Source organism: Benincasa hispida, chromosome 2 (assembly GCF_027475165.1).
Source record: "Benincasa hispida cultivar pf3 chromosome 2, pf3_genome.v1.1, whole genome shotgun sequence".
NCBI classification, from domain to species: Eukaryota; Viridiplantae; Streptophyta; class Magnoliopsida; order Cucurbitales; family Cucurbitaceae; genus Benincasa; species Benincasa hispida.
Genome location: NC_143479.1, coordinates 39,543,013 through 39,615,101, shown reverse-complemented (window position 1 = coordinate 39,615,101; position 72,089 = coordinate 39,543,013). Strand labels below are relative to the sequence as shown.

The 72,089-nt window shown below is 37.6% G+C and overlaps 1 protein-coding gene across 2 annotated transcripts; it reads left to right on the top strand.

The window, feature by feature from the left end:
* Positions 1-29,501: 29,501 nt before the first annotated feature.
* On the top strand, positions 29,502-67,603 carry LOC120071714 (acetolactate synthase small subunit 1, chloroplastic-like). Of its 2 annotated transcripts, XM_039024094.2 has the most exons (13): positions 29,502-29,835; positions 31,341-31,554; positions 33,808-33,891; positions 34,204-34,272; positions 35,864-35,947; positions 36,725-36,874; positions 37,938-38,024; positions 58,807-58,911; positions 59,002-59,124; positions 63,816-63,968; positions 64,645-64,710; positions 65,737-65,836; positions 67,233-67,603. In XM_039024094.2, exons 1-12 carry the CDS (start codon positions 29,612-29,614, stop codon positions 65,818-65,820), a joined length of 1,443 nt encoding a protein of 480 aa, XP_038880022.1. In that variant the 5' UTR covers positions 29,502-29,611; the 3' UTR covers positions 65,821-65,836; positions 67,233-67,603. The 2 variants fall into 2 exon arrangements, with proteins under 2 accessions (XP_038880022.1, XP_038880023.1); XM_039024095.2 differs by lacking the exon at positions 34,204-34,272.
* The last annotated feature ends 4,486 nt before the right edge of the window (positions 67,604-72,089 follow it).

Below are 72,089 nucleotides of genomic sequence, written 5' to 3'. Positions count from 1 at the left end.
GATTATTTAATCCAATAATTAATGGGTGTCAAAAATCCTTCAAGAAATCCATCTCATAACATTAACCTTACCTAAATCCAAGATCTGTTCAAAACCAAGAGTCGACGGCGGAAACTAGAGTTGAATGGCGGCCCCGATACAGAAACTCGAGCAGCCCATTGGATAGATCTATGGTGGCGGACTAGCGGTGCGTAGGGCTGGACAAAGGAGTGGCACGCGACTGCGAACGGCGGCTCCTCCGGTTAGGGCTCGAAGCAGGCGGTGACGACTCGGATAGACGGATCCTCTTCGGCTGGGCGAGATCGATGCAACTCCGAACGGACGGACAGAGGAGGGTACGGGGGAGTCACACGGCACGGTCTATGGGGCTGACGAAGTTGGGTGATTGAGGCGCGGCGGAGCAATAGAGGTCGGGGAGTGAGGGAGAGCCGCGTAAAAGAGATTAAGGGGGCCTTTTTATTTAAAGAAAAAAATAATAATAATAATAAAGGAAAATAGTATATTTTTAATTAAATCCTTTCCTTAACCCACTTTATACTATTTAATCCCTTTCCTTTTTCCAAAAATAATTAATTCCTGCCATAACTTTTTAAATTGCATTTGAAAATTGAAAAGTTTGTGAATAAAATCCATGACAACACTTAAATTCTCGCATTCATACTTTAAATTCAGAATTCCAAACATGCCCTTCAACTAAGGACAAATACTGAAAAGGGGAAAAGTTTTACATTAATAATAAATAAAAAAAAATTGCCTATACAATAATCAAAGAATTGATTAACTCATAAAAGAATAAAAGAATTTAAAAGAATACTTAATCGTCGCATAGAAGAGAAAAAATATAGGAGGATTATTGATGAGGGGTTGGCGGGCCTGGAGGCGGATTTTGAGGTGGTGCAGGAGGCGCTTCTTCAAAATTTAAGTGTTGTCGGAGATGTAGAGGCACCATCGAACCATGAAGATATGCGATGAGAAAGTTGAAGTACTCTTGATTACGCTCTGCAATCATTCTCTGGTGCATATGGACTTTATCAATGTTGCGCTGCATGTTGATCAGCGCCTCTCTTGATGTGGCAGCACTACATTGAATATCATCAATCCGCTCCATTACCACTTCAAATCTTTTGTTGAAGAAGTGTTGTTATTGTTGGGAGAAGAGGGATCTCATTTCTGCTAACTCAGCAGCCATGGAGGTGATGGAGGGTTGTGCCTGCGATGTCTCGCCAGCTTCGTTTTAGGGTTGGGCAGAGGTGTCTTCACCTAAATCATTTGGATCATCACTTGCGGCGGTGGAATGGTGGGTTGCGGTGATGATGCTGATGGTGAATATGGGGTTGCTGGGTAAACAGGTGAAGAGGTTGGGACAAAGAGGAGATTGGTAAAATGTTTGTGAAGAGGGGAAAAGGGTTGTGACTCGGAGGGCTTGAAGGTCGAATAACTAAGGGAAGAGGGTCCATAGGTACTAGATCTTGCATTGGTGACTCCAGGACCTTCTCTTTTCCCTTGTCTTCTCTTCGTTGTCTCTTGGGCCTTGGTTCTTGTGGCGCATTCAAATTGATCACAATTCTTTTTGCTGGCAGCTCGGGGCAATGCAAGAGTCTTTGAGGAGCAGCCTCAAAATTTTGATGTTGATGAGGCTGTGGACTTCTAGCATGGGCTCCTCATCAATGCCTATGCCCATAGACAGACATAGACTTAAAACGATCCACGGGAAGATGTACTGCCCCCGAATATGCCCCATTAATGCTCTGATCTGCCTTGCGATCAACCGCCCTATGTCGATAGGAATGCTGCGAACAACGCAGTATGCGGCCATGACCCGATCCCTTAATACCATTCTGTCGTGCGTTGTTGGGATCAACCATTTCTTGACCAAGTAAACCTAGAGTCGTCCCTCCGGTAGCAAGGCCTTGGACTCTAAAGTGCAGATGCCTTTGAGTGAGACCGACCACTTCGTGCCCAGTTGCGTTAATACCCTCAATGCATCATCCATCTATTCCTCTGTGGGATCATCAATAATCTTGTTCCCTGGTGCATCAGGGTTGTCCCTCCTCTGATAAATTTCATTGATGTCCCTTGCGCTGAAGGATACTTCCTTTAAAGGTCACCGCATCCCTGTTTCCATGAAGACGCCCATGATAGAAGCTTCGCACTACCTGAGGCACGATGATGGATGGGCACGAGCAGAACGTGTCCTACCCATGTTCCAAAATTACGCTCGTGATAAGGTCAGGTAGTGGATTTGGCATAGGAAAGAAGCTCATCTCGATCAACATATCATCATTCTCCTTTTTTTTTATGAACGCTTCCTCACCAGTGCGGGTTCTCTGCTTTCTGCGATCGCCTTGCCTTTTGCCAACACAAGGTGGGCTGCTTGTCTTTCTTTCTTTTCCCGCTCCTTGCGCTGTTCTTCTATCTCGCGCTCTGTGAGTTCTTTTCCTTTCTTCTTGTATAAGCGCCGCTTATTGGCTTCGCGCTTTTTCCTTTTCTCTTCCTCCAATAATCTGTCATCTTCTTCTTTCTTCCTCCTCCCTTCTTCTTCTTCTTCTCTTTCTTCTCTTGCAAATTCTTCTTCAATTTGCTCAGAGGCCAGCAACAGACGTTGTTCCTCCTCGCGCTTTCGTATCCCTTCAAGTCTGGCAAGCTCATTGTTGATTCGTATTTCTTCAAACTTCAATCTTAATCTTTTATTCCCCTCTGCGATGATGAGCTTGCCCCTCTCCATCTTTTCATACTTCTCCTCTTCTTCTTTCTTTTTCTCTCTTTCTCTTCCAATGCCAAAACTAATCTCTGAGGGTCAATAGTGGACCCTTGCGGTGCATTTTCCCTACGACGCCGCATTAAGGGGGTTCCCTTTGCTTCTTCTCCTTCATCGGTCGCAACCATTTGCGTTGTTTCGGGTTGCGCTGGTTCCATCAATTGTGCCTTTTCCCCTTATCCTCCCTTATGGAGGTTGATTCTCCGTCTATCTCCGGGCTCGCAGCCCTCTACCTCGCTTCCTCTTCCTTTCTCAGGCGTCTCTCTTCATGTCGGCGCATTTTCTTTTCTTCTTTCTCCTTCTTCTTTCTCCTTCTTCTTTCTTTCCTTCTTGGACTCCTCATCTTCATCATCATCCTTTTTCTCTTTATTCTTTTTTTCTTTGAGATGATGGGAAGATTCAACCTCCCCAGCCTTCTTTCCCTTGTTCTTCTTCTTCTTCTTTTTATCTTTAGCCACTTCTGGTTGCGCCTCCCCTACAACCTCCTCCAATGCAACTTCAGGGGCCTCCAACGCAACTTCAGCCTCCTTGGCCTCCTCCATCGCAATCTTCTCTTCTTCTCTTCTTGGCGATCCATCATAGGCTTCTGCATTGGCAATCTCCTCAGGAAAATCTAGGGCCAGAATACCTTTTTCCGTTTCTTCATCAGTCGCCATTGCCTCCGCCACCACTACTCCATCCGCTACCACCATCGTCTCCTCCTCCATAGGCAATGGTTGATTTACAACCCCAGCCTCAAGCAGTCAACCTCCTAGCTCCAAGGTACTCAGAATATTGCCAAACACTTCCGTAATGTCACGTCTCTTCCTTTCACTCTCAGTCGAGGCGGTAGGTGTTAGAACAGGAATGCTCTCAGTGCTTCCTTTTATTTTGAACAGAGAAGGCCTAACGGCCAGAGGGTTTCTCCGGACTCTCCTGGTGAGTCTAGGGATGGTGAGGGCTTAGGCGGCAAGTCTGCGACTGGCAGCCAAAAATGTTGCCTCTCGCATGGCTACTTGGTCAGGGGTGGATGGTGAAGCAGATTGGTTGGGAGTTTGATCAGCCATGGATACGAACTTGGGAGGACTAGTAACACGCTGAAATGCTAGGGAAGAAGAAAGGTCTAGATGCAAGGCGCTAGGGTTTCAAATTTTCAAAATGAGGTAAAGTTTCACAACGAGGGAAGGGGCTCTATTTATAGGTTGGGTCGCAGTAGGCCCAACGCGATTTTTGCGGCGACAGGACTCGAGCAGCTCAAAAGGTGTGTCGTTCCACTTCTCTTATTTATGGAATTTTAGATAAAGTTGTCCTTTCGTCTACCAAATCATAATTTCTTGGGAATACGAAACGATTGGACTTCACTCAAATTACAAAAGGAATTTTCTTTAATATTTTATTCGAATGGATGCAAGATAAATATTAACACATTGTGCTAACCAATCCAAATGCCTTTTCGCTGAGGATGGGCAACAACGCATATATCCCCGCAGCACACCCCTTAACCAAACGCATTTATGGAGGATACCTCAACATAGTGCATGTAGCTAAGGACGGGCAAAAGACATATATGAGCGCAACATACCCTTCAACTCAATATAGTTGAGTTAGGTGAACGCAAAGTATCTCTTATTAGTTTGAGATGCGTTCATTATCGCCTTACATAGTTGTTGTTAATCGTGTCATTATTTTTATTTTATTTTTATTATTTTTTCATCAACGCAAGTTGTTATGACTTGCGACACTAAATTTTCTCTTTATTACTCAATCATTCACCATTTAAAGCTCAACACATGAATTACATAAAAACTCAAAGAATTAAAGACGAGACAGCATTAAATGCAAAGAAATAAATGAGGATATAAATTCATGAAGTCAAGAATGAATTAAATGCAGAATCAAAGACAAAATTTAGAATTCAAATAAACAGAAATTTAAGAAAGCATTAAACATAGTATTGAGATATGGACCGAAAATTGTGTTGTCATGAATGATCGCAATCCACATCTTCGCAGGTGATCAGACGTGCCTGCCCAATGTCCTAAAGACATTACTCCTTTCCTGTAGATCTCGGGGCTTCTAAATTGCTGGGCAACATTCCTGGTGCTCGACTTCTCAAGTCAGAGTCCAGCTGGCCCACTTGGATCTCCAGACTCCTTATTAAAGACGCCTGCGCTTGCATCACTACATCGTTTTTATCCATATATTGCTTCAGCAGTGTCTCCAATGAGCTTCCCGAGGTGTTTGATGATGATGACTGCTGGTTGTGCGGTTGCCTTGGTTGCCCTTGATTGTGGTGAAAAGGAGGATTCCTTCTACTGCACTCTTGATGGTTAACTGGTCCCCCTTAGTTGGGATTGCCTCCCCAACCGAAGTTAGGATGGCTTCTCCAGCCCGGATTATAGGTGTTGCTGAAGGGGTTGTTCTGGATGGCGCATACTTGCTGAAGAGTCAATGGGCACATGTCAGCTCCGTGGGCCCCTCCACAATTAACGCAACTAATTGCGGCCACTTGAGCCGGTGCAAAAGGTTACGCTGATTGTTGAGCAATGGCTCCTTGGTTAATTGTCATTGACTGAAGGATCGAGGTCACCACAGCCATCTGAGCGGCCAACATGGTCATTATCTCCGCAGGGATAATGGCTGTTTCATTTTTCCTTCTCTCGGCGCCTCAGCCTCCATATCCATCGTCGATCTAGTCATTCATATTCTGGAAGATGCAGTCGAGGATGACTTTAGCCTCTGTGTATGTTTTATCCATAAAACCTCCTACCATGGAGGCATCTGCAACAGCCTGTGTTGCTCGGTTCAGGCCGTTATAAAAAGTTTCCATCAAGACGCAATCGTGGATCCCGATCTGCGGATAGTTTTTCACCAGTTTCCAAAATCACATCAGGCAGTGCTTAGGGTCTCATTTTCCATCTGCTCGAAGTTCAGCACATCCTTTCGTTGCCTTGCATTGACGGCAGGTGGGAAGAACTTCTTCATGAACCGTTCCACCAGTTGGTCCCATGAAGTGATCTCATTTGGCTCCAGTAAGCGAGCCCACCTCTCAGCCTCGTCACTCAAGGTGTAAGGGAACAGATATAGTCTTATACTCTCTAGGGTTATGCCAGGTAAGGAAAAGTTGTCGCACATTTCGACAAAGCTCATCAAATGGGCGTGTAGGTCTTCACCTTGCAGACCCCAGAACTGCCCGGCATTTTGAATCATTTGCAGCATGACCGGCTTAATCTCGAACCACGCGTTCTTCTCCACAGTAGCACCCAAGATTCCAGGAAAAAAATCATACAAATTGGGTGTCACATAATTCCTCATCAGGATGTTGCTATCAGCAGCAAGGAAAACAGGATCCTGTGCTAGTCGAACAGCCTCTTGATTCTCAACCGGTACTACATTATCATTGTTGTCAGCCATGTTTGCAGCCTTCTTTTGCCCAATTCGGTTCTGACGTGCCCTTGCGCGAAAAGTACGCTCGATCTTAGGGTCAGCTTCGAATTTTGGTTCAACACCAAGACTCATAAACTGTCAGGTTGCTCTCCGCGTTGAACAGCCAGTACAATGAGATCTGTACGACAAAATATCAAAAACACACTCACCCAATAAATCGTTAACCAATCCCTGGCAACGATGCCATAAACTTGTAACTTAAAATTTATATCTTTAAGCATGTGGACAAATATGCGGTACTACTTCTAGATATGCGTTACTTATGAATATTCTTGTAGTATGCCTTGCGTTGTCACAAGTTTCCTTACATTAGAACCAAGTGTAATTCCACTGCAAGTTTCTCGGTGTGATCCGAGGTCGAAACAGGGACTGTTTGACGTTATTGTGGTATGTTCATGGTATATGCGACTAGGTTTTTCAATCTTTAAAGAGTGTTTTGTACAAGTACATAAAATTGCGGTAAAGTAAAGGAAAGCAGTAAAATGCGATAATAAAATAAGTACAGTAAACCTAAGCTAAATGATACAAGATACAGGCTTCATGATACAAGATGCTGGGGTCCAGGCTGGCTGTGAAGGTTATGCAAAGAACATGGAATGCAGTGGCAAGTCTTATGTACAAATAAAAAGAGAAGGATAACTAATATACATAGCGCAAGTTTCTTAATTGCGTTGAAGTTACAAGTACGTTTCCGCTTTTCTCTTGATGTACACCTTTCAGTGATCGACCGCGCTATCACATGTCTGTGGTGAATTAGAGACGAACGTAATGAACGCAAGGTTGCTTCCATGTCTGGAAGTACTACTCGCTTTAGTTAACGCATTCTTCTAACCTTCTCTCAATAGATCAGAATGACATCTTCACTTCTGCTCTCATAAGTGAAGATGTAGTCTAGCATGCTTAAGCTAAACGCAGTTATCTCTTTAACACAAGTTAAGTACTCGTTTAATTCATATTAACTACCAGGGGATTAAGAAGACATCATGGAGAAAGTGATTCACGGAGGAACGGAAGTAGACAGAAAATGGAATATGAAAGCAATCAAAACATTTAATATATCTATTAAGCGTTTGATACATGGTGTGTAAATAAAAAGATAAAGAAGGTGAAATACAATGATGAAAAGAGATAGAACAGATACAAACAAGCGTCAACGGCTTGGCACCAATTCTGGTGGAGATCTGCTTGCCGGATTGGATGGATCAGATGGATGGATGAGCTTCCCTCTCAGGCTTGCTTAACTGGTAGCAAGGTTCTCAACATAGAGCTTCTTGGCAGGTATTCGGTAGAATAGAACTGAGACTCACCTCTCGGCCTTGTCTCGTCTTCTTCCCGAATTTCTTCAGTTAAGCATCCAGCTCAGCCTTTTCTCTCAACACGTTAGCAGCAATTAGCCTCGTATCCAGTAGCATAAGTTTTCTCTGAAATCTATGGGGTATTTATAGGTGAGGATCTTTGACTCCGACCTTGTGGTCCCCACTTGTTGTTATGGAAATTTCGAAGATGGAGGGATATTATGCCTTCTGTTATGCAATCAGACCGTCAATTCTGCACAACCGTTAATTGTACACGTGTCTCCATTCTCCGCTTTTGCATTGCTCAGCTACATCTTTCGATCGTGTGTTCGCATGCGATGTTTTTTTTACTACCGCGTGCGGTTGAAAGTCAGCTCTGGATCGACTATCGCATTACGCCGTCATTGTGTTAATCGTCTCTTCATTGTTGATTGACAGGCGCATTGCGACACAAATACGTTGATCAGTTCTTCTTGAGCCTTGAGCGCAAGCGGTGACTTGATTTCCTGCAAAACAGAGTAAAATCTCCTTTTCATCCATCTTAAAGATGTTAGTGGGTGTAATTGCGATAATTCATAATTATTGTATTTCGAAGCTAATTTTCATACAATTGACGCATACTTATTCTCTTTTGGCCGCAATATCTAGATAAGACAGTCTAAATAACTTGTATTTCTACAAGTTATCACATACCACCATATCCTACTTTTGGAAGCATGCGATGTGACCGCATACTATCATATCCTATCTATAGGGTGCATGCGTTGTGTAATAGCAAACGGAGCTTATTCCTAAGTCTCTATTCTTGCTTATGTGATCGAATCTGACTCTATTCTTGCTTATATGATCCAATCTGACTCTCCCAAGCCTAGATTTGGTTTTTAGACTACTCTCCCAACTATGCCTAAATGATGAATGATGCGCTCATAAGACAAGGTAATCACATAAAGCATGATTGACATAAGATTATTCCTATCCCTAGGAACACTGCTTACTTTGCTTAATGCGTTCAACTACTTACCCTCTCGGATAGTTAGTCGCTGCTAATTTTGCTTATAGACAAGGACTCGTTGCAACCAACTTGAGTACGGGGACATTCGAGGACCCGTTGACTTATAATTCGGAAAAGCCTAAGAAAATGAACCCCGAAGTTGCGTCCACCCTCAAGCCTTCAGAACATGAGACAGAAGAAGTCCAGCTACCACCAGCTCCGCAAAGATTGAATGAAAAACAAAATGATGAAGAAAAGATCGCAATAGTGGCCGCAACGCAAAATGCTATGATCCCACCAAAAATGGGCGGCCCAGGAATCTTCACGATACCATGCTCCATTGGAGGGATCTATAGTGGCCAAGCACTATGTGACCTTGGGGTGAGTATAAACATAATGCCACTATCAATCTTCAAATGATTGAGTATTGGTACACTCACACCCACAACAAAAACTCTCCTACTTGTGGACAAATCCCGAATACATCCTGAAGGAGAGCTGAAAAATGCAGCAATCTGAATTGATAAATTCATCTTGCCGGCAGACTTCCTCATTTTGGATTATAAAGCGGACGAAGATGCGGCTATCATATTGGGACAACTATTCCTTTCGACTGGTCGCGCTCAAATTGATGTGCGCAAGGAGGAGATCGTAATGAACATTCATGGGGAAAAGCTACGGATTAAGGCAGTCAAGATCCTAGAGGACAAAGAAAAGAGGGAGAAGCCACCTGGACATGAAAAGACCAGCTCAGGAATAAGCAGTCCCTGAGTTACTATATAACTTAACCACACCGAGACGCAAACTTTTTGAATATCCTTTCTCTACATCAATACTTCATGAACTTTCAGCATCTTAATTTTTTCTATTATCGCATATCTATTTTTTTTCTTTTAAAAAAAAAAAAAGAAAAAGCAATCGTGTTGAACGATTGCGGTAAAAGATGTTGTTTTGTTTAAAATCATTTGACCCTTTCGAAGTTTTTCATGCAACGATCGAGGCGAACGATTATAGAGGCGTTACACGAAAAAGCAATTTATCTTATTCCGTCACCGCAATCCAAAGAAGATAGATCGCCGCAAAGAAGGATGCATCAACACACAATGTGGGCGACAACGCAAATTTGGGGGTTGTATTCTTCCTTAACTTTATTTCAAATTTTGCACTAGCGCACCACATTTTGATTTTAAAAGTTTTATCACCGCATCCTCTTTGACTATCGCAATCATTTAATATTGATAAATTTAGTGAGTCACCGCATGAGTTCTTTGCCAATTATGATTTCAATGATGAAACGCATGCTTCCATTTTTTTTTATATATACTAGAACCAACTTAATCTTAGAAAAGTCACCTCATGAAACATTTCTAGAAGTTAGAGGTCTGCCAGCTTTCTTTCAACCTCTCTTTACGTAGCTTCCTAAAAACATCGCATGACTTCTTTCAATCTTTTGGCAATAGGGACATTGCCGCATTTTAAATTTGGGGATGAGGTATTTATTTTTGACCTTGCTATTTTTAGCTTTACGAATATATATATATATATATATTTTAGAATAACAACTCCACTGTCAATGCAATGGGAAAACCCATGTTGATAAGAGTTAAGTTGTGAAGGGCACTTACCCGTAGTTGGATCCACATGACACACGTGGGGGAAAGCCAAAACGAAAATAAGTCACCAGGATCAACGCATAAATAAATGACCGCAACTCCACTGCCAAGAAGGTATGAGTGTAGTCTGAGAAAGACCGCATTGCTCGTAGTTGGATGTCCGCATGACACACGTGGGGGTAAGCCAAAACGAAGGCAAGGCACTTGGATCAACGCAAGGTAAGAAAAAAATAATAATGTCAAGAAATATGCAAGGATAAAAATCATTTGACACCCCGGTGGAAAAGTTTTCTTTTTGAAATAAATCATGCGATGTCCCGGAAGTTAGTAAAGTCCTTTTGAAGTTTAAGCATGTCGTCCCTAGGTCTTAGAAATATTTTTAGAGGAGACTTGAATAAGACTTGAGGAAATTTTGGTGTATAGGATTGGAATGAAGTATCCTTGAGAAATCTAGGAAAAAAGAATTGCGGTCGACTTGCTAAAGGAAATCTTTGACTTATGCTTGAGGACAAGCATTGTTTAAATTTGAGAGTGTGATAACGGGCAGAAATGCACGTTATTATAGTGCTAAGTTCTTAAACAATGCTGGCTTGCATTGATAAAATATGTTAGCTTGCGTCCAAAAGCATTAAGTTTATAATATTTTGGTCGCATGCGTTCATCGCATATGAACAATTAATTTTTGTATTTTTATGCAAAATATGCATTGACGCAAGGCAAAAAGAGCGATCGCAAGAGATCAATGGACGAGCGTAGCATTACCACAAGGCTTTGCGGTGATTTATGTTCGTAAACATCTGCTCAAGAAGGATTGTCACATAGAGCCAGTGGAACTTGGTGGGAGCATTTGGGTGGAAGGCATAATTAATCATGATGGGACAGAAAGTTGATGACGGTCGAATCCGAATTAAGTTGACAGCCGCTAATGATAACAAGTACATTCAGCTTTTCGGTGACAAATATTCGACACATCAGTCGGGGAATTAAAGTTATCCCATCTGTGCAATCATAAGAGAGAAGCTGCCCTTCACCCTGAAGCTCTATAGATACCAAAGGCATCCTTCAGAAAATGGGTTAACAAGTTCACCTGTTCACCGATTTAGGAGCTCTAGCCGTGTTCATAGTTTTCTTTTATTTTTAAGGCGGAGGAAGGGAAGAGTAGAGATGCCAGAAGATCGCTCAAGGAAACTTGAGAAAGAACCCGGAGGCGTAAAAGCAAAGAGTGGGTCGACTCTCGCGAGAGTGAGATTATCTTTTGAACAAGAGTAAAAAGACAGTGTAAAAGTCTGAGAAGCAAGAGATTGCTACCAGCCTCTTTATTCTCTTCTTACATTGTTATTTTGTACTTCATCTTTATATTTATACAATGGAAGTTCTTATTTTGCATCTGTTCACTCTCTTAGTACGCATGAGTAGCTAAACTTGTCAAATAGGTTGAGAAGAACTAAGCTAACATGACCTAGGAAGTTCATTGCTTACGATCATCTTGTGTTATGTTATGTCAAACATCCCTTTAGAGCTACTCGAGAGAAAGTCTAAAGAAAGAACCTAAGACTTGAGAAAGCTAGGTTAGAATCTAGACTCGAGAGAGCAAGATTTAAACTAAATAAACAAGAGACAGGGACTTAGAGATAAGCTCTATTTGCCAACCTACATCGCATGCATCCTAGAGATAAGAATGATATTATGTGGTCGCCTTATTTATGTGTGTGTCATTTTGTCATCGCATAAATAAGAATAGAGGCTTATTGATAACGGACAGAATGCACGTTATCATAGTGCTAAGTTATTAAACAATGTTGGATTGCGTTAATGAAAAATGATAAATTACATCCATTAAGCATAAAATCTATAATATTGCGGTCGCGTGCATCAGTACATCGGAATTATTGATTTTTGTATTTTTTGTGTAGAATATGCGTTAACGCATTGCAGAGATTGCGATCATAGGAATTCATCGGTCGAGCACAACTTCATCGCAAGACTTTGCATTGATCGCGATCGCAAATATTCACCCAAAAAGAATCACCACAACATGGTGGGCGCATCTAGACGAAAGAACAATTAAGATTGATGGGACAGAAAGCTGACAACAGTCAGATTCAAATTAAGTTGACAGCCGATAATGGTCATAAAATACATCCAGCTTTATTGATGACAATTATTCGGCACATCAGTCAGGAATTAAAGCTGTCCCATTTGTACAACCAGGAAAGAGAAGCCGCCTTTCACCTTTTGATGCTCTATAAATACCAAGTGCATTCTTCAAAGAAGGGGTTAAGCAGTTGATTAGTTCACCATTTTTAGTTTACGACTCTGTCCATAGTTTTCTTTCACCTTTTTAAGGCGAACGCAAGGAAGAAGTTGTGTCGGTAGATCGTTCTAACAAGCTTGGGAGAGCACCAAAAGCTACTAAGACAGAGAGAGGGCCAACTCTTGCAGAAGCGGGAATATCTTTAGTTCAGAATAGAGATTCTAGTGTAAAAAGCCTCGGTCAGCAAGGTATTGCTACCAGGCTCTCTACCTTAACTTCCATTAGCATTTTGTACTTAACTTATATATAAGAATGGAATTTCTTTCTCTATATCTGTTCACTCTCTGTGATTCACCCATGACTAGCTAAATTAGTTGAATGGGTTGAGAAGCATTTAGCTAGCACAACGAGGGAATCTTTAGTCTTTGTGATTATCTTGTTTATGTATGCTTCATTCGTCTATTAGAGATACTTGGGAGGGTAGTCTAAGGATAGGATCTAGACTTGGGAAGGTCAGGTCAGAATCTAGGTTTGGAAGAACCAGATTAGAACGCATAAATGAGAGATAGGCGCTTAGGGATGAGAACTATTTGTTATCAAGGCATAGCATGCATCTTAGCAATAAGATATGATTGTATGTGGTCACCTTGCTTTCTTACATTTCGCATCAACGCATAGGACAAGAGTAGAGACTTAGGAATAAGCTCTATGGACATTTTGCATGCAACACTTGCATCTTAGATTTAGGAGCATTGCATTTACATTGGAAAATGACTTGTTGTGCATGGTAATAACATGATCGCATAGTCTGACGCATTCCCAAGTAACGCTAACTAAAGATCTTCTCAACCCGTTCATCGCATACTCGTTGCATCTATCAACGCAACTTTGTTTCTCAAATCCGCCACATTTATTTATTTCCCTTTATCAACACAACAACAAACCAACCACTTCATTTATTTACCCGGTTACCGCAAAGTTTTCATAAGAAAATTATCAATACAAACTATTTTCACAAGTCCCTGTGATCGACCCTGGACTTACCAGGAAACTCAAGGGAATTTATACTTGAATTCCGCTGGGGAAACTTGAGTGCACAACGCAAACCCATCAACGCATTCCATCCATATTTTCATTCAATAAAATAACGCATCACTTATGTGTAGGTCCTATAGACTTATCGCATATATCGCATGCGTTCTAACATTAGAAGTCGTAGCATTCGTATCGAGAGATGGTTTACTATTGTATGTGTGTTGCATGATCGCATAATATGAATGCATCCTAGGAAATGTTAGCTGAAACCCTTCTCAACCCGTTCACCGCATACTCATCGCATCGTCTGTTTTATCAACTCTTCTCGAACTCCACCACATTTATTTATTTCATTACCGCAACAAACAAAACCAAAAACTATTTGAGTTACCGGTTACCGCAAAGTTTTCCTGAAAATTACCATCGCAACCTGTTTTCCCAAGTCCTTGAGTTCGACCCTGGACTTACCACTGGGGTTTACACTTGGATTCCACTGAGAAAACATGAGTGCTCAACGCATTTTCATCATCGCATTTCATCCATAATTTCACATCATAAAATAAAGCATCAGCTACTAACAGCGTGATGGGTGAAATGTCAACATCACCTTTTGATACTCCTGAGGTATGCGTTCATGCTTGATTTCTGAAGTACCAACGCATTCCACCGCCCTTGCGTTCATCCCTCTATTATGGTTATTACTCTGTAGCTGCAACTTCTATGTGATGGACACATACGATTAATGGCCACAACATCCATGTGTCGAACGTATGTGATCGCCTCTGCGATGGTGAGATTCTCCGCATGCGATCAATTCCTACGTTAGCTACAAAAATAGACATTTGGACGCAAAATAACGCATAATAGTGGGTTAGCCAAGATTTTCAATGTCAATCGACGCAAGCTCGTTTTCTCATGAATTCTTAGTATAATCACCGCATATTCTACTTAACAGCTCTCATAATTCTAAATAAAGGCCTATAATAACGTACATTTCTGCCCATCATCAATGATGCCTAGCTTAGCCGCGCCCCTAACCAACGCATGGGGCCTTCATGCGTCCAACATGGGCCTTGCCAAGCACCACACTTTAACTTTAGTTAACCTTGGCCGCCACACACACACAATGCCTCATGTGTCAATGCTCCCTAACATCAACGCGTCAATGCTCCCTAACACCAACGCATGCCTATGCTGCCAGCGCCAACCTTTGCCACATTAAGACTAAAGTGTCCTCACCACCTTTAACCAATGCAACTTCTTCAATTTGCATGTCTTCTTATGCGCCCACCTTAGTTTGCATGAACTCCAAGACATCCCTTAGTTAGCCATATGTCCGGATGAGTTAGCAACTCAGCCTTGTCCTCCAAGTTTTCCTCGTCATCGCATAACTTCTTCATGGTCGCATATCCTTTGATGCATATCCTTACCTTTGGCTCATGCATCCATCAAAACCAACGCATATTCTTCATCGCATGCCACTCATACCAATCTTGTCCTATGCTTCCGTGATGCCCTTTCTAACCTTGAATAACCTTAGCGTATAATCAACATTAACGCACAACACATCACTACCGCATGGTCAAGCTTTATTAACGCATGACTAGGGCCCTTCAACGCATAGTTAGTCTCGGCCACCACACTCTTGGCCAACAGCTTCATGCGTCTAACATGTCTCTCATGCCCTGCCTAGTCATATGCGTCCAACTAGCTTTTCAAGGCCAACGCATAGTCCAAATAACCGTATTCTCTTTTCCATGCTTAGCCTTATGATCGATGCATACCTTATAGGTCGTTGCATAGTACCCTCAACATATGACTTTGCCACTGCTTCACTCCTTGGTCGCTTGCCTCAGACCATCGCATACCTCATCGCACGCTGCCTAGCTTCATTGCGTAGCCCCAACATTATTGTTTTGCCTTTGCATTACATAGCCCCAGCGCACATCGTATGCCTATCGCCTTGCGCTCATCGTGCAGCCTAGCCTCATTGCATAGCCCCAGCACACACCATCTTCCTATCGCCTTGCGCTCATCATGCAGCCTCACGTACAATTATGCGATCACCCTTGCGCAACGCCCCAATGCCCAGTGCCCACGCTCACGCGCAACTGAGTGCTCACTCCTTGCGCACATCACCTTGTGCCAACCGGCTTGCTTGTGCGCGTCTGTCACTACCTCGCCTTGCCTTAGGTTGTCGCCAACGCTCAACCACATTTCGACGCATGAGCAGACCACTCACGCCAACACTTGGCCAATGCTTTCATGCCATTTCACGGCTACTTGGCGCTCATACTTTGCCTTGCCAAGCATCACATTCCAATGCATGATGCCTAGCTTAGTTGTGCCTCTTACCAACGCATGGGGCCTTCATGCGTCCAACATGGGCCTTGCCAAGCACCACAATTTAACTTTAATTAACCTTGGTCGCCACACATACACAATGCCTCATGCGTCAATGCTCCCTAACACCAACACATGCCTACTGTTGGGATATAATTTAGGGACATATTTTGTTTTGTTTTATTTTTATCATTTAAGGACAGATGGGTTTGAACATGAAATCATGCGTTAGACATAACTGATGCGTTTTCTCCTATGTGTCTGAGGTCATGCGTCGGAATGATGATGCGTTAATCTTAGCATGCAATGATCACGCGTTCCTATCACAAGTTTTCTTACGCTTGCGCCAAGTATAACACAAACGCAAGTTTCTCGGGTAATCCGAGGTCAAACACAGGGACTTGTCACTCAATAATATTTGTGAGGTAATGCGTTTGAGGCGATGAATAAAAATAAAAATAAAGCGAAGAAGGTTTAAATGTTTTACACACTACTCCTACTCCTAACTAAACAGATTGAACAATAGAAGACTTGCAATGAGAATAAGTAGAGACACAACAACCAAAAACGCATAGTAATGTTTACCATCTTAAATCGCCCTAGTAATCCCAGCTCATTGCACTAACGCATCACACCTCTCGGTGGTCAGCCGCATGACTATATCTCTATAGTGCATGGTTGCGTCGAGCATAAGATTGTGTGTATCTCTAGAAATAATACGAACCTTGCTTAGCGCGTTCCATCCCTTACCTTCTCAGGTAGTTAGACGCGGCTACTTAACTTATAGACAAGCAATGTAGCATCCCATAGACAGACGCTGCCATAGCCTTTCACCAAGCAAAGAGGATTAACTCACTATACTCGCACAATGCACACCTCTCGGTGGTTGCTACATGCGTCCTATCTCTAGGCTACACGATTAAGCATGCGATTGACTTTGATAAATAAATGCTGAAGATAAACTATGATAGAGATGAAGATGATGAAGATGATGAAAAAGATGGTAATGAAGGAGTTAAGATTTGCATTGATCACAAAATATCTTAATATCTCAAGCTAAAATGTAATACAATACAGAGATTAAAAGGGAGATGAAGGACTCTACGTCAAGGCTGTCGGTGGTGCCATGGTTGATTGGTGGAGATGTCTCTTTCAAGCTCTATCTCTGACGATTGCTCTGATCGTCACTCGGTCTGGATTGTGGAGATGAAGAATTCTCACTGGAAATCTCTTTCAAGCTCTCATCTGTGATCACAAACTTCTGCCTTGAGGCAGAAGCTCGGATGTCTCAAAATGAAGGTCTCAAGGGCTATTTATAGAATTTGGACGCCGATAGCTGTAATGATGGAGGTATGGCTCACTACTACTTTTGTCGCGGTATGGGCATGGTCACATCGCCTTATCTTGTTGATACTCCCAAGGTATGCGTCCGAGCTGAATTTAGCTGAAGTTATCAACGCGTTCTACCCATCTTGCGATCTTCTATTATGGTTGTCACTCCGTGGCCGCAATCTCTATTTGTTCACTGTGTTCTCCATGCGTTGGACGCATGCGTTTACCGCAACTTCCATGCGTCGAACGCATGCGATTACTGCAACTTCCATGCGTTGGACGCGTGGGTTGCCGTCTGCGTTCATCTTTTGCGGTCGCCTGGCTTCAGCGCATGCGTTTGTCTGTGATTACTTATTACAAACGTATGCGTTTGATTCCTGTGATAGTGACAAAAATAGATACTTTGGCATGGAATAACGCATAATATTGGGTCAGTGAAGTTTTAGGTGCTTAACGACGCAAAATTCAATTTTTCACAAATTTTAAGTATTATCACTGCATTTTCTACCTATTAACCTTCATAATTTTAAATAAAAGGCTTATAATAATTGGCATTTTTGCCAGTTATCACCTACTCTTGGCTTCTATACTTAACCAATTTTTCACTTGCCAACACAAAGCCAACCTAGAGTCCTATTTCCACACTTAGAATTTTCTTCTTCCTTTTTCTCTAACCTTTTTCCTACAACATAAAATTAACTTTTACCTTGTTTATCACCCTACACTCGCTTAAGTAGGCAAATGGGATTCGAGTTTCACAATTATTTCTCCCTTATGAAATTTTGTCCTCAAAATTTGCTCGGATCTATTCCTGTTTAAGGTTTCACAACAACCTTTGTTGCAAACCTCCATAACCTTCCCTTATTACTACGCTTCCACTGCGTGATAAAGGGCAGAAATGTACGTTATCATAGTGCTAAGTTATTAAACAATGATGGATCGCATTGATGAAAAATGATAAATTGCATCCATTAAGCATAAAATCTATAATATTGTGGTCGCGTGCGTCAACGCATTAGAACTATTGATTTTTGTATTTTTTTTTTTGTGCAGAATATGCGTTAACGCATTACAGAGATTGCGATCATAGAAATTCATCGGTCGAGCGCGACTTCACCGTAAGACTTTGCGTTGATCGCGCTCGCAAATATTCGCCCAAGAAGAATCACTGCAACATGGTGGATGCATCCGGACGAAAGGACAATTAAGATCGATGGGACAGAAAGCTGACAGCAGTCGGATCCAAATTAAGTTGACAGCCGATAATGGTCACAAAGTACATCCAGCTTTATAGGTGACAATTATCCGGCGCATCAGTCAGGAATTAAAGTTGTCCCATCTGTACAACCAGGAAAGAGAAGTCACCTTTCACCTTTTGATGCCCTATAAATACCAAGTGCATCCTTCAGAGAAGGGGTTAAGCAGTCAATTACTCCATCACTTTACAAGTTCACGCCTCTGTTCATAGTTTTCTTTTCCATTTCACGGCGGAGCTAGAGAAGAGTGGTGACACCGGAGATCGTCCAAGGCGGCTTGAGAGAAAACCTTGGGGCGTAAGAGCAGAGAGCGGGTTGACTCTCACGAAAGCGAGAATATCTTTAGAGCACGAGTAGAACAGTGTAACACCTGTTGGCAAGAAATTGCTCCAGGCTCTTTACTATACTTGCATTGTTATTCTGTACTTCATCTTTTATCTATTCAATGGAAGTTATATTTCTACATCTACTCACTCTCTTAATACGCATAAGTAGCTAAACTAGTTGAATGGGTTGAGAGGAACTAAGCTAACATGATCTAGGAAGTTCATTGCTTGTGATTGTCTTGTTTTATGCTGTGCGAAACATCCCTTTAGAGTTGCTCGAAAGAGAATCTAAAGAAAGAACCTAATGTCTCGAGAGAGCTAGGTAAGAATCTGACTTGAAAGAGCAAGATTTGGCCTGCATAAACAAGAAATAGGGACTTAGAGATAAGCTTTGTTTGTCAACGTGCATTGCATGCATCCTAGGAATATGAATGATATTATGCGGTCGCATATTTGTGTGAATGTCATGTTGTCATCGCATAAATAGAAATAGAGGTTTATGTGTAAACCCTGTAGACTTATCGCATGCGTTCTAGCCTTAGAAGCCATGGCATTCACACTGAGAGGTGGTTTACTATTGTAAGCATGTTGCATGATCGCAAGGCATGAATGCAACCTAGGGAGTGTTAGCCGAAACCCTGCTCAACCTATTCACTGCATATTCATCGTATTTCCCGTTGCCAACTCTTTTCGAACTCTGCCTCATTTATTATTATTTTCATTAACGCATAACAAACCAACCACCTTATTTATTTACTGGTTACCGCAAAGTTTTCATAAGAAAATTATCAACGCAAACTATTTTCACAAGTCCCTGAGCTCGACCCTGGACTTACCAAGAAACTCAGAGGAATTTACAGTTGGATTCCACTAGGGAAACTTGAGTGCACAACGTAATTCCACCAACACATTTCATCCATATTTCCATGCAATAAAATAACGCATCACTACGCTACTTTGATATTAGCTTCCTTAGTTTGTCCAACGGTACTTCTCCTAGCTTCCTGGCTAGTCCTCGAACCAAACTATTTACAAATAAATTTTCTATCTCAAATTCTAATTGAGAATAACTTTAATTCGTTCTTACCTTTCTCGATGGATCTTCAGGTAGCATTGTGAGTTCCAGCTTGGGTTGTCTGCTAGGTCTGCAACTTTCGTTGTTCCTCTAGTCTAGCTTTGACTAATTCCCAGGTTTCTCTTAAACCTATGGAATCGACTTTACCACACAAGCCTCAGGTTTTCCTAAACTCAAACCTCAAGTTTCCTATAAACTTATGCTCTGATACCATTCTGGGCTTGCTCTTGTTCAAAATAAATAACACTTTGTGTTTGTACATGCATGACAAAACTTAAACAAATTTTCAAACTTGTCCTGAAATGGTGCAATACTTTTTGATTGCCTAATTGATTGTGGGTATGATTCTAGTTGACAATTGAGACTCGAGTAGGGAACATTATAGTTTGACAAACTGATTATTTGTGTATGATTGCTTCTTCTACCTTGCTTGAGGACGATCAAGAGCTAAGTTGGGGGTATTTGATTACATCGAAAATGTGTTATCCTCTTCTACTTAATTTGAGATTTTTTAAGCTATTTAATGTGTTTAAATTGATTGTTTTGTAGGACTCGAGTGTACAAGAGGTTGAATGAAATGTTCGGGACAAAAAGGCAATTAAATGGCCAAGTTAAGAGCTAAATTGCTCAAAAGGAGAAAGTTGGCCAAGGAAATTGAAGATTCTACCCAAATGGAGCGTCGCAATGCTAAATTGAGCGTTGCATGACACTGAAAGGAAGTAGCTACCCATTCCATGAAGAAAAGAGTGCATTGCGATGCTAAATTGAGCGTTGTGCGACGCTGAAAGGTAGTAGCTACTCAATTCGTGTAGAACAGGGTAATATCGCAATGCTAAATCGAGCGTTGCGATGCTATAAACATGAAGCAGACTTGTTGAAAACAGGGTAGCGTCACAATGCTGCAACAAATTCTATAAATAGTCGATTTGTCCGAGTTTAGGTAACCATATTTCGACTATTCGATCGCCACACTGTTCCTGCTCAATTTCTCCCGCTCTTCTATCCAATTTCTTGATTTTTCTAGCCCCTTTGATGCCCATAGACTTTAAGGATTCAATTAGACGATGATTTGTGAATAAAGGGTAAATACGTAGCTTGGGTTTCATAGTTTAATTCCATTCCATTTCATTCTTAAGACTTGCTTTGTAATTCTGTTGAGACAATTATGAACTTATGAAATTTATCTTGAATTCATATTCAGTTGTCTTGCATGGATAATCTGACAAATTAGCTATGTTTGTATAATTGATTGCTTTGATTGGCCCTAATTTGTAATCGTTAGGTAGTCATCACCTCGAAGCAAGGGTTAAGTAAAGTTTGTGAAGTTAAATTGGAATTTCATTTAATAAGCATTACTTTCTAACCTAGATAAATTTCGCTCGAATAATTAATTAGACGAAAGAAATCGATCGTTTGGCTTAGCTTTGCCTTTAATCTTAATACATGTTGATTTATTGATTAGTTGAGGATTTTCGCTTTTATATCTAATTTGTTCCTCCTTTTTCAAGGAAATTCAAGTGATTACGACCCTAACTTTTGAATAGGATTTGATCGATTAACAAAGAGAAAACTAAACGTATATGACAAAAATTAGAATTAAACTATAAAAGCCAAAAAAAAAAAATAGAAAGAACAAAGGAGTAAGCAAATAAACTCAAAATGAAGAACAATTTATAAGGTAAACTGCTGTAGAATGATTGAAAATACATAATCTAAGTACATGTTTGATAACGTTTCGATTTTTTTTTTTTTTTTTTTTTGTTTCTTGTTCATGTTTTCTGTTTCTTGGTTTTTAAGAACTAGACACAAGAATATGTTTGGTAACTATTTTTTTAAAAAAAAAAAAACAAAAACATAAACTTTTTTCTTATTTCTTATTTCTTATTACTTGTTCCTCGATTCTTATTTTTGTTTCCAATTTTCTGGCTTTTAAGAACTATAAATAGGAATATATTTGATAACTATTTATGTTTCTTACTTCTTGAAAAAAAAAAACAAAAACAAAACTTTTTTTATGACTATTTCTTATTTCTTGTATTTTTTTCCCCACACGTTTTCCTTATTTTATAGTTTAAATAATTTAATTATATAAAATAAAAAAAATATTTAATATGCTTCTTCCAGATAGATAATATGTATGTATGCATGCATGCATGTATGTACGTATAACACATTAAAATATAAAAAAATTTACATTGTCAAATACAACATGATGCAAAATTAACAACAATAATACAATTGTTTCTATCTTTCAAGTGTTGCTCAAGTTAATTTGCAATATTATTTCTCACTCGATTCATTTATCTTAAATGATGTCGACTCGAATCTAGCTTAATTATATTATTATATAAATGTTATAGTTGTAAAATACTAAAAGTGAAGCTAAGTAAATATTTAGTGAACAATATATATCGTTAAATCTGAGATGGTTTCAAATGTAGTAAAAAAAATTATAATTCAAAATAATATATAAATATGCATATTTAAATCTAAATATTATAAATTTAGAATTTTAGAATTAAATTAATCTATAAATATACCTATTGCAACATTAAGAACTATACAAAATTAAAGAAATAATAAAATGAAAAGGTCATACAAATAAAAGAAAAAATGAAAAATGAAAATGAAAAAAGGGTAACTAACTTGTGATTCGAACCCAAGACACAGTCAGGTAAAAGTTTATTGTTGTACAAGAAGATAAAGAGAGGACTTTGTCTATCGATAGAATTTTATAATATAGAAACAAAATAGGAATAGACTATTTTCTATAGTTTCCAAAATTAATTAACCCATTCAAAAATGTTTCTCAAATTTTAGAAACAAGAGATGTGATAGATTATCAAGCAAGTCTATTTCTTAAAAAAATGTAAAATAAAAACAGGAAACAAAAATCGGAAACGTTATCAAACAGAACCTAAATTGCTGAAAAATTAAGATAAATGAAAGAAATACATAAATTAAATTGAAAATAAACTTACTACAATGAATAACAATACAAAGAAGTTAAAACCTTGAAAAACGAAAGGTGTACACTAGTTTTGGATCTAACTTGATTCAATCTTGGTCAAGATGAATCAAGAAATGTCGACCCCAACTTTCGAAGGTGACCAAATCTGTGCAAATGCTACAAACTTACTCTTTAAGAAACAACTAAAAATAGCAACTAGAAGGAAAAATGGAAGTGCAATAAAAAACTTCTTGTGTTGGAGAAGGAAGAATGTATGATGAATTGAGAGCTTTGGGAGTCTTTATATAGATCTTAAGAGGTAGTGGCTATTGTTGAAGATGAGGACTCATGGATTGCCCTAATTTGTCAAAATTAATGAGAAAATCTCTAGATTATTTGGCTTCAATTTGGAATGAATAAATTTTCTGAGTCTTTTGTGGAATGCTGCAACAATTTGGCTTCAATAAATTTTCTGCAAAAATACATAAAAATTAAAAAGTTTCTTGCCAACTTCAATTACTTCTTTCACAACTATGATTTAAAATGTTATCTATGAATTATTTGCTATTTAAGCTTGATTTTCTATGCAAAAGACAAAATATATGCACTTCTATATCAAAATACTTAGGTTTAGTAGCTAAATAATTCTAAAGAATGAGAATTATCACTGTTGCTCCGTGAGTTCCGGCAGAGTTCCAATTGGGCGAGTCCCCTGAATTTGAATTTGGGTTTTGGATGTTTTTAAGCACCCATTACGTTTTGGCCTAAGATCTTGTTTGCCCGTTGTGTTTGAAGGTTAGATTTGGCGTTTTGAAGGAATTCGGGGGACTGTTCAGCAAAATTATGGTTTGTGTTTGGCAAGTTTTAGTGAGTATTTAAGATTTTCAAAGCCCTTTTTTTTTTTTTTTGTTAGGATTTATGTCCTGAATCTCGTAGCCCGTAAATTTTGTAAGCAAATTATTAATTAATAAATAAAGTGTTAATTAATGAATAAATTATTCTACATTATTGCATAATTCAAAATCCAATAAAAATAATTCAAAATCCAATAAACAAATATTCGAGGTTATTTAATATAGCTTGAACAGTATGTAGTTGACACAACTGGATTGCGTTCAAGGAATAACATGAAAGGTTTATAGTATATGGATAAGGTTGCATACTTTATCTTGGATACCTTATCTTGGTAATACTATGGATATGGTTCATTTTGTAAATGTTACAATAGTTGTAAGTATTACAAATGATTTAATCTAAATCGTTCATGTGATAACATGCAAGTAGGAGTATCCTACACGGTGAGTCTATATAAGACCAGACTACGAAATATAATCTCTCTTTATAATACCATTAATTGAAGAGTTTAATATTTCAAACGATAACCATATAACTTGATCTTAATCCTGAGTGAGTTATTGACTACTGTTTATCGTTCTTTGGTTTATATGGGTCAGAGGGCTTTAATTGTCGATTTAATATGTCTACCATTTTTTGGAAGATGTTGCATGAGGAACTAGGAACATGGTTTCATGAGATGGAATTTGCTCCTTCCCGACTTTAGGGAAAGTAGATAGATTGTTCATTTAAGTGTTGATTTCAGAACTTGAACAATGTGGCCTTACCCTCTCACTAGCCCGAGAGAGCCTTTGTTTATGTTTGGACCATAAACAAAATTGTTCATCAGAGAATCAATAGCACTTAAGATACAAGAGGTAACTACAAGAAATCTACTATGAAAACAGTGTGTTGGGTTGTATGTTCTAAAAAATCACAGTTTGTAATGTCAAACATATTCTATTATTAATTATGATGTTTTTGAAATTTATTCAATAAAATTTGTTGTTGAATCTGTAAATTGCACTTGTAATGATTAAATCCAATAAACCAAGATTCGTGGCTATTACATGAATACTTAGACTTTATGTGGAGACATAAAGATGGATCGAGTTCGAGTAAATAGCCAAAACGGTCTATAGTATATGAATAAGTTTGGATACCTTATTCTGGTAACACTATTGGATACAATTCACTTTGTATGTAATACGAACGAATGTGATCCTAAATCGTTCATGTGGAGACAAGCGAGTAGGGGCATCCTATGCAAAAAGTTTGTATAAGACCAGGACCAAGCAATAAGTCACTCTTACTTTATAACATTATTTACTATTTAAGACTTACTATTTCAAATCGATGACTTGGGTAACTCAACCTTAATCCTAAGCTAACTATGAACTCCTGTTTATTCAGGATTATCCTTAGATTTGCATAGGTGAAGGTTGGCTCAACAGCGCCAGCTCAATAAGCCTCTCGTTTTAGGAGTAAGACCGGGTAGATAGCTAGGGACATAGGGTGCAAGACGAAATTCACTCCTACCCATCAAAGGACCACCCTCATAGATAGAAGTTCACAACTCACTCAGGATTCAGGTCATGTTACCTATGATCATCCTAATGTAAGTCTACAGTGTTATATAATGAGACTAAACATTTCGTGGTCTAGTCTTATACAAACTCCTTTGTATAGAATATCCCCGCTCGCATGTCTAATACATGAATGATCAGGATCAGATCATTTGTAGCACTTTACAAAAATTGTAACACCTACAAAGTAGACCATACTCGTAGTGTCACCAGGATAAGGTACCCAGCCTTATCCATCTACTACAGATAATTTAGGTTATCACTTAAACATGATCCACATGTTTAAGTTACAATGATAACCTCAGATGTTAGTTTATTGGTTTGTGGTTAATGCAACTAAAATGTCACATATTTTATAGACAATGAATAAAATATCAAATATTTTATTAAATATAAAATGAGTTTGTTCATACAATGTTTACAAACTATAGGACTCTGCAAGATTTAGGGTATCGGCCCCAACATATTGGTTTTGATTAAGAGAATCTAGAAGCATGAAATAGACCTCGCGAAAATGCTCTGAAGGGTGAAGAATGGATGTTATGAGCATGTCTAAAGTATGAAATGCACTATGATTTACGTTGTGGGACCCATTGACTAGATGTTGCATGTTAGTTAAGTAGGTGATGATCTACCCCCTTATTGCTATTATGTACGATCGTGAAGTTATGAGTTCACTACCATGATATGACTGTGGGCCGACAAGTTCACTACCACGATATGACCGTGAGTCGATAGGTTCATTACCATGTTATGACTGTGAGTCAACAAGTTCACTACCATGTATGATTGTGTGCCTTTGGGCCACAAATGATGTGTGATAGGACAGGTTAGATTAATCACTCAGATGACCATCCATGCTAAGTTAAAGTATGCATGTCTCACCAATATGGATGCATTGATTGGATATGAATACAAAGTCAGAACCTGCTAGTGGGGTTATTTATTGAGTATTTTATATACTCATCCTTTATTACATTATGTTTTTTAGGTAAAGGAAAGGGCGTATCAACGTTGAACAAGAAAAAATCCATGACTGAACCAATGAGTCTAGTCATAAGCTTCCGCTCAGATTTTCATGATTTTATTGTAGTCTTAAAATGTTTTAATTAAAAGTTTTAGTATTTGCATTCTTGAAACTTTTAATTATTTCTTGTTTTTAATAATTATTTATAGGGGACCTCGAACAAAGGTTTAAAATTATTTGTGTGTTTATTTTTATTAAAGTTATTCAATATACTTACAAAATTGGTTTGATTTTAGTTAAATTTGTTAAAGGCTTTGTTTTCAAAATTATACATGCATGAAGTAATGGTCCTGTGTTGGTAGTCTTAGAAAGTCGAATCGTTACAATTTAGATATAAACATACGATAGAAATTGCAAACGTTTATATTTAAGATTTGGAGAGCTTACTTTCACAAGCTATCAAGTTCGAAAATTTTCAATTTTTATGCTTGAATTTTGAAATGTGTTTAAAAATTAAACACAAAAAAAAAAATGAAAAGTTGACAGGAAAACTAATATATAAGATTTATAAGGCACATGTAGAATGATCTTCAATTAAAGTATTATCGTTGTTATAATTTATTTCATCTTAAACGATATCAATAAAATCATTTAATTTATGAATGATGTTTGAAATGATGTAATTTATGTCTTTCACTTTTAAAATTTTATCCATCAGTCGTCATATCAATTTTCATCTTATTTTAATAATAATTTCTTTGAGGGTATTTTTTTAAAAATAAATTTCAAAGAATAGAGATAAAAATGAGCATAACTTAGTAATAATTGACATGTATTTCTTACCTTGAAATTGTAGGTTAGAATCTTCACATCTTACATTTATTGTATTGTAAAAAAGATAAAAATGAATCCTTTCATAGTTATGAAACTTGATTAAAACCTATAAAGTTTACCAGTCCGATGGATGGAGTGAAATTACCAAAACAAAACATGCCCACATAGATTAGCCTCTCACTCTCCATTCTTTCGTTGTCTCGCTCTCTTCACTTTCTTGATCTCCTCTCTCTCTCATCTCTCTCTTAACCGCACACCCTCTCTCTTGGTCTCCTCTCTCTTGCTCATTCTCAGTCTTCTCTCTCTTGCTCACTCACGGACGACATTTATTCTCGATCGTCTCTTGTTTTTGGAATGCTCACCAATTGACTTCTCCATTTTTCTCTCTTGCTCTCTCGTTTTCTGGTGATCCCACACATGTGGCGTTCCGATCCCATTCTAGCAACGCCACTGCAACATTCTGATGACCTTCGTGTTGGATTAAGGAAGCAAGTAACGGAAACAAACAGGATCATTAAGCATTCTAATTCATTAAATTTGGCTTCAAATTCAGTATGCTCATAAACTATTAAAAAAGAGAGAGAGAGAGAAAAATTCAACACTAACCTTTGAAATATCTCTTGAATCATGATCTTCAACTGCAATCTCCTTCTCCTCTGATTGTGAACTACCACAAAGTCTTCCCTAGTATTCTTTTGGAGCCTTAGATTGAGTTGTGGATTCAAAACAAGCTTGAATCGAAGAGAATTGGAGAGGAGGTTACTGGTTTTACACAGTATGAAAACCACTTCTTCAAACACAAATTCTCAGCAAAATTGCAACCTTTTTCATCCTCGATTTCCACTTAGAATCGAAGTTTATATTGCATGACATTCAAGCAACAAACCTTCTACATGAATTCCAGTTCTACCTTCATTATTGAGCTGGAATTTTAGTAAAAACATGAGTAAGGTGCTTGGTTTCAAAAAGTAGGAAAATCCCACTTTTGATTTTTTATTTTTCTTTTCTTTTTCCATTTTGAAAATTGTTTTCAAAATTAAAAAAGAATCTCAGTTTTTAATTCAAAAACAAAACTGAAATTTTATTAATTTTATAAAAAATTAATTTAAAATTAATTTTTCTAATAAAATTAATAATTAATAATTAATTAAACAAGTTAAATAATTATATTAATTTAATATCAACTATTAAATTAATTTAATATCAATTTCACCTTCTTGAAACCCTATTCATGAACTTAATATTTAAATTATATTTAAATATTAATCGATTCTCCAATTCCGTTTAATTCTAAAAATAAACGTGTAATTATATCACATATAATTACTAATTCCCTTAATTCTAATTACTAATAAACCTATCACGCTACTCTAAGGCTAATCCGTTTTTGAGTTAGTAGGGGACCTAGTGGACCTACAAATCATGGTTCCAACAATCCGAGATTAATTGGCTAAACTTTTTATACTGAATTAACCCTCATTCGTTAACTAATGGGTCAATCCACTAAAGCGCTTAGTTGCACTCCCCTCACTGTAGATATATTGTGTCCACCCGATATAACCATGATTAGTAAGTTAATCCTTTATTAAGTCTCATTGATCCTCTATTGAATATTGGTTTGTGATCCAATCATCAAACCGAGTCCCTCTCGGGCCAATGAGAGGGTGAGACCCATTGTTCAAGACTCGAAGTCAGCACTTAAGGAAACAACCTCTCTACTATCCCTGAAAACGGGTAGGAGTGAATTCCAGCTTGCATCCCATGTCTCTAGTTATTTACCCAGTCTTACCCCTAAAATGGGAAGCTTATTGAGCCGACACGGTTAAGCCAACCCCCACCTATACAAATCTGAGGATAATCCCGAATAAATAGGATTTCATAGTTAGCTTAGGATTAAGGTCAAGTTACTTAAGTCATCGTTTTGAAATAGTCAGTCTTAAACAGTAAACAATGTTATAAAGTAAGAGTGATTTATTTCGTGGTTCGATCTTGTGCAAACTCATTGCACAGGATGCCCACACTCCTCATGTCATCACATGTACAAATTAGGATCACTTCGTCTGTAGCACTCTACAACTTCTTATAACAACTACAAAGTGGGCCGCATCCGATAGTGTTACCAGAATAAGGCACCAAATCTTATTCATATACTATAGATCATTTAGACTATTTACTCGAATCTGATCTACTTTTATGTCTCTACATAAAGTTCAAGTACTCATATAATAGTCATGGGTAATTTACTCGAATCTTTATGATCTAATTTTCTTTCCTCCATCCATGATGACCATCAACAACGACACCTCTGTAGCGTTTTGATGGTCATCATGGATGGAGGAAAGAAAATCGCGAAGAAGAAGAGAAAGGGAAAATGAAACTTACGAACAATTTTGTAACTTTAGCTGATGATGATGTAAGCAAGATGACAATTTTCTTTTAGACAACAACCATTTTGGACTCATATTTTTGGGCTTTCATACAATTATCTCAAGTTTATTGGTATTTTGAATAAATTAACATTCAAGAAATATCCAAATTCTATTACAAGTTTATCCCCCCCCCCCCCCCCAAAAAAAAAAGAAAAGAAAAGAAAAAAGAAAAACACAAAAAAGCACGTGAGGATTGCCAAATGCCATTTCTCGTCCGCATGCGGTGCGAGGTATGTAACTGTGTGGTTTGCTTTTTAACTCCTCACTCTCCCTTTCCTTCCGAAACCATTACTCAATTCAATCAGCCATGGCGGCCGCCGTAGCGCTTTGCCCTGTTCCCGTAAAAGCTCACAAACCTGGCTATTCTGCAGTTGGTTCCAGAAATGCCTTCTCTACAAGTTTGATCGGCGAGTACCAGAAAGTGCAGAAATGGAACCGTTTCGAGCTCCGGAGGCTGCAGGTCTCTTCTGCTGCTGTTAATGATAATGCAGTGACTGTAAGCGACTCTTCTCGTCCCCCCATTCGTTCTACGTAAGTGCTCTGCAAAAACCCCGGTCCATTATCCTTCCATTTCTTTAATGCTTGTTTTTGCTTTTCAACGTTGTCTTATTCCATTGTTTATTTTTAGTTATCCATTTATTGAAACAAGCATTATCTGCTCGGTTGCTTCACTGTTTGTTCTTATTTTGACGTTTTTTTAAAAGATATTATTTAATTTAGTGGTGAGAAATGTTCGTTAGTTTCAAGTATCTTTATTTTTTTTTTACCCTCTAGGAGGGCTAACGGGTTTACAGAAAAGATTGTCATTGGCCGAAAAAAGTAATTATATTGATGTTTATGTATATTTTTAGGAAGAGAAATAAATTTCCATTGATCACATAGCTGTTTGCGCGTCAAAACAGTTTAACGTGTATTGATTTCATTTTCACCCATCTATTTCTTAATTATTGTTATTTTCTTGGAAATCCTTTTCATTTAGCTCTTATTTTAGGTTATTTTATAAATTTGATATCTAAACTTTGATCGTTGTTGTGTCAATTTGTTGGAAAATATGTACAAAATTATTAGTATTATTTTTATTTACATTAGAACACCACAACTCTTCATGAGAGAGTGCCTTTATTTGATAAAGGACACGATCTTAATAAAAAGATATGTCTTTCCTTAAAAGACAACTTTAGACCAAGAGACTTTGACTATTTGAATGATCACAAATAGTCTATAAATATGTGGTTTTCTTCCTAGTTTTACAGAATTGTTGCACACATGGTGAAGTGAAGCATTCACAGGTTAATAATGAGTCCTATCTTGGGAGACAATCATTGTTCATGACACCTTGAGCACCATAGAAGGAACAAAATTGTCTTAAGGAAACAACGTGAATCCATTGAGTTTAGATTAATTGTTTTGATTGTCTATTTATTATTCTTAATTTGTTCTTACACAATTTTATCCTTAAATTTTAAAAAGTTTCAGCCACATTGTTGCATAAAAATTTTAAAAATTTTAATTTTTCAATTTTAGTACTAATAAATTCTTGCTGTTAGCATTGTTGCATAAATGTTGCCGTGCATATTGAGTAGAAGAGCGAGATAAATAAGAGTGGAGCCAAAAGTTTTGTTTCAAAATGTATTTTGACTGATTGTCACATCAGTTATTTTTTCCATCCACCCTTATTTTATCTCACTTGTGACACATCGTGTCAAGTCATTGCTTGTTGGTCCAATCTACATGCCACACCAAGATCTAAGTAACGGTGTCAATGACTTATCACAATCAAAATCAGAAGTTTTAGATCATAGTTGGGAGATTTAAAGTTTATGGACTATATTAAAATTCAGGGCTAAATTTATAATTTAACGTTCCTTTTATTTTCCTTGTCAAAGCATCTAACTCATTATTTTTATTATCTAAGCCATTACATTTTCTTTAGTGGTAAGATGGGTCATTTGTCTCGGTTATAGTATTTTCTTTTAGATTTCTTACGATGGATGTTACAAAGTTCAAGGTAACACTGTATTCTTGTTTGCTTTCAGGGTGATGCGACATACTATATCTGTGTTTGTTGGTGATGAAAGTGGAATAATAAATCGAATTGCGGGCGTCTTTGCTAGGAGAGGTTACAACATTGAGTCCCTTGCCGTTGGATTGAACAAGGATAAGGCTCTCTTTACCATTGTTGTCACTGGAACGGAGAATGTCTTGAGGCAAGTTGTGGAGCAGCTAAACAAACTTGTCAATGTGATCAAGGTTTGGTTGATCCTTCATGCAAAAACAAACTTGTCATTTATCAGCTCTCAAAAATCATTTTGTTGTTGAGTTTCTTGTGTGGATTGGAAGCTTGCATCCCCATTCTTTTGGGTTTCGTTGTGCTCTTTCCAATAGGGAAGCGACAGAGGTGGTTGCTATTCTTTCTTTACTTGAGGGTCACCCTTTAAGGCGTGGGAGGAGAGATGTGAGGATTTGGAACCCTGATCCTTTGAAGGGGTTCTCAGGCCATTCTTGCTTTCGTAATTTGATTGATCCTTCTTCCTTAGGATTGTTTATTTTTTCGGTGTTTTGAACGATTAAGATTCTTAGGAAAGTGAGGTTTTTTACTTGACAAGTTTTACATGGACGTGCTAACACAATGGATCAACTTAAGAGGAGGTTGACCTCACTTGTGGGTCCTTTTTGTTGCATTCTTTGTCGGGAGGCGAAGGAAGACTTGGATCATATGCTTTGGTGTTGTTCAGTTTGCCAACTCCGTTTGGGATTCTTTGTTTCAGATGTTTGGCATTATGGTTGCTTGACACAGATCTGTTGGTGCGATGCTTGGGGATCCCTCTCAACTCGCCTTGTGGGAAGAAGGGTTGCTTTCTTTGGCTTGTAGGGGTGTGTGCTATTTTGTGGGTGGTGTGGGATGAGTATAACAGTAGGGTTTTTAGAGGGGTGGAGAGGGTTCCTAGTGAGATTTGGTCCCTTGTTTGTTACCACGTTTCTTGTGAGCTTTGAATTTGGAGGCTTTTTGTAACTATCCTATAGGTGTTATTTTGCATAGTTGACCTTACTTGAATAAGATCTCTTCTATAGGTTGTACAATTGTGTCCTTGAGTTCTAAGGTGTTAGTTTGCATAGTTGGAGTCCCTTTTTATAGAGAGTGCTCCTCCTTTTTATGGGCTGGTTTTTTGTATGCCCTTATACTTTTTCATTTTTTTCTCAATAAAAGTAGTTCTTCTCATAAAAAAATGCTATCTTTCTTTATTTCAGAAGACGTATGGGCAGTCGGGAAATCTTTTTGCATATAGTTTCCTTGTCTTTTTGGGGTTTCTGTCGACATAGAGGGTTGGTAGGTGATAGTGGGGTAGTATTTGTTCTTGGAAGAGCATTTATAGAAGAAATTCGAGGAGGTTAAAGTTGGAGAGTTTTCTGCCAAGGGAAAAAGATCCTTCATTTACGATGTGAAATCTGATCAAGGGGTTAGTATTCTTGGAGATAACATAGGACTGTAGAGGTTCATACTCGGAACAAGATAATCAAATTTATGTTTCAGAAGGCTTTGGTTGGGGACATCCTATCAACGTATTTGATCAATGGTGGACAAAAAAATCTTGTTAGGTCTTTGATTTGTTGTTTTCTTGGTTTGATTTTACACGCTAGTTATCATATAAGGAAGCTTATGATGTTTCCTCTTTGATTTTTTTTGTTAATAGTGTTTACACTTTGTCTAGATTCTAATTTCTAGGGATGTTCGTTTGTGAAGCTTTAATCCTTCTAATGGCTTTTGCTTCAGCTGTTCTTTGTCCTCTTATGTGGCTCTCCTTTTCCAAGCCCTTTCTTATTTTACTTGCTTTGGAAGGTGAGATTGTTTACCTAGGAAGTCATGCATGGGAAAATTGACATTATCGTTTTGATGCAAAAGGTTTCCTCTATATTGTTTGGATTGCAATGGTCTTTTTTTTTGTGTAAAGGTGCCTCAAAAGAGTTTGGATCACTTGTTATGGAGTTGTAGCTTTTTGCATCCTTGCTTTGGATGTGTTTATGGAGTTCTTCAGTGTTTCTTTGGTATATGAAAGATCCTATTGATTAATGGAGTAGGGGATGTGCTCCACTCTCTATGTATAGATATGGGAAAGTTTTGTGGAAGACCATCTTTTTGGCCGTTTTGTGAAATATTTTGTTTGAGAGAGAGAGGGTTGGGCTTATGTGCAGAAAGCGTTTGAGAAGGTGGACAGTGTCTGTCTCCCAAATTAAATTCCTAGAAAGAAATTTCCTCTGGAATCCTCCGGTAAAGAGATGTAAAATATGCTATGATTTCCTTCTCAAGGACTTGGTAAGTAGAGCTTAGGGGAAACGATTAAGAAGAATCATGGAAGACTTGACGTAATTGTGGTCTAATTTGAGGCATGTATTAAATCTGTTTATCTTGAATAAAAGAATAAAATATTAGTGATAAGTGAATAAGTAGCCACCATCCTGCTATATGTTATACCTTTAAACTCTTTAGACATTTCAATTTATCAGGTAGAAGATATCTCAAGACAGCCCCAAGTGGAGCGTGAGTTGGTGCTTATGAAACTCAATGCAGATTCAAGTACTCGTGCTGAGGTGATGACTTGCACTATGTTTTTAGTTATATTTTGATATGCTTGCCGGAAAGAACCATTTTGGTATGAATAAGAAACATAATTTTAGATTCTAATCCCTGTTTCTGTTTGTGACAACTTTTTAGAGTATTATATTCCCTCCCTGATAGAACCTCTGATTCTTCTTTTCTAATAGTCTTAGAAGGCACAGTTTGTCATTAAAAAAAGCCTAATATCCTCAGTTAAGAATTATTAGAACTTTCAATTTCTGTCACTTCATCATCATCTTCAACCTTTGATCGGTCTTATACCTCTCTCTTTTTTTAATCTTTAGATAATGTGGTTAGTCGACATCTTTAGAGGAAAAATTGTGGATATTTCAGAACATTCAGTGACAATTGAGGTAACTACTTTAGATTCTTTCAGAACATTCATTTATTGCATGGTGGACGACCAATTTTCTATTTGAATATTGGCATCTTATCATAGAAAAACACGTCAATATCTCACAAGTTCATTTTCCCTTTTATTAATTTAGATCAATTCTACTATCTTTTTAATTGTAAAATTTTTATTTTTCTATTAAGAAAATTTATATTTGCAAGTCTGCGAGATGGGAGATTCTCAGTTAGTAGAAAAAAGTTGAGAATGGCGTTTAATCTTATTTCTCATCTTCTGTTTGTTTTCCATCATCATCTTTTGTTTGATTGGTCAAGGTATATAGTAGTATTTCTTTTTGGAAAATGTCAATTCTGTTTGTTTTATTTTGTTTTTTCTTTTAAGAGTTGGCTTCGTTGTTTACCATGGATTCTAGAGCTGTTTGTTGAAAAAAAAAAAGTGTTCATTAAACTTGTTAGATAATGAAACGTATATCTTGGAACAAAATAGTAGATTCTATTACTTAACTTGCATTGGAGTTGGATTCAGTAAGATAAAAGTTGGATTTATAAGAAGTTCGTTCAATTTTGGTGAAGTGCCGACTGATTATGCCATCCAAGGAAGGTGCAAGTTGTTTTGTGGTTCCTTCTTATACTGAAAGGAGAGGACTAATGATCCTTTGGGAAATGATTAGCCTTTCCGTATAGATATTAACACTTCTTTTTTGATTATTCATCAATCTGGCTAGCTTATGCGCACCTCGACTAATCTCACGGGACAACTCATTTGATCCTTATTAAATCCCAAGTAGGTAGTGCCAAGAGGCTATTTTCGAACTCTAATTTTTCGGCTTCTCCATGCGGCACCAAGGGGTTCTCTAGGCTGCCTGCCCATATGCATGGGTTGCAGGACTAGTTTACAGGACACCCCTTAGCCAACTGTTCTCACTGCAGCGTGGTTCACCCATATGGTTAATGCGGAATCAATCACTCTCCTCAACTCTCCCAAACCACTCCGTTTGGATGTAACCCTCAACAACCTCTCGTGAGGCTCACTCAAATGTCCTTGGATAAGTAAGCAGCATGCACACACACCACAAAGCCACACAAAGCCAATCTCTACGGAAACCTTTTTCACAATACAGATCACATATACAGGACTAGTGTTACAATGCAATAACGCAAATGCAATCACCCTAAGGCAATCATACAACGGCCTCGCACTATATAAACTTTATATTTGTATTTTTATTTGTTGTATCCTTTTGTACTTCGAGCGTTAGACTCATTTCGTTATTTTGATGAAAAGTCTTGTTTTCGTTAATAAATGCCTTTTTGTAGTGCTATTATACACAAAATGTTTAAAACGTTTGATTGTATGATTATTATTTATTAAAATGACTGAGGAATTGTACAAACTTCATAAATTTATGGTTTACTAAATATTCTGTTTACAATTTCTACCAAATTGTCCCTAAAATGATTTGAGTAAAGTATGTACATTCAACATTGTACAATTGAAGTCATTGCTTATGAATTCAAGATATTTGTTTGCATTGCCCGTCTTCTATATTTGTGGTATATTAAAGAGTATTTGTTCCTTCTTAATGTCCTAAGGTGACCGGAGATCCTGGTAAGCTGGTTGCTGTTGAAAGAAATTTCAGCAAGTTTGGAATTCGAGAACTTGCTAGAACTGGAAAGGTAGAAATAATACCTTTGTGCTATTTTTTTCCGTTTGAGTTCAACCATTTGTAGGGGTGGGAATTTGCACCTGACCTGCAACACCAATTGACCATTTTTTTTTGTCTCTAACGAGCTACATCTTTTACATATGCATAAAAAGTCCAACAAAGTTAGCTCATTACTCATTAGAGACAAAGCAACACTGATTGACCATTTTCCAGTAGATTGTTATTGAGCTTCTTCCATGACTGAACCCACAAAATAAGAACGAACAAAGTGAAATTATTTAGAATATTTGTATATAGCTCACAAGTTAAGTAAGAGGGCGTCTAATATGGCAATGAATATGTGTTACCATGCATGATGCATACCTATCTATGCATATTTAAATATCTCAAATAGAAATCCTATTGGTTTAACTACAAAAAATTTATTCCCTTGGTTTGAAAAAAGTTAGAATTTAGTCCCTAGGGTTTTAGAAATTAGAGTTTAGGCCTTATGGTTTGATAAAACCTTATAAATAGTCCCTATGGTTCGATAAAATTGTCATACATAGTCCCTATTATAGGGACTATTTACAAGTGTTTTATCAATAGGGACTATTTACAAGTTTTTTATCAATTCATAGGGATTAAAATATAACTTTCCCCCAACCATAAGGACCAAATTTACAATTCAACCTATCTATGGTATGTTGATTTTAGCTTTAGATATCATTGGTTAAGTTTATCATGTACATATTTGGCATATGGATTATAAATTTAATGTACATAGAATTTGTTTGACTGTGTATAGATAGCATTGAGAAGGGAGAAAATGGGGGAGACAGCTCCCTTTTGGAGGTTCTCAGCAGCCTCTTATCCTGATCTCGAAGATTCAAGGCCAGTTGACCCCTTTGTAGGGGATGCGATTCAATCACTCAATGGCAAAGTCCCTACATCAACCGTATGTACTTTTGTTCTTTAACATGAGCTCTTTGATGAAACTTTTGCTATTCAAGATTTTTGAAGCACAGAAGTATATATTTAATTGAAACTTGTGAACATTTATTGAAGTGTTAGACTACAAAAACAATAATCAATGGGGAGATTAGAGATCCTCCGACAGAAAAAGTAGCATGTTTAATTTTACAATTACAAGTGAAAAAGAAAGTTCTATAAGCAAGATGTTTCAACTGGAATTCTTTTTAAAAGTTTTTAATTGGAAGGTAAGTTTGCTATAGGGAAAGAGCATACAAACTGCCTCAAACTGCCTCTGGTTGTTTTCCTTGTTGAAGTTTGGGTTCCTGGTGTTCTTGACCTTTTGTTCTTCAAGTTCTGTTGTTGCTTTTTAGTTTTGGTTTTCAGTGCAGGTTTTTTCCTTTATTTATTTTTTTAAAAAAATTAATTTTCCCCTCTTTTCTCTTTCTTCCTTCCTTAAGCTTTTCATTGAAGAAATGAAAAGTGGTATGAGTGTATGAATGTTTTAATGAAAGCAAAACAGTGCTTCCTGTAGTTTCTCATAGTGTTCTCAGGTCTCCGTTTATCTCCTTCCTGGGACTCCATTTCCAACAGTGCAGGGCTGTTTTGGTTGGCTGTTTCTAGAGTTGTATTTGGTGTTCCATGGTTTTCCGTAGTTTCTTTTGGAACCATTTGATTATTTTATTTTGCTCATCAGAATTACTTATTTTCTATGGTTTTCTTTTATTGCTTTCTTTCTTTCACTTCCATATGGAGTTTGTATCCTTGAGCTTTGGCGCCTTTACTTCATTGATGAAAAGTTTCTTTCTCATAAAATAAAAGGTAATTATTATTAATAACCTTTTTTTTTTATTTCATTATCTTAAATAAAGAATTGATTCTATCTTTGGGAAAAGATAGCTGTTTTCTTTGAATTTCATTTACGAGATTTGTTCTACAATTTGATTAGGGTGTTTGTTTCCCCTTTTGTATATGCTTTGTTTTTTTGTTTGTTGGTTGAGAATTGTTCATACTTGTCACTAAACTCAACGATTATGTAAATATTGCAGGGAGATGTATATCCTGTGGAGCCATATGAAAAATTTCATTCCAATCAAGTTCTTGACGCTCACTGGGGTGTTCTCTATGATGAAGATGTGCGTACGTATATTATTCTCAAATATTTCCATTGTTGTTATGAAGCAAATTTGTGTGGAAATCTTTTATATCCTTTAGTAGTCAAGAAGAATTTGTGTTTTTTTCTTCCAGCCACAATAGAAATCAAGGATAAGAAAAGACCTTTTATTTATTTATTTATTTTTGAAAAGGATACGAGTCTCTTTATTATTAAATCATAAAAAGAGACATGCTCCAAAGTACAAGAGATTTATACAAAGAGCATAAAGATCAACCAAAAAGGAAAAACCCGAGCCTACTTGAAAAGAAAACCGGATCAAAATCTGAAGTAAGTTAAGGTGCTGGGAATATAAAAACCTGCCAATTAAGAAATATGTCGTTTATTGAGAAGCCATCGAATTCTTTGTTCAAAGAGCACCAAGCTGAAGCGTTCCTTTTAGCCGAATCAAAACGAAACTCCCAATTTTTCCCAGCATCATGGAAAATTCTCTGATTCCTTTCAAATCAAATATCTGATAGAATAGCCTTGACCATGTTGATCCAACGCAGCCGTGGCTTTTTGGGAGAAAGGGACTCGAGAGGAGATAAGTTAGGTTGCCTCTGAGACTATCACCAAATACCCCTACGAAGTTGAACATGTGAAAGAAGGACCACCAGCACTTTTCTGCAAAAGTACATGAGAAGAAAAGGTGCTGTAAATCTTCATTTGCCGAATTACATAAGGGGCAAACAAAGGGCAATAAGGCGACTGAGTGTAGTTTTCTTTGCAGAACCATGGAGCAATTCAACAGACCAAAGAGCATAATCCATATCTGAATGTTAACTCTCCTTGGGCTTTTAGATTTCCAAAGAGCTTTGAAGAGGGAGATCTCCATTGGGTGCTTGGAGGAGAGGTGGGCTGTGAGGGACTTGACTGTGAAAGAGCTTGAGGCTTCCAAGGACCCGTAGCGGCTGTCCGGGCTAGATGAAACTGACTTTTCTGATAATGCAAGCAGCAATGCTTGAAAATGAGCGATCTCATCTTTTAACAGTCGTCGAAAAGTGATAGACCAAGAATTTAGGGAATGATCCCAATGATCAGCTATGGAGCCCCTTGGCAGTAAGGAGATCCTAAACGGAGATGGGAAATGAGAGGACAGTGCAGAAGGAAAAAGCCAAGGGTCTGACCAAAAGCTGACTCTATTTCCCTCTCCAACAATAAAGGGAGCTAAATCTTCCACCTTGGACCTTTTTTTGATATATTTATCCACGGGCTTCTCAAACTATTCCCATACTTTCCAGATGAGTGCCAATCATAAGGCCCTTTGCCGTGGATGCTGGCAATAATCCTCTGCCAGTAGGAATTCCCCTCCATCATGTACCGCCAGCCCCATTTGGCAAGCAAAGCCGTGTTTTTGACTTTAAGTCCTCCCAAACCGAGACCTCCGTTTAAAAGAGATTGAGAGACTAAACTCCATTTAGCCAGATGATTGATTTTGCTTCCTTTATGGCCTTCCCAAAAGAAATTTTGGATTAATCTTTCTAGGGAACAAGCCACTGAGTCCGGCATTGAGAAGATAGACATGTAGTACGTTGGGAGGTTGGATAGAACTGAAGAACAAAGTGTTGCCCTTCCACCTCTTGAGAGATTGAACCGTTTCCATGTATCTAGTTTTCGGTGGACCTTTTCTATCACAGGCTGCCAAAAGAAGTATTGCTTAGGATAGCCTCCAAGGGGTAAACCAAGGTAAGTGAGGGGGAGATCTTCGGCCCTGCAATTAAGAAGTCCAGCCATGTAAGATAAATCACTTTTTGCTATATTAACTCCGCTGAGGGCTGACTTTTTCCAGTTAACCTTCTGACCAGAACACCATTCAAAGAGGCTGATTGCTTCCTTTAGTTTTAGAAGCATTTTGTTGTCATGTTTGCAAAATATGAGGGTATCATCAGCAAATTGGAGCAATGGAACATGGATCCTCTCCTTTCCAACCACAAAGCCCTCATATACTCCATTAGCATACAACTTTTCAATAATAGAACCGAGCACTTCACTTAATAAGATAAAGAAGAAAGGTGACAATGGATCTCCTTGTCTAATGCCTCTTGAAGCTAGAATACGACCTCGGGGTCTTCCATTGATGATGATTGAGTATTTAGGGTCTTGAATGCAGCCCAAAATCCATGAAATCCAAAGGGATTCAAAATTTTTAGCAATTAAAATCTTCTCTAGAAAGGACCAATCCACCCGATCAAAAGCTTTCCCCATATCGAGTTTTAGGATTCAACCCTTTATCTTTTTTGCTCTGTATTCTTCCACCACTTTATTAACAATCAAGACAACATCAAGAATTTGTCTTCCTTCAATGAAAGCGTTCTGAGATGGGCCGATAATGGAATTCGTCACTTTTTTCAGTCTTTCAGCAAGAACCTTTGCCACTACTTTGTATGTTGGGGTAGTAAGGCTGATTGGTCTGAAATCCTTGATGGAGACTGCATCTTCTTTCTTTTGGATGAGGCAGATGAAATTTTCTCTAACACAAGCATTCAATTTGCCACTAGAGTGAAAGTCTTCGAAGAGCGTAGTGAACTTATCCTTGACCAAAGACCAAAATCTCAAGAGAAACTCTGAAGTAAAGCCATCTGGTCCGGGAGTTTTATTTTCCCCCAAAGATTTGATGGCCATAACAATTTCTGTTTCCGTGAACTTTGTAGTGAGTAGAGCATTCTGAACTTGTGTGACTTGGGGCCAATTTAAGGGGGCTGGTAAGTACCTGATTCCTAGGAATTTTGAGTAGAGGGAGTCATAAAAACTTAGAATAATTCCTTCAACTTCTTTGAATGAGTTTGTAGGCACCCCTTGATCATTGAGGAGCTCAATAATCTGGTTCTTCCTTTTCCTTGTTGCCAAAAACCGAGGAAAGAAACTAGAGTTTTCATCTCCCAATTTCATCCAATTCAGCTTACATTTCTGTATTAGATTCCTTTCTTTCAACCTATAAATGCTTAGCAATTCTATTTTTAGCTTGGAGATGCTGGCTGCCACCACATAATCCCAACCCAAAGAATCAATCTGAGCTTCTTTTTCAGCTATTTCCTTTGACAGGGCCATTTCCTCTCTGCTTTGAGCTTTTTGGTATTTAGCTAACCAGGTTTTTAGAGCTTCTTTGACCAGCCTTAAGTTTGCATTGATGACATAGCCTGGCCATCCCTTTATGTTGCTGTTCTTCCAGGAGTTTTCAATGGAAGTGACACACTCTTTGTTGTATAGCCAACTGTTACAAAATCTGAATGGAGAGGGGCCCCAACTAATAGTGCCTGCACTTAGGAGCAATGGAAAATGGTCAGAAAGAAGGCGTACTTGGCGATTCACTCTTGAATTGGTAAATAATTCATCCCATTCCTTATTGATAAAGAATCTGTCCAGCAGAGATTTAGAGTTGGAGTTTTCTCCTCTGGACCATGTAAATTTTCCATTTGATAAAGGAATCTCTGGTAGGTTGGCTGAATCAATGAATTCATTGAAAAGTTTCATGCCTTTGGTATTTCTTCCGGTAGGTGATCATTCATGACTCCAATGGGTTAAGTTAAAATCCCCTCCTAAGCACCAAGCTTCAGGACAGTAACCTGCAATGGCAGATAGTTCAGGCCATACATATCTTCTCTCCTTATAATCAACTGGTCCATAAACATTGGTGACCCAACAGACTTTCTTGCATAGGGTACGACATTTGATCGACAGGGAACAACCCCCTTTAAGAGATTCTAAAACTTCAATTTTGCTACTATCCCACATTGTTAATAGGCCACCAGACTTGCCAAAAGAATCCACTGATTCCCAGCCAATTTCTTTAGAACTCCAAATAGATTTGATGAAGGCAGCATCGAAATTCTCCTTCTTTGATTCCTGAATAAGTACTAAATCCGGGTGTAGACTTTTGAGCAGCCTTCTGAGTGCAATTCTTTTATTTAAGTCTTTAAGACCCCTTGTATTCCAGGAAAGTATCTTCATTAAGAGCAGGGTGGGAGGAATCTAGCAGGGGAGGGGGACTTCAGGCCAATATGAAGCCACAGTCCTTAACAATGGATGTTAAGTGATCTGGAATTTCTGGTGGCTGTGCTGGTGGGGGACAAGTAGTGCAATGCTCCAAAGGGATATCCTTTTCTTCCATGGAAAATAAAGGCTGGAGATCTAGGCCGAGGGTAGAGTCTTGAAACCTTTCAGCTTGAGCTGAAACAGGGCAAAATTCCAGTTCTGCACTGCTTACACTAAAGGGTGAGTCCAACTCCAAAATTTCTAAACTTTTTGGCTTAGGAGGGGAGCAGGGTAATCCCCTTATGAAGATGTTGCTTGATTTCGGAATGGTGAATCTGGTGTGGTTGAATTGCAAAGATTGTGAAATGGGGGAAGCTTTATTTAAAATTGGAGAGGGGAGTTGGATTTTTGTGCAACTTACCTCTAACAAGTCCGGATTGCTGTCACTCTGAATTGAAATGGAAGGGTCCGAAGCCACACTTGCTGCCTTTAAGGCCATGTCATGAAGTCTTGTCCATTTATTTTTGAAAGAGGTTTTTCTTCGGATAAAGGGAGAAGTGATCTCGAGCGTTTGATTGGTTTTGGCATGGAGAAGAGCAGTCGGGGGTTTTCCAAAGTGGCAGCTAGGAGTTTCAGAAGCTGGAGTAATGCAGGGGCCTCTCTGAGAAGCCCTTTGAATACTGCTGACCTGTCCTTCCTTTTGAGACTTTTCAGTTGCTCTTGATTTATAGGAAAACAAATATTCTGGGCCTTTCATATCTCTACCCTGCACTTCCTCAGACACTTCTTGCATGTTAAAAACTTTTTGGGGAGTAGAAAGGTCGGCTAAAGGGCTGGTAAAGAGTCGTGACCTTTCCCCTTCTTCTTCTTTATCAATTAAATTATTGGAGGCACCTTTATTTAAAAGTTGACCGGTAGAAATATTCTCTTTCCTCATAAAAGACGACTCTTCGTTTTCTTCTGAGTCGTTTCCACTTCCTTGGCATATAACTTTTGACGACCTTTCCCCTTCATTTGCTCTGTTTGGCCGGAAAAGCCTCTTCGGTTGGACTGACGGCTGAAGTTCATTTTCTATTGGAGCTTTAGGGTTCCTCGAATAGCTTGGAATCGACTGAGAAGAAGCTAAAAAGGACCGATCTGAATGTAGAACCAGGGAATCGACACCTTCATCCTTCAAAACTTGATTTAAACGTAATATATCAAAAGGATTTGAAAAATCATCAATGGAAATTTCACTAGAATTAAAAACAAGGGAGTCTGAACACTGAATATCACCAAAATTCAAGAAAAAACTGCCAAGGCTTTCATGCTTAACTTCGATAGTCGTCGGGATGTAGCCACACAAATTCCTTTTAACTCTGATTTTGGCTTCTTGACAATTATTGAGATTAAGGGTCTCAACAGCTATGCTTTCCAGGCCACCAAAATATGCTCCGATGGCTTCAAAAGTACTTCGGCACCAAAAATCAAGGGGGAGATGTTTTATGCTTAACCACCCCCCAAAACCTTTCATGACTGTTGGTCTACCATGCTTTTTCGAATACCATTTATCAAATAAAAGGTGGAAGGGGCCAATTTGTTGTCACTTTCCATTGGAATCAATCAATTTAGCTAGGTCCCCTTGTTCAACTCTGATTAATGCCATATCTGCGTGCAGGGGATTTAGAATAATATTGGAGTTGAAAGAACCTCTCAAGACTTGTGCTATTTCCTTCCATTCATTGTGGACAAAAAACCTTGACACTAGCCATAAGTGATGGAAGTCTTCTTGGAGGACATCATAGTCCTTTTTTACCCAGAAACAGGGCTTACTCTGTTTTTTCTTGCTTGGAGCAGAGGGCTGAGGTTGTGATCTGAAGGATTTTTGTACTGGATGATCTGGTAATGAATCGTTGGAAACCTTTTTGCCCTTCACCACATCTGAGAAACTTTTTGTTGAAGGTGCTTGAATGTTAACAGAAAGAGTACCGGATGATGAAGGGTCTGGAGTAGAAGAGCTCACCATTTCCTTGAATTCTTGCCACCCTGTCTCACCATCGCCATAAGGAATGTGGATGTTTGTTCTGCCTCCTGAAGAAGACCAGACTGCACATTCAATGAACCACTGATTCTTGCTTCGAAACTTTGCTAACCGGATGAAGCCCTGATCAACTCTTTCCTTAAGGAGGAAGAATTCGAAAGTTGGGCCATTCAAGAGTCTATCGAGGCTATCATTCAGCCATAGTGTTGCGGCCGAAGAGAGGAAGGTTTTTTTACCGCACTTCAAATCTTCCAGCCAGAAGCCATTCTTTTCCCGCTACATACAAAAGTAATGATCTGAAATACGACAACTTTTTAGTTCCATAATGCTGCAAAACAAAGGTGAAGGGCTCGAAAGGCAGAGGGGAGGTTACGAGGGAAAGAGGAGGGAAGGAGAGGAGGAGGGGCCAGCCGGAGGGGAGAGGATGGGGACTAGGTGAGGGTAATCGGAAAGGGAGGGTGGACGCCGGAGGGCTTGGGGAGGGAGGAGAGAGGAGAGAGCATTTTTCTACCGCTTGTTTTCTCTTTAAAAAATAATAGCTAGTCCAATGGTAGAAAAATGAAATGAGACCTTTTATTGATATAATGAAAAGAGAGTTTGATAGATCCAAGTTCTCTCTTCTCTCTTCCCTCTTCCTTGTCTACACCCCAGTGACTATATCTTCTTCTTCAGTGTTCTTCATTCCAATTAGCCGAAATATGGAAGTAGAAAGTTGCAAGGTGAATGGTTCCTTCTTTTGCATCTAGTTCGAATCCAAATGGTTCTACGTTGAGGATATGGATGTCAACAAACTCCTCCCTTTGGCTAAGTTTCACCTTCAATAGTTTGTGGAGCAAATTTCAAAACTACTCTAGGGTCGAGCAACCGATTCTTCCTCAAGAATGATCGAGACCAATAAGGGGCAACAAGGTTGTCCAAATTCAGAGATGCTTCCAATTTGGTTATGAGATGTGTCATCCGGCCATTCACTTGTGGTCGTTTCTTTATTCACATTCCGATGGGTCCATTGCAATAGGGTTGGCACTCTTTTCTTCGAATGCTTAAGGGCTTCTTGAGCAAGTATGAGATCGTTGAATGACAGGTCTCGACGAGGCCGGCATTAAAATCCACCATGGCTTACTTGGAGCTACCTATCTCCAAAAAGAACAAGTTGAGTTATGCAGACACATTAGAGCCACATCGTTTACATCCACCTCTACAACAAAACAGAGTTTGAATAACAAATTGCAGTCCCCAATTCAAGTGATGATAAAACAGAGCATGAATTCTTTCTGGGTTCTAAAGAATAACGATGTCAGTTGATTCAGCAATTTCTCGTCTTCATCTGTCTGGTATTTCATCCATCGAAAGATGTGATTTCTTCTTCTGTCATAGGGAAGTTTTAGAAAGTCACCGATTACTTCCTACCAGTGTTCTTATTTGAATGAGTTTTTTGAAAAAGGTATATGGTTTCCAAATCATAAAGGGAATTTATTTCAAAGAGGAATTTGACAATCTATGGATTATTTCAAAGTTATTTGTGTTCAATGATTAGAAGGAAATAGCCAAATTGTTGGAGGAATTATTGCAAACTAAAGTTATTGTCAATGCAAGACAAAGCCTTGATTAAAATTGACCAGGGCAATTTGGTTGATCTGATTCAGACTCTGGGCAAATGGCAGGCATTTGGTCCTTTTCATTTACTATTCGAAAAGTGGGATAGATTCAGACACAATAGACCATCAATTATGAAAGGATTTGAGGGGCTGGCTTTCAATTAAAAAATCTTCCATTAGATTATTGGAGTAGAAGCACTTTTGAAGCAATTGGAGCCTATTTTGGGGGCCTTGAAAGTATTGCAACTGAAATTTTAAATCTTCTAAACTGTTCGGAAGCCAAAATTCAAGTGAGCAAGAACCCCTGTGGTTTTATTCCGACGACTATTGAGATCAAGGATGCAAAAATGCGACAATATCTTTTTAAATTTTGGTGATATTGAAGTTACTGAAGCTCCTAAAATAATTCATGGTGATTTATTTATTAAAAATTTCACTAATCCAATTGATTTAGTTCGTCTGAATCAAGTTTTACAGGATGAAGACATCGACATTAACGTTTTGAAACCCGAATGGTTTTCCTCACTTCATATCAATCCAAGCTGGAGTTCACAAGAAATCCTTATGCGACACTTAATAGGATAAATAGCCAAAGTTGAAGAATTCATCGGTGGAAAAACTAAGTCGGAGTTTCGAAAGCAACCTTCTTCATATGAGAATATTGTTTTAGGTTTGAAGAAGATGAAGTCCCAGACCAGTGTGAACGTATCAGTGGAATTCGAAGAGTCAGATTTAAGGAGGAAAGAGATTACAACTAACAACTCGACTTATAAATACAATGGCATGCTTTGCAATAATTCTCTCGATAATGATATTATGGAAACTTCTCAACCCATGGCTTTTGAAATTCCTCTGCAGATAAATCAACAACCCCCTGGGCCCACTTCGGTGGCTTTTTGCTATGCAAATAACAATTCAGCAGCATCTGGCACAGTGAAACCATTGGTATTCTCCTCGAATGAAGACTCATCCAATGAGCGAAAAACCATCAAGTTTTCAATTGAATGCCTCATCCAATGGCAGTTCACAAAATATTGGTCCAAAAATGATCTGTTGAAGCTTGCTGCATTCGTGCTAAAAAAACAATCCTTGCCGAAAGGTTAGTTTCTAGCTCACCTTCAGCCCAGAAGTTTAAACACTCTGCCTTCATAATTCCAAATTCAAAGGTTCAATTTATGAGAGGTATTCCGTGCTCTCCTTTGAACTTCTGCCAAAAAAGAAGCATTCAATCCAGCTCCACTTCTCCCATTAGCGTTATCAGTGAGGGACTTAGATTGTTCCGGGAATGAAGATGACCAAGAAGTCGCAGTGCAAGTTGATAATTTTGGGATTGATTTCAATTCTGTGTTTCAAATTGAAGATGACTTGAAAAATAATGTGGTGGCTGCTTCATGTTTCTCTCCATTGTCCCCTTCTGAAATTCCTCCACATGTGAAATCCATAGTTCAAGAATATGGATTAAGATTCTCTGTTTCAAATTGAAGATGACTTGAAAAATAATGTGGTGGCTGCTTCATGTTTCTCTCCATTGTCCCCTTCTGAAATTCCTCCACATGTGAAGTCCATAGTTCAAGAATATGGATTAATTTTGGGTTGATTTTTACCCTTTGACAAGCTTCATTGAATATGAGAGTTACCTCTCGGGCTGAAGCTCCCATAGGCTTTGTTAGGTCCTTCATTGAAGTCTAGGCCACGGTTGTTTTGGACTAATGTTGTTAAAGATTCATTAGATGGAACTTAGTTTGAAAGGAATCAACGCGTCTCTCACAATAAGCCTATAATTGAAGGGTTCGTTTTGGCATTGCTAGCCCCACAACAAGATATCTACTTGAACTGGAGAGCCGTACTTTGTCCAAATATTCATGTCTTGACTTGTATTCTGGGCCGATTATGCTTGTATTGTTGTTAAAGTTGTTTTGTTGGATGTTTTTGTTGTTCGTTTTAGGATATGAGGATGATATGAGGGTGTTAATTGATATCATAGTTGTTTTGTTTTCTTTTGTATCTAAGTATTATTCTCTGAGCAATAGTCTAATTTTATTATGTCAATGAAGTGGTTTGTTTCTGTTTTTTTTTAAAAAAAGATATAATGAAAAGAGTCTAATCTCAAAATAGTCTCAAAATACAAGAAATAGTAGCTAAAAATAAAATTAAAACATAAGATGAATTAGATTTATTAGGGACAATAAAAGCACTTCAATTCAAATTAATATCCTGAATTGAATAGTTAGATAAATGCTTGGATGGAGAATGACTTCGAGATGAGTTGAATCCCGATGAGCTCAAACCAAATCTCAGACAAAAGAGCTTAACTTGCATTACTTGGATGGAGAACAACATGAGGAAGTAAGGAGACAAGCTGAATCCATATGAGCTCAAACCAAATTTCGGACAAAAGAGCTTTACTTGCATTGGACTTGATGTGGCAGGATTAGTGTAAATTAGGATATCTTGGTTAAATTCTTAATTGGTTAGGATTAGGATTAGTTTTCTTGATTGATTAAGATTATGATTAGTTCCCTTGGTTTATTAGGATTAGGATTAGTTTCTTTGATTAATTAGGATTAGAATTAGGATTAGTTTGCTTTCCAATTCTCTATAAATAGAGAGATTATCTTCTTGTATGGGCAATTTTTGATTAATAATAAAGACTTTGGTTTTATTATTGGAGCTCTCTCTCCTTTTATCTCTTAGGCTACATCAATTTGGTATTAGAGTAGCCGTCTGGGCCACTGTTGACTGCTGCCGGTGGAAAACTGGGAAACTCTTGACGACATTGATCGCAAGAGGGAGTTTCGTGAGCCGTGCTCGTTGGTGAATAGGCCACATCTATATAGGGTGAACCCTTCAAATTATAGGAAAGAAAGAAGATATCGTCTCCTGATCCCGTGTCTTGTATCGCTCCTATTTAAGTACACATCTCTTGTACTTTCTTTTTATGCATTAATAAAAAGTTTGGTTTCCTTTTCAAAAAAAAAAAAGAACTATTACCGATCAAGGAAAATGCTGAAGAAAAAATATCGCAGTTGGTATAGGCAAGAAAGTCAAATTTACTCCCAAAAGCAGTGCTAGAATTATTACTCAAGTGATTTAGAAGAAGAATTCCAATATAATAACTTCGCTCGTACTCGATTTTCTCAAAGAACCTATCATTACCCACATTTGAATTTTGATTATAGTGATTCTAACAATTCCGATGAAGATTCTAATGTTGTTTGGAATGGAATAACAAGGCGCCATTATCAACAAAGGGCTAGATGATCCAATCAAACTGGTTTCTCAAGAAATTGACGTAAGAATTGGGAATTAGATGATTCAAAAAATGATTCAAAGTGTGAAAGAAATTATTATTACCAACATCAAAGAACATCGATAAATCAGTCTAACACCAATACGGAAGTCTAAACATTTTCAAGAAATCAGAAATATTCAAATAAGAGCATCTATTAAGAAAACTTTTGGAAAGGAATGGATAAAATTTGGGGTCTTTTGAAAAAAATATTCAAGAAAAGCATAATTATAATCTTGGGAAAGTACCTTTTTAGTCCCCGAGTTTTCTGGAATAAGTGCATTTGATCCCTGAAGTTTTAAATTAGCCATTTTAGTCCCTAAGTTTTCAATAATAGGTTTAAAAGGTCCTCTTCATTAATAGAACTGTTTAAATTAACAGATCTGTCTAAGTAGATTATTTAAATGCCGATGTGGCTTGCTGACTAAGTTGATGATTTGGATTTAAATTTGTCTCGTGAGACGAACTTCACGAGAAATGAACTCAACTTCATGTCATTTCTGTCTTTTATCTCGTGAAGTTACTTCACGAAACGAACTTCATGAGATGGACGTCACGATAAATGAACTCAACTTCATGTCATTTCTGTCTTACTTCATGAGATGAAATTCACGAGATAAAAGACTTCACGAGCCAAATTAAAATCCAAATCATCAACTTAGTCAGCACGCCACATTAGCATTTGAGTAATCTACTTGGACAGATCTGTTATTTAAACAGTTATGTTAATGAAGAGGACCTTTTAAAGCTATTATTGAAAACTTAAGGATTAAAATGACTAATTTGAAACTTCAGGGACGAAATGCACCCATTCCAAAAAACTTGGGAACTAAAAAGGTATTTTTCCCTATAATCTTCAAGATTTTTCAAGAAACCATTAAGAATTACATTTAATCACTTAAGAAGAACAATAACTCATCCAAATGAGCTGTGAAATTGCAAAAAAATGAACGGAGTAGAAGAAAATAAAAAATCAATTGAAGACGAGTTGAACAAGGCAGGTAGAAAGATTGAAGAGAAGCTTCCGTTGGAAAATGAAAAAATCAATGGAACTAATATGGAGGTTGCTTAATCTGAACTAGATGATGAGGAACAATTAATCGATGAAATCATCGATGAAGGTGTTGAAGAAGATGAAACCATTGCAAAGAACGTGTCCATTTGGTTAGATCAATTAACTGAGGCACACAACCAACCACAACTACCTCCATCGCTAGAGAATAGAGCCTTGGCCACCAAGAAAGACAACAAGAGAATCAACAACACCAATGGTATGCAAGAAATGTCCAAGATTTACCGAGAATCATTCAAAAACAACCATGATCAAGGTTATATTTGAGGAAATATCGAGAGTATGTAAATTTTTCAAGTGTAGAAGAAAAAGATATTTGTGGGCAACCTAATTCAAAGATAATTGAAAATCTTTTTCCTTAATTCTTTGAGAAATTTGCATATATTTTAGCAATAGAGGATTTTTTGAACAACTTAATTCTTGAGTTCGTTGATGATAGTATTGATGGAAATAATTTTTCCCTTTCAAGAATCAAATATCCAATATATTGGCGTGACTCGTGAGTATGTAAATTCTTCAAGTGGGGAAGAAAAAGATACTCGTGGGCAACCTAATTCAAAGATAATTGTAAATATGTTTCCTCAATTCTTTGAGGAATCTACATATATTTTAGCAACAAATGATTTTTTGAACAACTTAATTCTTGAGTTCATTGATGATAGTATTGATGGAAATAATTTTCCTTTTTTTTTTTGGAAGGGAAACAAACCTTTATTATTTATTAAAAGAGAGTACAGAAGATGTGTACTTGAATTATAAAGGCAAAAAACTAAGAACTAAGGATCAAGAGGTACACCTGGACATCTCAACTAGGTTGACTCTCCTTTAGCGCCCTCATCATATCCGAACCAGCAATTCAAAGAACTAAGAAAAAGGAAGCCTTACAAAGCAACCAGAGAGAAACTAAGTACAAACAAATAAAAAACTTCTTAAACAGCAGATGCAATACATAGGAAATCAAAAACAAAAAACCCAGAAACAAGACCACAATATGCTGAAAAGCAGTCCACTATCTTTTGAAACTAGCTGTCCAAATGAATGAAGGCCTGCTAATTTAAACTTATATCTCGTAAGGAGTAGGCCTCAAATGCTTTAGAGAGGGAGCACCAAAGAGAAGCATTAAGCTTTGCAGCCTCAAACCAAGCAAACCAAGGGGTTTCCTTATCTTGAAACACTCTTTGGTTTCTTTTGAACCAAATCTCAGCAAGCAATGCTTTTGCAGCATTAGTCCACAATAAATTTGAATTTTTCTTGAATAATGGCCCAATAAGTATATGCTGAACATTGTTTTTGAAAGCGTTGTCAAAGACCTAACAAGTGGTGAAGTATTTAAAAAGAGTTCTCCAGCAATTAGTGGCATATGCATAGTCAAAGAAAAGGTGTTGGAGGTCTTCCCCATCTGATTTGCATAAAGGACACCAATTGGGAGAAAGAGAATGGGAAGGCAGCTTCTGTTGTAACATTGAGGAGCAATTAAGGGCTCCAAAAAGCATTATCCACACTGTTATATTAACTCTCCGAGGGCTGTTGGACTTCCAAAGGGCTTTCTGAAGGCAAGATGTGAGTGGTGAAGCCAAAGAAAGGTGATTAATCAGTGATTTTACTGAGAAGGGACCATTAGCTTCTAGGGACCATATGCGAGTATCTTGGCAGTTTTTAACTTCTTTCTTGGACACCAAGAGTAACAAATTTTGGAACTCTAAGATCTCTTCTTCCTTTAATAACCTTCTGAAGTTGATGGACCATGAAGAAGTTTGAAAATCCCAATGATTTGAGACTGAACCATTTAGGTTGATGGCTATACCAAACAAGGACGGGAAGCTATCTTTAAGAGGAGTATAATCCAGCCATGGGTCTTGCCAAAACAAAATTCGGCTGCCATTTCCTAACTTAAAAGCTGCCAATACTTCCACTTTCATCCACGATCTTGAAATACTGATCCAAGGGCTGCGAAGGCTACATTTTACCTTTCCGGAAGTGTGCCATCCAAAAAAACTGCTGCCATGAATACTCTTAACAACTTGTCTCCAAAAGGATGCGTGTTCGTGCATAAAACACCAGCCCCACTTAGCTAAAAGTGCCAAGTTTCTAGCCTTCAAACCTCCTAACCCGAGTCCACCATCTTCTTGCTTTCTAGAGACAAGCTCCCATTTCATCGAGTGATTTATCTTACCACCATTGTGGCCTTCCCAAAAGAAGTTTCTTATGATTCTTTCTAAGGCTGAAACCACCTTTTCAGGCATCAGAAAGGAGGACATATAGTAAATTGGTAAATTAGAAAGGACTGATTTGCAAAGAGTAGCTCTTCCTCCTCTTGATAGATTATATCTTCTCCATTTATCTAATTTATTCTGTAATTTGTCAATTACCGGCTGCCAAAACTCCACTTTTTTTTGGTATCCTCCCAAGGGGAGGCCCAAATATAAGAAAGGAAGGTGTACTAATTGGCAATTCAGCCTTGATGCTACTGCCCTCAACTTGTTTTCTTCTATATTGATTCTACAAAGGGCAGATTTTTCCCAATTAACCTTCTGTCCGGAACACCACTCAAAAAGTGCAAGGGTTTTTCGAAGATTATCTAGCATGTCATCATCATATTTGCAAAATAACAATGTATCATCTGCAAATTGAAGGATGGAGATCTGAACTTTGTCTTTTCCAACCATGAAGCCTTCATACAAACCTCTTTCATGGATTCTGTCAACCAACACACTTAAGACATCACTTACTGAAAGGAATAGGAAAGGAGAGAGGGGTCCCCTTGCCTAATCCTCCTTGTGGCCTTTATTCTACCTCTTGGTCTTCTATTTATGAAAATGGAGAATTTTGGATTAGAAATACAGCCGGTAATCCAAGAAATCCATCTGGGGTGGAAGTTTCTTCCATGAAGAATTTTTTCAAGAAACTCCTAGTCTACTCTATCAAAGGCTTTTTCTAAATCGAGTTTTAGAATCCAACATTTTTTCTTCTTGGCTCTATAATCTTCCACTGCCCCATTTTCTATTAGGATTGGGTCAAGAATTTGTCTACCTTCAATGAAGTTTCTTCCATGAAGAATTTTTCAAGAAACTCCTAGTCTACTCTATGAAAGGCTTTTTCTAAATCGAGTTTTAGAATCCAACATTTTTTCTTCTTGGCTCTGTAATGCCCCATTTTCTATTAGGATCAGGTCAAGAATTTGTCTACCTTCAATGAATGCACTGTGTTGGGCCTATTAAGCTAGGCATGATCTTTTTAAGCCTTTCCGCAAGGATTTTGGCTATTATCTTATAGACAAGAGTGGATAAGCTGATGGATTTGAAGTCTTTCACTAAGACTGCCTCTTCCTTCTTTTGGATTAGACAAATAAAGTTTTCTTTTAACTCCTCAAAAATATCCTTAAGATGTCTTTTAGTAAATTCCAGAATTTAAGGATGAATTCTATGGTAAAGCCATCCGGTCCTGGTGCTTTATTCCTTCCCAATGCCTTGATTGCATTTTTAATTTCTGAAAAATTAAATCTAGTTACCATCTGTCCATTTTGCTTAGTAGAAACCCTTGGCCATTCCAGGTTCAGCGGGATTGATCGAGAGCCCAAGCATTTTGAGTAAAGATTGGTATAAAACCCCAAGATTATTGCTTCTATTTCTCTGAAGGACTTTGTTGGAACTCCTTGCCAACAAAAATTAGTCAAAATTTCTCAAGAAATCCATTTGTTTCCATCTTAGAGGTGGACAGGTTGAAGTTGAAGAACGCAGAGGCAAATAGCCAGAAGCCTCCCCCTGTTTTTGATTTCCTGCCAAAACAGAATTTGAATCCAAACATGCTTGATGTGAACACTGACAGGAATAAAATGAAGCCGAATTCTTACCTCCACGTCCATCGGAAAGAAGACAATTTGAATTCCCATTAAAAGGTAATAAAGAAGATTTTCAAAACACGACCCCTGCTATGCTTAATAATATAAAGTCATCTCGGTAGTTGCACCATCCTCACCTGCCCTTGTTCAGGAACCTTTCGAATACCCAATTAATGAAGCTCCTTCATCCATAGAAAAAGCTACGGTCTTCTCCTTTAATAAAAAGACTTTGTTTGCAATAACACTTTCTCCAGGATTTGTATTCGAAGGAAATTCTTATCAGGCTTCGGCCTATTCCCCAATGTCCCGTTCCTCCAATGGTAAAGAGAATTCCTCCTCTGCAAATGCTAAATTTCCATCAAATAACAAGAAATGTGCTCATCTGCTAAAACATTTCCCCAACCACTTCGCCAGGAAAAAGACCTCTTTCCTCTACTCCTGGTTGTCTTTGGTAAATTCGGATTTGCTTGAAGAATGCTGTGTTAGAGCTCAAATTCCTGATTCTATTCCAGACTGATCGGTTAATGCTCATTGTAATTCTTGTTCTTTTATTCACTCAAAATTTCAAATCCCAAGCTCAGATGTGCAATTCGTGCGGGGTATTCTGAGTGACCGACCAAATAATCATTGCCGTAGTAAACAAGAAGATGATGAAGAATCAGTCGTAAGTACAAGTAGCGAAGATTTGGAAGAATGCTGAAGCAGAGGAAAGCCAAGAAGAAGGTAAAATAATGGATCATTTTGGTAAATGTATTTGCTTTTTATTTCAAGCAGAGGATTCACAGGTATTTGGAAAGGCAGGAGATTCCTCATTTGTCCCTCTCAATAAGGAAGATATCCCTCAGCATCCGCTTTCAATTGTTGAAGCTTGTGACATTGTTCTTGGGTTATTTTTGGTGGCAGATTATTGTGATGTTTGAGTCTCATACTCCGAATCATCCTCAAAATCTGCTGCTTGTTTTTGATTTGTTTGGAGCTATTACTTTGGATTCTTCCATCCCTTTGTTTCGTCTCCTCCAGCCTGTCCTCTTGGTTCTGTAAAGAGAATGGTTGGTTCGCTTTGAAGTTGCTCGGTTGCTTGCTTCTAATTGGTGTACTCCTTCCAATCCATTTGAGGACTTTCAGATCCGAGTCAATAGTAGAATTTGGCATACTTATTATCTCTTTTTACGTCTATATGATCTGTATTGTTTTAGTTAGGAATTGTGGTATCAGTTTTATTTTTCGTTCGGCAAGGCCTAGTCCTTTTTGGTTTTTCCTGATGATCCGTAATTATTAGCGCCTTTGTTTCTTTCCTTTATCATTTGTGAAGTCTCTTTGTACCTAGAGATTTTGTCTCTTTCAATTATCAATGAAAAGTTCTGTTTCTTTTTCTTTTTCTTTTTTTTTTTTAAAAAGAATTTTGGTGAGGAACAGGGCGTCGGACAGGAGAGGCTAAGGTCAGAGAGTGGTGAACGAAGAAGGAGAAGGAGGAGGAGAGAGGAGAGGATATTTGGTGGTCGGAGGTTCTTCCCTATTGATTGAATTCCATCTATCCTTAATTAGAAAAGACTCTCAAATGCTTCTGCAGAAGTCTTCAGTAGGAGATTCATCGATCTCTATATCAACCAAATGTGCTTTAGTTTCCTCACTACTCATGCTAACATTAGATGCTTCGTCAGAATCAATATCATGAATAATTGGAGAGGAGATATGATCTTTATTAGAAGAAGAGCTCGAATAACCTTTGGTTAAAGGTAACATTTAAACCTGTAGGAGTGATCATTGAATGCGTGTACAAGATGAAAGGTTGAGAAAGAGGCTGTTGCAACTTCGATGAGGAAGTGATGAACTGAGGCCAAGCTTCTTCAAAAATATCTAAATTAACCTTTGAATTTTTCAGAAAACCTGAATAGGCATTCTTCAGTATAATGGAGAGTAAGCTTCATTAAATCTGACAATCTGTTTTTCATTTTAGAAGCATGAAGTGTGGGTTTGGAAATCTGATCATACGGTTGAGAAGACTGAGCAATCTGAAGAAAGTCGTGTAGCCTGAAGATCATCTTGAGAAAAGAGATTATTCGATTTCTGCAACTGGTCATGCAAAGGAATATAATTCAAATGAACATCTTTGCTCCTAAATTTTTCAGATAGAAAGGTAAAGCCTTCATCCATCATAACTAGATTTATTCTTTGAAGGTCCACTAAGTTTGTAAAATAAAATATTGGAAAATCCCCATGATCATTGTGTAGAGGATCTAAAGGATATATATCCCTAAGATGAAAAGAAAAAATAGCCAAACTGCCAATTTGTTATCTCAATCTTAGTCCGAATGAAACCACACATATTTTTCTCCACTTGAGGCTGGGAAGAGATACTGACCGAACCTCCAAAATGCTGACCAATTGCTTTAGAACAAGTATCTTTCCAATATGCCTAAAGTAAGTTCTTCAGAGCAATCAAGTGCCCATGTTCCTCAATTTACTTTGGATGAGAATGTTCATCTTGGGACAATTTCTCAATCTTTTGGTGCCAACTTGCCTCCACTTGCCATCAAATTCCAACTCAGAAAAATCAGCACTCAATTTCAATAACGTTGGATTTATAATTTGAATACCTTTACGTTTTCCAGAGATATAAGGTGCAATTTTAGGATTCCATTTCCTATTACCTTGACCAAAATGAGCTCCTGCCTCCATTATTTCTTCCAAATGGATGTTCCAATACCTTCTTGTCAGTTTTTTGGGTTGATGTTTTGCTTCATTCGTCTATTTTGGTTTGATTTGTCTGGCTCTCTTTTTAATTTTTTGGTGTTTCTTAGTTGTAGACTTTTCATCTTGTTTGACTTGTACTCATCAGTTGTGATTGTCTCTTCTATGTCTTTTTTAGTTGGATGTCTGATATTTTGGAGTATTAGTCTATTTTCATTATATCAATGAAAATTGATAGTTTTCCTTAGAAAAAAATATCTTGTCATTTCTCTCCCCACTTTCTCGCATTTTGTAAGAAAACAAAGAGACAAGCCAAAATAGAAATAAATAATTGCAAACCTCTACATATTTTGAATGTCTGACGAAGAGTTGTGAGCTAGTAGTCTTGAAATCACTAATATAGAATCAAAGTTCATTTCCACTACTTTTCTTTTTCCTCATCCAAAAAGTAGAAGCATCTGATGTCTCCAAGTACCACTTCCGCATAACTTCTTTGAAGTTGATTATCTTTGACAAGCTCCGGTTGCACTATTTCTCCGTCCTCAAATTGATTTCAAACAGTGAAAGATTAGTGCTGATTTTTCTCAACTTTTAAGATAAAATCTCGTAACATGTCCTGAAAAAGAACCAAAATTTCTTTTCAACAGCTATAGGAACAAGTAATCTCTTTCTACCTCCAGAAGGTGGCCAAACAACGCATTCGAGTTTCCATCCTCTGGAAGATCTGAACTTGACCAAATGGATAATCCCAGAAGCATCCCTAATTTGCTTAGGAAAATGTGTTTACATGGGATTTTGCATCAGTTCAACCATAGAATTTTCAAACCAAATTAAACGATAGAAATAGAGGGGAATCTTCATTTTGTTTTTAATGTTTTCAACAAAATCCATGCCATTTTCATACAAAGTGCAAAAATAAAGGTTACAAATACAACTCATCTTCCGATGGAAGTAGAAAAGGCTAGGCGGCAACGGCTGTTGGGGCTGATGACAAAACAAAAGGGGGAGGAGGGAAAATAATGGTCTAGGTGATGGGAAGAAGAAAGGGCAAAAAATTGAGGAACTTTTCGGCCGATGACTATGTCAACGACGATGAGAACAATGACTAAGGAAGATGGCGGAATCGACAACGATGCACAAGTACTGAAAATAGCTCGTCGGGTAGAGAGAAAACCTTCGCAAGTGAGGATGGATAAGTTGTGACATAAACAGGACCAATGACGATGCATCTGTGTCTGGCGATGTGCAATGGCTAGGGTTAAATCGGAAGGCTGTGTCAAGGGTTGGGTCCATCGGAAAAGATAAAATAAAAGTTTTCATTTGTACAATATGAAGAGGCTATGATCGATACACTATTTGTGCCATAAAGTGACTCTTTCTCATTAAAGGGTAGGTGGAAAAGAAACTTCGTGATCCTTTCTCCTACAACCCTAAGCCCTGACAATGCAGAAGTCAAACGTGAAATAAACAATTCCATACTGTTCTTGCAAAGTCTCATCTCCAAAGAATATGATCTAGATTTTTAGAACAAGCTGTTTTTATTGCAAATAATACAACAAATTGGCCATGCCATGTCTAAGTTGGACACCTTAGACTTGAAAGCTTCATGGAGAATAAGACCTTAACTTTCTTTGAACTTTTGATTTGAAATATTTCGCTTTTACATTTGTTCTTTTTGATGTCTTACAATACAAATGATGAAACGTAGGTTTATCTTGGGGGATTTGGTGTAGACAAGTTGAGAGAAAACTCAAATTTTCAAAGCATAATACTTCATAATAATTTTATTGACTAAAGGAATCAGCTTATATACTGATCCTTAAAACAGAATGCATATCAAAGTAATTACCAGACGGTAATTTACAACCAGCCTTTGACTCTAAAGACTAAAACATAAAAACAGGGCAGCCCAAAACCTAAAACAGGGCAGTTAACAAATTAAAGAAATAACAAAGTACATCAGGATTTGTTTCGTCTTTTATATATTTACGTTTCCTTTTCCACTTTCATTGTGCAAGGGAAGTGCAATTTTTTATTCCTTCCAGCAAAAGCAATGACATATTTTCTACTTGATCTAACTTTAGGTCACATGACCAACAACTTTTGCACCATTGTCTTGTGCACATATTGCATCTCCTTTTGTCAAAATGATTACATCAATTTTTTTTTTTGTGATATGATTTTTTTACGTGGGTTAATCAAGGGAATCTCTAAAATACGTGGTTTTTATATTGTCTATTCTGCAATTAATCTTTTGACATTTTATACATTCTGCTTACTTTCAGTCAAGTGGTCATCAATCACATACATTGTCTATGCTAGTAAATGACTATCCTGGTGTTCTCAATGTTGTTACTGGGATTATTTCTAGAAGAGGCTATAATATTCAGGTAGGTTCTAATTTTATTATGAACTTTTTATAACTTTTTCTCATTGTCATTAGCTTCTTAATGATAATTTTCTATTTGGAAAATTACCAGAGTCTTGCTGTAGGACATGCAGAAAGGCAGGGATTATCTCGTATCACAACAGTCATTCCTGGAACTGATGAGTCCATTGGAAAGTTGGTTCAGCAGCTTCATAAATTAATAGATCTTCATGAGGTAGCATGCTTAGTGATTTTTTATTGACAATGTTTAAATGCTCGTGTGACCAAGTTCTTTGCCTTAACTAATGCTTCAAATCAGTACTTTGCTATGTGCAAGACACACAAGGCGTCAAGTCTCTTGATCACCTTAAGGTGAGGCGAAAAAAATGTGCCGTTTGAGTGAAATGAGGCGCACTCAATAAAACAAAACATATTATTTATAGCCCTTGTAAATTGGGAAAAAAAAAGAGAAAATTTTGAAACATATAATTAATAATGAAAATATTGAATATTTTAAACAAAAATGAACACTTTTTTTTGTGTGTTACAAATTAGCAGCTTGATGAAAAACACACACCATCTTCCTAGTTCCAACTAAATGCTAAAATACTTATTATCAACAAAGCTACTCCTTTCATCCATACCAGAAGCAAAAAATCTAAAATTGAAGAAACAGAAAAAAGAAAAAAGAATATGAGAAATCTTCGGTTGGCGGCCAAAAGAATGACAACAGAGCTGATGGGCAGTGACAAAAGTAATTATTGAGGAAGATAGCAGTGATGACGGCGGAATCAGCAAAGATGCACGATTGTTGAAGCTAGCCCATTGGATTAGAGAGAAACTTTTGCGCTTGAGGATGGTGAAGCTAAAATCGTGAACGAAGATGGCGCATGAAAGTGATTGGACTACGATAGACAAACGTCAATTGTTGACAAGGGACATTTTTGTTATCAACTCTTAATGGGAATATTTTGGAACACCCAACCATAAATCCCAAGCCTCCAAGGGACACCTGTATAGATGATCTTGATGTCGAAAGGAAAGTAGTAAGAACATGCACTAACCATCCTATACAAAACTATCTTTCCTATAAATGCTGCTCCCTCATTTTTCAATACAACTAATCTATCTGCCATACAAATTCCCAATACAATATACGAAGTCCTTAATGACCAAAAATGGAAAAAGGTTGTAGTGGAATAGAAAAGAATCGCACATGGGTAATAACTAATCTACCCAAGGTTAAGAAATCAATGTAGTGCAAATGGATTTTTACCATCTAACACAAAGCCAATGGTGAGGTAGATCGATATAAAGCAAGATTAGTCGTAGAAAGGTTTTCTCAAGGCATTGATTACTAGGAAGCATTTGCCCTTGTGGGAAAGCTAACACTTTACATGTCCTCTCTTTGGCAAACAACAATTGGATACTTCATCAACTAGATAAAAAGAATACTTTACTTAATGGAGATCTTGAAGAAGAGGTTTACATTTATATGTATATACTAGTTGGCATGGAAACAGAAAAAAAACCATTAATAAAGTGTGTAAACTCAAGAAAACCCATATACGACCTAAAACAATCTCTTAGGGCTAAAGGAAATAGGTTTGCTTGGGTGTAAGCCTGCAAAAACTTTAATTGATCCAAATTGTAATTTAGGAAAAGGAAAGGTGGTGAGGGTGCTATGAGTGTGTCAACTTAGTTGAGATATTCGGGTGCACCACTTGATCCTAAGTTTCTAAATCCCTTGGTTTACTTGGTTTATGTCTCTTTTCATTACATCAATGAAAAGTTCTGTGTTCGTTTCAAGGAAAAAAGGAAAAGGAAAGGTGGTGACTAACAAAGAACAATATAAAAAATTGGTTGGAAAGCTAATATATCTTACACTCAGCTGGACATTTTCTTTCCAGCTAGTTATGTGACACTATGAATAATCCCACCAAAGCACACATGTAGGCTGTCTATGGGATCCTAAGATACATAAAAGGAACACCTAGAGAGGTATTATACTTCAATAAATCAACAAAAGGAAAGGTTAAAAGTCTTCACTGATGGTGATTTGGCCAATTCAAAAGTAGATCGAAGATCAACTACAGGCTATTGCACTTTTGTTTGGGGCAACCTAGTCACATGGAGAAGCAAAAAACCACCAATGGTGTCAAGTAGTGGTGAATTTAAATTAAGAGCCTTGACACTAGGAATTTGGATCCAATGAATTTTATCAAAACTAAAAGCTAAGAAGCATGGACACTCCTAAAATGGCCAAGTATCGATGTCGGACACGTGTCTGACACCTACATGCTTCGACACGCCTTGAACATATGTTCGACACGCCAGTTGATGTGTCAATGATTTTATTATTAAATTTGTAATATCTGACACAACAGGACACTCCTCGACACGGCAGGTGACACCTCAGGACACGGCAAGCTACAATTTTTTATTTAAAGAACAAGTAAAACGCTTACCCCGCTGAGCGACGGTGAAGGGAGAGGAAGTCGGCCACGTCGGAGAGGGGAGGTCAGGCGTCGTTCGGCTGAGTGACAGCGAAGGAAGAGATCGACGTCATTGAGAAGAATCTAGGAGGAAAGGGGGAAAGCAGAATCTAGGAGCCAATTTTTGAAAATGTAGGAAAGAGAACATCTAATAGGACAAAGCATTTGTTCATCAAGAGAGAGGAACAAATTTAAAGGGGGAACAACCTCCAATTTAAATTAATGAGATAATACGGTGTTTTATAAGAAGAATGGCGTGAAGTACCCCACTTAGATTGTTGTAAACCATACATTTTACAGAAAAAACTTAAAGAATACTTATCTCATGTTGAACATAGGAGAGCTCAACTAGCATTATTCCATAAAGGCTTTGATACTTTTTGGAGGACACCAAGACAAATCAAAAAGATTAATGAGGAATTTCCATCCCTTACAAACAAATTGACAGTAAAGGAATAGGTGGTTGGTGTATTCAGAATTTCTGCTGCATAGGGAGCAAATATTTGGAAAGACTAGAGAGAGCCAGCTTCAAATGTCATCTTAGGATTCTATCCATCGTGTTTAGTCTGCCATGAGGTCAGAACCAAATGAAGGATTTCACTTTCTTTGGGCTGTTTCCTTCCCATTTCAATTTGGAGGCTGACTTGCTGGAAAATACCCCTGAATTCTCCAGCAGCGAGGAAATTTGATTTCCCTCTCCATTTGGCCTTCTTCCTTCTAGTATTGAGATGGGGCTGTCCCATTCTTCCATTTCTCTGTCAAGGAGAACTCTTCTAAAATTTAAGTTTCAAGTTTCTTTTTTGCCAGACCAAAAATTGCAAATAGATAGCCTTTTTGGAGTTTGCTATTGAATAAATGGATGGGAACTCCTCACCAAACAGTCTAGTTGTGGCCCAACTATCTTACTAAACACAGATTTTTCCCATTTCAAATCGTGAAATTGATGTCTTTCAAAGAAGCTTTTATTTTTGCTGATGTATTTCCAGGGGCTGTATTTGAACTTCTTAAATACATTTGGAAACCATTCTTGGAAAAGATGGAGCTTGGTTTTGTGAGAGTGAATTGGCAAGTTGGAATACAGGAGATAGCCATTTAAATACTTAATAATTAAACTCTTACACGATGCAGTGGATTGCAGAGAACAATAATGCAAAAACAAGGGCAAAGGTACAACTAGGAATGTGAATTATCTAAACTTCTAAACAACTTAAAAAAAATTCCATGGAAGTGATGAAGCATATCCAAAATGAAATTAGTTAAAAAAAGACACTGTTCCAGAGTGGTAAAAATAGTAGAAACAAGAGCAAGATGAAGCTTAATAGTCCTTTGAAGAAGATAATGTTTCAAGCAATGACAGAAATTTCACCTTGAAACTGCGAAAAGGATTGTCTATTGGGAAAAAAGTGCCGAGAAAATGAAGTGAAGAAGAGCAACCACTTTCCTGGAGAATTTGGTCATGCATTCCACTGCCACAAATGGTTATAACCAACTACACCAAGCATGTCAGTTTGCTTTGGCTTCATTTTCAAGCTTCATTCATTGCCAAAGCTCTAAACCCTTAGAGTTGCAAGTTTTTCCTTTGGTGGAAGTTTTTTCGGTTGGATGGATCTTTTCTCTCAAGATTTCTGAAGCAATGTTGAAGTCTCTGTCTTGGTTTGTGAAGTTTTGGTCTTTATCATTACTTTGCATTGTCCTTTCTACGCATGGTTATTCTCATAGCTTCAGATTAAACGGTTTTCTTTCAAGAGCCAATTTGTTCCATTATGGAATGTAGGTGCTTTACTTTTTCAGCTTTGTCTAGTTAAGGGCTTCTTCTGGTTGTATTTTTGTTATTTTGCTTATTTTGTTTCTTTGTATTTTGAGCATTAAACTCTTTTCATTCCATCAATGAAAAGCCTTGTTTCCTTGTTAAAAAAAAAAAAAAAATTGGAAGCCAATTGTTGTACTTTTGTGCACTTTGGTTTTTTTTTCTATAACCCTTTACCACAAGGCTGAATCATTCTGAGCAAATCTTGATAACCATTTTGAGAGCAAAGCAGAATTTCTTCTGAAATCTTCCCCTCCCAACACTCCATTGATCTGAGGGGCAGTGACCGAAGTGGCTTGCCTCTATCCTTGTTTCCCCTTCCCAAAGAAAGTTTCGTATGATTTTGTCAATGGAAGAGCAAACTTTGGAAGGAATTCTATAAATGGAAAGGAAATACAAAACGGTGAGCACTGAATTGACCAAAGTCAATCTGCCACTTTTTGAAATGGAAAACCTCTCCCCTCAATAAGTTTTCATCTCTTTTATGTTGAGAAAAGAATTGATATTATTTGAAAAAATTCCATGAATGATTTTGATAATCTTTAAAGTGCATAGCTTACAGTTATAACGTTTCGACTTGTACAAGTTCATGGTTGATTAAAAAGGTAGGGATGGTTTCGGCAGGTGCGGGATCTAACTCACTTGCCATTTGCTGAGAGAGAATTAATGTTGATAAAAATTGCAGCAAATGCTGCTGCCAGAAGGGATGTCCTTGATATTGCTGACATCTTCCGTGCAAAAGCTGTTGATGTGTCTGGTCATACAATTACTCTTCAGGTTATCTCCTTTCCTTGATGTTGCATAGAGAATTGTGCATGAATGCATATATATGATATCTGTGTGTTTAAGACTAGTGGAATCTGTACGTATATATATGTGTGCATATATATTTTTTGCACAGTTGTGTACGTGTTATTAAATCTATTAATGCCAGCAGAGCAGCAAGTGGGAATCTTTTCCTCTAAACTAATTCACTGATTGAAGAAATACTACAATTTCTAGCTCATTTTGGGGTTAAAGTTCAGTTTAATCACCAATGCTGATGTAAGACGTCTTTGAGCTTTGAGCATGGGATGGATTTTTTTTTTCTTCTGTATCCATTTCTACAAGTTAATTATTCTAGCAAAAGTAGAGGAGTAAAGAGTTCTCTGTAATGATGTTTGTGCTACATACGAAAATTTGCGAGTTAAGGGGATTCTTATTCCCTATAGATCATGTCTGTAAAAGGGGAAAAAAAGATGCATTGGAGTGTTCTTTCCCTTGAATTGAAAGTGCACTAGTGCGGTTGACGTCAATGTTATGCCAAAACGTAACATCTCAAGTACAAGTACCAAGAGTAAAAATTGTAGATTGTTTCGATAGTTTTATATGGTTCTTTTTCCTTTTTTTCCCCTCTTTTATCTATTCTTTTGTCTGGCTATTTTTATTCTACAATTTTTCATATTTACTCCAGCTCACCGGTGATTTAAACAAGATGGTTGCATTGCAGCGGTTACTGGAGCCATTCGGGATATGCGAGGTTTGTATTCTTGATTTGGTCACTTATAGACTAGCAGTTGGAGATAGAATTCCTGTTGAGGTATTTTGTAAAAGTCGGATATTTGACTATGATATGCTTATTATTAAAGTTCATAAGTAATTTGTCCCTCGTTCGAAAGGGTTATCTCCGACTGATAGTCTACAATTAATCTTGAAGACTCGAGATGTCACATAAATCCAACGAGGAAGTAAATTTTCTAAAATAATGACTTTTAGATGTAATTAAAATTCTCTCATTTAGAAATTAAAATATTTGGGTTCCATTTGGTAACTATAAGGTTTTTGATTTTATGTTTTGAAAATTAAGATTATAAATATTACTTCCACTTGATGATTTCTTTGTTTCCTTATCTACACTTTTAGGGGTGTGTACAAAAACCAAACCAAGTTTTAAAAACTAAAAGTAGTTTTTGTTTTTGGAATTTAATCAATTAAAAGCTTTCTTATTGTTTCATAAAGAGAAAAAAAATTTGTTTTTGTTTTTGAAATATAATTGAAAATTCAAATGTTTAGTTAGGAATTTGAAAACCATGACAAAGCAGTGGTAAGAAAACCAACAAAAAATTCAAACATAAAAAACTAAATACTAAATGGTTATCAAATGGTATCTTAATTTGACACATTTGAATCTAATATGATAGATTTGATTTCAGGCAACAGTTTCATTTAACCCAATAAAATCTAAATTGATCTCCAAAAGAATAGAATTAGTCTTCCCTTAAAATTGTGGGGTGTTACAATTTGGAGACACGGCAGAGGTTGAACACAAAGATCGTTGTCTTTATAATATTTTAAACTATTATAACCTAAAATCTTGTGAATTGTGGTATATTTAATATTTTATATGCATTATTAACATTTTTGTTCGAGTGCAACAATTGTAAAGGTGAGGAATCAAACCATCGGCGGTTGAATGCTAATTGACGCCTTTATCAACTAAGCTATGCTCAAATGTTTTCTTAACACATAATTTCAAGTGCTGAATTCCTCTTTTCTTTATCTGTAGGTGGCAAGGACAGGAAGGGTGGCATTGGGAAGAGAATCAGGTGTGGACTCGGCATATCTTCGGGGCTATTCCCTTCCAATCTAAGTCCCAGTTAATTGATGTAAGTTTTGCTATCCTTAGTCTTTTTGTATTAAGCTCTCCCACCATGAATGTTGAAGCAATATTGATCTGGGACCGTGAGGGAACATCTTTATTATTAAGATAGTAGAAGCATCAGCTGGGAATTGTTTATAAAAAAAAAGTAAAACATCTAGCGAGATGTCAATATATTTGTAAATGGAAGAGTTCAACATTTATAGTAATAGTCAATCTGTATTTCTAATCTATCTATAAATATCAAGAAAATATATATAACAAAAGGGAAACTTAAACTTTTGGTCCCGAAATCTGAAATTTGTTTCAAATTGATCCTTAAGTTTCAATATAGAACAATCAAGTCCCCAATATTTATGAAATGTTTGATTTTAGTCCCTTCATTAACAGTTATGTTAACTCCAGTTATCTTCATGCTGGCATGGCTAATAATAGTAATATACTAATATATATATATTTTTAAAAAACCTCCTAACCGTTCCTCCCGTCGGATTCCCCTTTCCCATCCTCTCCTTTCTTTTTTGGTTCTTATTTCTATTATTGTTATTTCAGATTTGTCCCATTTCCAATTCTTTTATTTCTTTTTTACAAATGGGTTTCCATCATTTCAATGTGTTGATGTGGTTTGAGTCTTGTGGGTCTGTCATTGAGTCAACTTGTGCTGCTGATGGTAGTTGCTGGAGAAGTGGAAGGAGGTTCGTCGATAGAAAATGAAGGGAGGAATGAAGAAGGGAAATAGGAAGAAAGGAGGGCTGGGTGGTTTCTCTCTCTTTTTTTTTTTTTCTTTTTCTTTTTCTTTCAGATTTGAGGGAAGGGTTAATGGATTCGTGGTGGTGGTTGTCGCTGGGGACGGCAACAACTTTGTGGAAAGGAGAGTCGAAGGAGGGAGGGGGAGGAGGGGAGGGGATGAAGGAGAAGAGAGAGAGAGTTATTATGTTATAAGTATAAACATTATTTTAAAAAATTTCCATGTTAGCACCTCCGTTTAACGGATTCTATTAGTAGAGGACTAAAATAGAGCATGTTTTAAATGTTAGGGATTTGATTGATTTTTAAAACCTAGGATCAATTTGATACAAATTTCAAACTTTAGGGACCAAAAAGATTAGTCACATAGGATTTATAATTTATGAAAAGAATTAATCAAAATAATTTACATAAGTATTTTTTGATTCATAAAACTATCCATTGATATAAATATGATTTTCAATATGACATTATCCATTCATACATTCATAAAATCGAGATCTTCATCGATATCAATATTTTAATCTTTGGTCATGAATAAAGTAGACTCAGTTTTGAGAGTTCTCAATAAGGAAAGGTTGTGAAGTACTACGAATAACTTGTTTGTAACTTATCGTATGGTCTTGTTAATCTTTGATGCAATTTCCTTTGCTTAGATCTCGTACACTTGATGGACTTGATTTGAAAATTGGACTGTAAATGATTCTGGTTGAAGAACAAACTCAGATTTCAAAGTTGGCGGGATGATGGTTTCTTCTACTGGATTGTGTATCGCCAAAAACGCAGCTATAAGTTTTGAGGCATTTTAAATGTATTGTAGTCACTGTCGGCTTAAAAACATTTCTAGATTAGTTTGTTAAGTAGTGGAAGTACATTCTTGTTGTACCAATGGTAGTACTATGTTAGTCAATTGTGTACTTCTAGTTGTTCAAGGGAGATTCTAAACTAGTAATCAATTAGTTGAACTTTCTTTTTGTAATGATATTCTAAGTGGTAAAGTTAAGTTCATTAAAGTATCTTCAAGACACATAAACTTGCATTTTAGAGTTATAAGTGATAATAATTAAATTTATGAATTTTGGATGAGAGATTTTTAATTGTCTCACATTCATAATTTTGTGAAGGTAATGTTTTCATGATTTTTAGAATCTCACAATTGTCTCCTTCTTGAGTTAACAATTGTCTCCCTCTTGAGCTCACAATTGTCTCCCTCTCCCTTCGAGGGCTACTTCTATGCTCTTGTTTTCAATAGATAGAATGGAAGCACTATCAGTTCTTTTTGCGTCTATTTTAGGTCTAACTGAAGAAATTGTGTATCTTGGGGTAATTCATTTTGAAGCAACTATTCCCTAGATATACACGTCGTGATATTTTAGTGATATTTTATTTATTTCACAATTGAATCAATTTAAAAAAGACCTAAAGTTAGGGATTTATCAATCGGTAATGTTGCTCCAATACCCAACCAAAGGGCTACTGCGGTACCAATCAAAAAGATGGTTGTCGCTAATGGATGACGAAATGGATTTTGGAATTTATTGACATTCTCCAAAAACGGTACAGCTAATAATCCCGCCGGTATGGAAACCATTAAAAGAACACCCAATAACTTATTTGGCACTGTACGAAGTATTTGAAATACGGGAAAGAAATACCATTCTGGCAATATTTCCAAATGAGTTGCAAATGGATCTGCGAGTTCACCAATCATTGATGGTTCTAGAACCGCTAAGCCCACGTTACATGCAATAGTACCTAGAATTACTACTGGAAAAATATATAAAAGATCATTGGGCTATGCGGGTTCTCCGTAATAATTATGACCCATCCCCTTAGCCAATTTAGCTCTTAATATAGGATCATTCAAATCTGGTTTTTTTGTTATTAGGATAGGTGAATTATTATGGATCCATCCCCAAGGAACCGGAGTCAGAAAGTGAAGAAAATCGCCTTATTACTTGTAATTGTAAGGCTCCATTCTTTTGGTATTGGGTCAATTAGTCCCGCCATTCCTCAACAACAGGAGCTTTTGATCGGCATCAATAAAAAAAAAAGATTTTTTTTTTATTCTTTCATATCAACTCAAGCATTTCTGTAGAAGGACAAATAGGTCATATCATTTTATGGTGGATACGCGAATTATTGGGCCGAGCTGGATTTGAACTAGCGTAGACATATTAACAACGAATTTACAGTCCGTCCCCATTAACCGCTCGGGCATCGACCTGGGAAGAATCAATTCCAAGCTTATTGATAATCCATGATCAACTTCCTTTCGTAGTACCCTACCCTCAGGGGAAGTCGAATCCCCGCTGCCTCCAGCTATTCCTGAATAGCTTTTTTCAAAAGGGCTTCCGCTTCATTGGTGAATGTCTTCGTGGAAGATATTATTTCTTGAAACTGAGGTTTATTCGTTTTTACGTAAGTACGTAACTCAACGAGAAATTTCCTTACTTGTCCAATTTCTAATGAATCAAGATAACCATTAGTTCCGGTATAAATAGTCATTATCTGTTCTTTTACCGTGAGAGGGGCTGATTGGGATTATTTGAGCAACTCACGTAATCGTTGACCTTTTGCCAATTGATTCTGGGTAGCTTTATCGAGATCAGAAGTGAATTGCGCAAAGGCTACTAATTCGGCAAATTGAGCCAATTCCAATTTTGATTTGCCGGCTACTTGTTTCATGGCTTTAATTTGAGCTGCAGATCCTACTTTGGAGACGGAAATACCCACATTAATAGCAGGTCTGATTCCAGCATTGAATAGATCGACAGGATAACCCGAAGGGGTTACAGGTTTTTTCTACCAATTGGAGCCTTCCCTTCACCACCCCCATGGGGATGGTCTAGAGGGTTCATAACTACTCCTCTTACTACAGGATGCTTACCTAGCCAGCATTTATATCCGGCTCTACCCAAACTTTTCTGGTTTACCCTAGCATTTCCCACTTGTCCGACTGTTGCTGAGCAATTTTTGGATATCAAACGGACCTCCCCAGAAGGTAATTTTAATGTGGCCGATTTCCCCTCTTTTGCAATCAGTTTCGCTACAGCACCTGCTGCTCTAGCTAATTGTCCCCCATTCCCAAGTGTTATTTCTATGTTATGTATGGTCGTGCCTAAGGGCATATCGGTTGAAATAGATTCTTCTTTTTGATCAATCAAAACCCTTTCCCAAACTGTACAATCTTCTTCCAAAGCATACGGATTTTTGGATGTAGATGATGATATCTATATGAACCTGCCCTTGGGAGGGGAACAACAGTTGGAAACGACTGCTAATACCCCGTACGCTGAGGAGAAAAAGGAGGAATCCGCCCGAGGAGGGGCTCGCGTCTGATTAGCTAGTTGGTGAGGCAATAGCTTACCAAGGCGATGATCAGTAGCTGGTCCTAGAGGATGATCAGCCACATTGGGACTGAGACACGGCCCAAACTCCTACGGGAGGCAGCAGTGGGGAATTTTCCACAATGGGCAAAAGCCTGACGGAGCAATGCCGCGTGGAGGTAGAAGGCCTACGGGTTGTGAACTTCTTTTCCCGGAGAAGAAACAATGACGGTATCTGGGGAATAAGCATCAGCTAACTCTGTGCTAGCAGCAGTGAGATCGTACCTCTTTTTCCAGGCCTGTTCGGACATACGGTTCCCGCGGAAGATCCATTCTGATCTCATTCTTGCATACAGACAGAACCAACCCTAAGATCGAAAAGCACTATGGGGGACTCTCTCAACATCAAAGACTCCTGCCGTTGCGTCAGATCAGATTTTCACTCAAACTATTTCTTTAAAAAGAGGAGCTGCGTCAAGGCTTCTATCCTTATTAGATTAGGGAAGTCTGCTCTCATAGAAAGTATCCCATATAGTTTTGAGGACGATTCATAATACCTCGATCCATTTCATTTCCATATCCACCTTATGAGATCCACTATCTAATAGAACAACCACTCTGATCCGGAATTCCTAGCAAATCCTTGACTCCTCGAATACAATGGGATTTCACACCTGGCGAATCTTTCACTCTACCTTCTTGACACTATCGAACCAGAAATCTACTCTCAATCGCTCTTTTTAGTGGGGAGGAATTGTTTTCGTGCGATAGAATGAATCCGTTTATTTTTCAAATGATTCATATCGTCAAGTGTACCCATTCCAAATTTCAGTCCAATCAAATGATCTGCAGCTGCCAATATATCTCGCGGTAACAAAAATGTATTGTTCTCAGGTATATCAAGATTGACGACGCCCTCTCTTCGAGTGGAAAGCTTCCGCCGCCTGAATCTTGATCTCTCTATAAATGCTACCTTCTTTTTAAGCTGCAAGTGTCTTTCTTTGGGACAGTGAAAATCAATTCAATCGGCATTATTTTATGGTAGGAATACGACTTTTTAGGCCGACCACAATACAAGTCATGAGCGATAGCGAAGCCAAGCCGTATAAAGGCGAGCAGCCTAACTAGCAATAGCAAACGGCCCACCTCCATTCATCCTCGGAGCTTAAGGAGAATAGCTCAAGCTATAAGATTCAACTGCCCCAATTTTCTAAGGCATGATTACGACTACGTGAATGCATGATTAATAGATACCTAATTTCAGCAAATAAACCATCATGGAAATCGAAAATAATGCTTTAAAAAAGAAACTAGACATCAAACACCCCCTTTCACGCTCATGTCACGTCGAGGTACTACAAAAGAAAAAATTGCAAAATCCGATCCAATTTATCGTAATCGATTAGTTAACATGTTGGTTAACTGTATTCTGAAACATGGAAAAAAATCATTGGCTTATCAAATTATCTATCGAGCCATGAAAAAGATTAAAAAAAAGACAGAAACAAATCCACTATCTATTTTACGTCAAGCAATACGTGGAGTAACTCCTGATATAGCAGTAAAGGCAAGACGTGTAGGTGGATCAACTCATCAAGTTCCCATTGAAATAGGATCCACTCAAGGAAAAGCACTTGCCATTCGTTGGTTATTAGGGGCATCCCGAAAACGTCCAGGTCGAAATACGGCTTTCAAATTAAGTTCCGAATTAGTGGATGCTGCCAAAGGGAGTGGCGATGCCATACGTAAAAAGGAAGAGACTCATAGAATGGCAGAGGCAAATAGAGCTTTTGCACATTTTCGTTAATCCATGAAAAATGGATACAAATTTTTGGTTGCTACTTAGTATCGGTAATAGGTCTGAAAAAGTATTTAAAAATAGAAAATTTAGATATTTGTACCCTGTCGAAGTAAGGAACCATGACATATATGTTTGGAATAGATTCCATTTTGAGAGAGTTGAAAAAGCACTATCTCGTTGAAAGGTTCTATACATCTGCCCTTTCTCAAGGCATTTCTTTAGACAAAGACTCCGTTTTTTCCTCTTTTCGGATGGTAAATATTTCTCAAAACATGGAGTGTGAATCAAACCCATGTTTGAATTGAAATTGAGATATTCGTTTAGAAAATATGGTTAGAGGAACTATATGTGGAGCAATTAGACATAAATTGATACCGACTCCT

What these genes read in the sequence shown, in the direction of transcription:
- LOC120071714 (XM_039024094.2), top strand. Translation starts at nt 29,612, where the DNA reads ATGGCGGCCGCCGTAGCGCTTTGCCCTGTTCCCGTAAAAGCTCACAAA. An exon ending in ATTCAAGTACTCGTGCTGAG is followed by an intron (nt 33,892 to 34,203) that starts GTGATGACTTGC and finishes TTTAATCTTTAG; the next exon opens with ATAATGTGGTTAGTCGACAT. An exon ending in GCAAAGTCCCTACATCAACC is followed by an intron (nt 36,875 to 37,937) that starts GTATGTACTTTT and finishes TAAATATTGCAG; the next exon opens with GGAGATGTATATCCTGTGGA.